This window comes from Dipodomys merriami, unplaced genomic scaffold, assembly GCF_024711535.1.
Source record: "Dipodomys merriami isolate MVZ:Mamm:240054 unplaced genomic scaffold, mDipMer1.0.p SCAF_190, whole genome shotgun sequence".
NCBI classification, from domain to species: domain Eukaryota; kingdom Metazoa; phylum Chordata; class Mammalia; order Rodentia; family Heteromyidae; genus Dipodomys; species Dipodomys merriami.
The window spans coordinates 1239734-1311822 of NW_027203271.1; positions in this window are offsets into that span (position 1 = coordinate 1239734).

The window sequence follows — 72089 nt, forward strand, 5'->3', positions numbered from 1 at the left end:
CAATGTGATCCATAATGTCACAATGAAAATGAGATGTCCCATTGGGTTTTTGATGCCACAATGGTGATGAGGTCAAAATGGTTTAGTAATGTCACAGTTTGTAATATCAGAATGATACATCCAATTTCAATTACTCATAATTCAATATGAGGATACCGGGTGATAGAAGGAGCTTCATAGTATGTGGTCATACTATGTGAAAACCCAATGGAACAGTGATTTCACAATGACAATGTGATGTCTCAACATCATGTTATAATAATGTTTTGATGTCACAATTGGGATGCCATACTGATGAGGAGGTCACAATAGATTTGAGATGTCCCAAGGGGTTGATGTCACAATGGCATGTGGGATCTTAATTTTCATTAACTCACCATGAGTATATGAGTTTGGGAAGGGATTCTGATGTCACCAAAATAAATGCAGTCAAGAAAGTGAAGAACTAACAGGTCTGAGATGTCACAAAGTGACACAATGTTTATGATGTCCAGGGGTGTGATATCATGATATTACATTGGATTTTAGATATCTCATGTCATATTTGAAATATGAAGTCGAACACAGATTTTCAACTCACAAAGGGCCTAAGATATCACAATGGCATTTCACAAAAGTTATGAGGACAGGAGAGGTATTTGATGTCACAGTGGATTAATGATATAACAAATGCAAAGTGCTGTGACAAAGACATTTTGATGTCACAAAGGTTATGAGTTCACAATGATTTCCTGATATCAACCCACATGGCACATTTGAAATAGAATGAAATCAAAGAATAGGCATTCACAATGGGTCTATGACATTAAAGTGACAAGGTGATGTCAGGCAGCAATGTTTGATAGGATATGTACTCATTACCTTACTCATGTAACTGCAATCCCTCTGTACAGTACACTTACAATAAAAAAAACGTACAGAAGAAAAAAAGAGAAAAAATGGTATTGTGTCATTGCGGTTTTGTATTGTCACAATGAGATGATGGTGTCATGATGACAATGTGATTTCACAGTCATAATTATTGTACAAAGTATTTGTGATGCTACAATGCTGTGTGATCACAATTTTCATTAGTTCACTATGAGGATATGGGTACACAAAGGGTCTGTGATGACCCAGAGGTCATGTGTATTTTAAAGGTGCGAAGAGTTCACAATTGCTTTGTGATGTCACAATGTGATTGTGAAGGCACAACAGTAATGTGATATCACAATGGGTTTGTGATGTCACAGTGATGATGAGGTCACAATAAGTTTGTGATGTCACTATGAGTTTGTAGTATTACAATGACATGTCCAATTTCAATTTCTACTAGTTCAAAATGGGATACAATTTCAAAGAAAGAATCTGAAGCTCCAAAGACCATGAACTGTTAGTCATAACGTGTGATATTCTGCCATTAGGATATTTTAGGCCTTTAGTAAGATTATATTCTGTTTTCAAACTCATAATTCAGGCATGACATCTGATATCAGAAATTGACTCTGACAATATGAACATTGTGACATCACATTGATAGACATCAAGACCAGGGTGTCACATTGTGAACTCACAAATGTGTTAGGACCATCATATTTGCCTCAACACATGACTTTAGAGACAACACAGTCCTTTTATGAACTCATATCTTCATTTTGAATTAAAGACATTTGAGAATCGGCATGTCATTGTGACATTTCCAACCAATTGTGACAGCACAAACCTATTATAGTAGAAACACATTGTGATATAATAGCCATTGTGGTAGCACAATCCCTTTGTGACCCCATATTTCCATAGTGATATCACTAACCCACTGTGAAATTCCAATCCTCTCATACCCAATCCAGGTATGAAATGTGATACCTGAATCCAGTGTGACATCTAGATCATGGTGACATCACACTGATAGATGTTATGAGCATTTTGTCATATTCTGACAACACACACCTGTTAGGATTTCATCATTTTTGAGACAATGCCTGACTTTGGAGACATTACAGTCCCTTTGTGAGCCCATATACTCATTGTGAGTTGACAATTGAGATCACATGTGTCATTTTGATGTCACCAACCCATTGTGACATCGCACACCTCTTGTAAACTCATCACCAGTATGGCATCACCAATTGTGGTAACAAAACTTTATTAAGTCATCATATTGCAACATCCCATTGCCATAGCGATATCACTGTTCCAATGTTTTTTCAAAAACCTAGCATGTCTTAGTAGCATTTTAGAAAATTCATGGCCTTTTATATTTCAGTCTTCTTCTGTGAACTTATATCCTCATTGTGAAATAGTAGCAACTGAAATTGAACATGTGAATATGAGATGTGACTTCACAAAATGTTGATTTCATCACCAATATAACATTACAAACCCATTGTAAGCTTTCATTGCCATTTGATATCACTATCACATTGTGACATCTCAAACCTATTTGGACCTCTCAGCACATTTGAAAAAACACATGGCCTTTGTGAGATCACAGTCCCTTTGTGTAACGATACCCTGATTATGAACTGACAATTGATATAAGACATGCCATTGTAACATCATGAACTCTTTGAGACATCACCAATGTCACATAACATTCTCATTATGACAGGATTAACTACTTTTGACATCACAAAACTATGACAAGATAGCATTATGAGATCACATTGTCATTGTGATGTTATAGAGAGATTGTGAATGCCTGATTTAATTTTTTTTGTCGGTTGTGAAGCTTGATCTCTGGGCTTAGGTTTTGTCTCTGCTCTTCAGCTCAAGGCAAGCAATCTATCGCTTCAGTCACAGCACCACTTCTGGTTTTCTAATGGTTTTTATTGGAGATAGTCTCATGGACTTCCCTGCCTAAAGTGGCTTTGAAGTGCAATTCTTAGATCTCAGCCTCCTGAGTAGCTTGGATTAGTCATGAGCCACTGGCGCCTGTCCTTTTCATTCTTTTTTCAAATTTGACATGTGTGTTGATATCAGAAACATAATGTGACCTCATAACCATTGTAACATCATAAATAAGCAGTGACATCAAATTGTCATTATGACACCTTCATCTCGTTGTGACATCACCAAACAACAATGGCATCATAGCATGATAAATCACAATGACATTGTTACATCATAGTCATAACAGTGTGAAGGCCTATTCTGTGAATTCATTCTATATCAGTAACCCATTTTGACCATATAACCATTGTGATATCACAATCTTTTGTGACGTCATTAATCTGCTGTGCCATCACAAACCAGTCCTTATAAGTTTTGTGACATGCTGCCATTGTCATATGTTAAGCCCTTTGTTAGCTCATAATCTGTTTTAAATCTCATATTTCTGGTATGACATGTGATATCAGAAATCCCTTGTGACATCATACTGCTATATATCATGAGTATTGTGTCACATTGTGACATCACAAACATGTTAGAACGGCATCACATTTGTGACAACACATGCCTTTGGAGACATTACAGTCCCTTTTTGAAATCATATATTCATTGCCAATTAATGACAATTGAGATCTGCCATGCCACTCTGACATCATGAACCCTTTCTGACATCACAAACTTATTGTGACCTCATCACAAGAATGGCATCAACAACTAATTGTGGTATCAAAGCATTATTTTGACATGATATTGTGGTATTGCCATTGTGATATCACTGTCCCATTGTGTTTTTACAAACTTATATGGCCACATCACATCTTAGAAAATTCATGGCCTTTGAGACTTCAAGCTCTTTCTGTGAACTCGTGTACTTATAACTTCTAAGGCAAATAGAAAACCAGCAAGTCACATTTAGTATAATAATCCAGTTTACACTAGAAAGCGGACTGTGATTACCTTATGCTGGAACAGATACCCAGGTCCAAGAGTAGCCTTGACCACCAAACCTCAGACCTTCAATGGGCAGCCCCACCCTTTATTGGTCCGCAAACCACCAGTCAAAAAATTATGATCTCCAAAACTCCAAACCTCAATGGGCAAGGCTTTTTACTTTTCCATTCCTCCCTCCTTCACTACAGACTTGTCCTTCCTTCCTGGTCTTTCCCTATTTCCCTTCCACCACTTCCTTCTGGCCTCTCCAGTCTCCACAGGCCTGCCCTACTCTGCCCCAGTGAACACTTGCCAACCTTCTGCTCTCCCTCAACTTCCTCTCCTCTCAAGTTTTCCCTTCCTGCTGTCTCACCACTTTCTTCCATCTGGGTTGCTTTCATTTTTATGTCCCCTTCCAATGTTCTGAAAATGCACTTCATATATAGGTTGTACCCCTCCTCACTCCAATGTGTCTTCTGTCTAACAGTTTTCAACTGTCACTTCCCAAACTGCCCAATGTTCAATTACTTCTTGACAACTCACAATGTGAGGCTTGACACCTCCACCTTTGGCGGTATTCCCCACACTCTCCGGTGGGCCAGGCCAAGAATTTATAATGATTATCAGCTCCCACAGATAATTCTGGCCTCACTGGTTATTACAGTATCCTCATACTGAATTAGAAGAAATTGAAATTGTATGTCATTGTTATAATACTTGATGAGACATCACTAACCCATTGTGACCTCATCACCGTGGTGACATCACAAACTCATTGTGATATCACATTGCCATTGTGTCACCATGATCACATTGTGACATCTCAATCCTATTATGACCTCAGAAGCTTTGAAAGAAAGCATGGCCATTGTGTCATCACAGGACCTTTGTTCACCCAAATCCTCATTTTGAGCTAATGACAATTGAGATCAGACATGCCATTTTAACATCTCAAAAGCTTTGTGACATCATCACCACTGTAACATCACATTGTCATTAAGACAACATCATCCCATTGTGACATCATAAAACAACAATGACATCATAGAATTATGACATCACATGGTCATTGTGATGTCACAGATACATTGGAATGTCTATTCTGTGATTTCATTCTATTTCAAATGTGGCAGGTGTGTTGATATCAGAAATAGATTGTGAACACATAACCATTATGGCATCAGAATACCTCAATGACTCTACATTGCCAGTATGATATCACTAACCCACGGTCTCTCCTATCTTCATAAATGTTTTGACATGCTGCCAGTGTGATCTCTGACCTCTCTAAGCTCATAAATTGTTTAACTCATAATTCTTCATGTATGACATGTGATATCAGAAATCCACTGTGACATCACGACCACTGTGACATCACACTGACAGATGTCATGACCACTGAGTCACATTGTGACATCACAAACCTGTTAATACTCATTCCACTTGTGCCAACATATGCCTTTGTATACATTATGCCTTGTGAACTTATGTATTTATTGTTAGAGACCTGGCATGAGATTGTGACATCAACATTCCATTGTGAAATCACAAATCTATGTGACCTCATCAGCTGTATGGCATTACCAACTATTTGTGACTTCAGAACAATACTATCCCATGTAATGGTAACATCACATTGCCAGTGGGATATCTCTGTCCCATTGCATTTTCACCAATCTCTTATGTCCGCATAATATTTTACAAAATCCATGGCCTTTCTGACTTCTTGCTCCTTATGTAAATGTATAGCTTCATTGTGATCTAGTAGAATGAAATTAGATATATAATGGTGATATTACAAATTCATTGTGACATCACTATCCAAGTGTGACTTTATCACCACTGTGACATCACAAACCCATTGTGACATCACATTTCCACAGTGATATCACGATCACATTGTGATATCCCAAATCTGTTGTGACCTCTTAGCACCTCTTAGCAACTGACATCAGACATGCCATTGTACCATTACAAACGTTTTGTGACATCATCTCCAGAGTGAGATCACATTGTTGATAGCATACCATGAGCCCATTGTGATATCCTTAAATGACAATGACACCATAGCATTATGACATCACATATTCATTGTGAGGTCCTAGAGACAATGTGATTGCATATTCTGTGATTTCATTCTATCTCAAATGTGGCATATAGGTTGATTTCAGAAACCCATTGTGACCACATCACCATTGTGACATTACAATCCCTTTGTGACCTCATATTGACATTGTGAGATCATTAATGCAATGTAACATCACAAATCTGTCTTGTCCTTATAAATTTTATAACAAGCGACTACCTTGACCTGGGCTGGATGCCCAGAGCTAAATGCAGCCTCAACCATGAACCCTCAGAACTCCATAGAGCAGCCCAGCCATTTGTTAACTGGTCTTCAAACAACCAACCCCAAAAATAATGATATCCAAAGCTCCACATTTCAAAGGACAAGGCTTTTTCTTATCTCCTCATCCTCCTTCACTACAGACCTGTCCGACATTTCAGGTCTTATTTTTTTTCCTTCCACCATTCCCTTCTTCTCTTCAGGCTGTTCTACTCTTGACAGGCCTGCCGTGCCCTCTCCAGGTGTCCAGGTGCCATCCTTCAGCTCCTGCTCTCCCTCAATTTCCTTTCCTCCAAGCTCTTTATCCTCCTGCAGTCTCATCACTTCTTTCCTTCCAGGTCTTTCCCCTTTTTCTGTCCCCTTCTGCTGCTCTGAACATGCAGCCTATATTTAGGCCGTACCCTTCCCCTACTGCAATATGTTTCCTACATAACAGTTTTCAATCATCACTTCCCAAATGTCCATGCCCAATCACTTCTAGGCAGCTCACCATGTGGGGCTTGACATCCTATCTCCTTCAACAGCATCATACACCTCTCTCTGGTGGTCCAAACCAAGAGGCCATGATGACTATCTGTTCCCATGGATTATACGGGCACTGATGGTTATTACACTGTCCTCATGGTGAACTAGGAGCAATTGAAATTGGACAAATAATTGTGATATTACAAACTCGTGACATAACTAACCCATTGTGACCTCATCACCACTGTGACATCACAAAACCATTGTGACAGCACATTGATATTTTTAATACCAGTATCACATTGTTATATCCCAAATCTATTATGACCTCTTATGCATTTTGAAAAAATACATAGCTTTGTGACATCGCATTCCCTTTGTGTACTCAAATCCCCACTGTGAAATATTGACAATTAAGAATCAGACATGACATTTTAACATCAAAAACAGTTTGTGAGTTTATCACAATTGTGTCATCACATTGTCATTTTGACACCATCTGTTCATTGTGAAATCACAAAACTAAAATGATATGATATATTTATAATTTCACCTTTTCATGTGACATCATAGACACATTATTAATGCCTTTTCTCGTATTTCATTCTATTTAAAATGTGGCCTGTAGGTTGATATCATAAGCAAATCAAGAACTCCTAACCATTGTGACATTAAAATCCCTTTGTACATCACATTTCCATTGGGATATCTCTAACACACTGTGACATCACAAACCCATTCTGTCATCATAACTTTTGTGACATACTGCAATTCTAATACCTTTGGGTTTTTTGTCCTCATAATCTGTTGTCAACCTCATTAGATTTCACATATGACACTTGATATCACAAATTCCCAGTGACATCATGACCATGGTGAGATCACACTGCCAGATTTCATAACCATTGTGTCAAATTTTAACCTCACAAACCTTTTAGGATTTCAATATATTTGTGACAACACATACTTTTGGAGAAACCACAGTCCCTTTGTGAAATCCTATACTTATTGTAAGTTAAAGACAATTGGGAACCATCATGTCATTGTGACATGCCCAACACATTGTGACATCACCAATCTTTTGTGACCTCATCACCAATTGTGACAACACAATATTTTGACATGATGTAGTGAGTTAATATTGCCATGATGCTATCTGTCCCATTGTGTATTCACAAACCTAATATGACCTCATAACTTTAAAAAAATTCATGTCCATTAGGACTTCAAGATCCTTCTGTGAACTTGTATGCACATTGTGAAATACTAGCATTGAAATTGGACCTGTGTTTGAGATATTACAAAATTATTATGTCATCAAAAACCCTTGGTGAACTCATCACAACAGTTTATCATAAAGCTATCATGACCGTTAAGTACCTTTGAAAACACACATGGCATTTGTGACATCACAGTCCCTTTGTATGCCCATATCCTCATTGTGAACTCATGACAATGGAATTCATACATGCCATTGTAACATCACCATTTGTTACCCCATCACAAATGAGACAACAAATATTCATTATGACACCATTATGTCCTTGCAATGTCACCAATTTATAATAACCTCATAGCATTATGACATTATATTGTCATTGTGAGGATATAGACACATTGTAAATGCCTATTCTCTTAGTTCATTCTATTTCAAATTTGGCATGTGGGTTGATATGAAAAAAACATTATTATCTCATAAATATATGGCATCACAACCACTTTGTGACATCACAGTGCTATGGTGATATCGTTAACACCCTGTGACAACACAAACCTGCCCTGTCCTCATAAGTCTTGTGACGTGCTGCAATTGTGATGACTTAGGCCCTTTATGAGCTTGTAATCTGTTTTCAACCTTATAATATTTGTTATGATATGTGATATCAGAAATCCACTGTGACATCATGACAATTGTGACATCATACTGACAGATATCATGCACATTGTGTCACACTGTGATATCATATTCCTCCTAGGACTTCATCACACTTGTGAAAACACATGCCTTTGAAGATACCACAGTCCGTTTGTGAACTCATATTCTCTGTGATTTCATGACAAATGAGATCCTTTATGCCATTTGGATATCTCTAACAAATTGTGACATCATAGAACTACTGTGACCCCTTACCTTTATGGCATCACCAACTAATTGTGACATCAAAACCTTTTGTGATGTCATGTGACACGGTGATCATGACATCTGTCAGTGTGATGTTATCTCATGTCATACATGAAATATGAGGTTGAAAACAAATTTTGAGGGCAAAAAGGTCTAAGATATCACAATGTCAGCATATCACAAAAGTTATGAGGACAGGAGAGCTTTGTGATGTCTCATTGTGTTAGTGATATCACAATGGCCCTGTGCTATCACAAAGTGATTATGATGTCAAAATGATTGTGTAGGCACAAACATGCGTTTCTGATATCAACTCTCATGCCACATTTGAAATACAATGAAATCACAGAACAGGCATTCACAATGTGTCTTTGATGTCACAATGAGAATTGTTGTTATAATGCGATTATGTCATTGAGTTTGGTGATGCTCTCATAATGAAAATGTGATGTCACACTGTTGAGAATGTCACAAACACTTTTTGATGTTATAATGGCATGTCTGATCTCAATTGTCATTGGTTAACAACAAGGATATGGGTACACAAAGGGACTATGATGTTGAAAAAGTCATGTGATTTTTCAAAGGAGCTAATTGATCATAATAGATTTGAGATGTCACAAAGGAATCATGATGTCACAATGACAACATTGTCACAATGGGTTTGTGATGTCGTGTTATGATGATGCCAAAATGGGTTTGTGATGTCATAATGAGTTTGTAATATCACAATCAAATTTCCAATTTCAATTGCAACTAATTTACGAGGAGGATACTGTAATAACCATCAAGGCCACGATAATCTATAGGGTCCGATAATCAGCCAGGCACCATCACCTGGACAGCTGGAGAGGACAAAGTATGCCACCAAAGAATGTGGGGCATTCTGTGGGAGGGGCTGGTGCATTAATCCCCGTCTATTGAGCTGTTAAGAAGTGATTGGGCTTTGGGCAGTTTCAGATGTGACAGTTGAAAACTGTTAGGCAGATGGAGTGTAGGATGGGTACAGATTGTTTACAGGCTAGTGTTCAGAGCAATAGAAGGAAAGAGAAAAAGGGGAAAGTCCTGGAAGAAAGGAAGTGGTGTGATAGCAGAAGGGGAAAGACCTGGGAGAAGAGGAAGTTGAGAGGGGGTAGGAGGTGAAGGATGACAACTGACGACCCAGGCAAAACAGTTCAGGCATTTGGAGAATGGAGAGGCCTAAAGAGAAGAAGGAACTGTTAGAAGGGAAAAATGGAAAGACCTCGAAGGAAGTATAGTTCTGTAGCGAAGGAGAGACAAAGGGAAGGGGAAAAAAAGGCTTGCCCATTGATGTTTGGAGCTTTGGATATCATAATTTTGGGGGTTGGTGGTCTGGAGAACATTTATTATATGTGTCTCAATGGATTCTCTTCCACTATAGAGTTCCTAATTTTCAGAGACCTCATCGAGATCATCCATTTGGATGACATCAGGCCCAGGGAAAAATCTCCATAGGTGAGAGTGTCAACCCTCAGGGTTGAGAGTCTACCTCGAGTTTTTGTCTCCGGAGGACCAACATGGATAAAAGTCATTTAGACTCCACTAGGGGTGCGTCTGTGCAAGCTTGCCAGCCGGTTTTGGGGAACCCTTCTGGAGGTCATTTATGGCATCATTGGGAAGCCATCTGGGAACTCCTTGAGAGGTCATGTAGGGTTTCTTTGGGAAGCCATCTGGAACATTATCAAGAGTACATCTGTGACTTCCTTGAGAAGCCATCTGAGACCTAACCTGGAGGTCATTTGGGGCCTTCTCCAGAGGCCATATTGGGCTTTATGCTGAGGTCATCTGGTGCTTCCTCAGGAGGCCTCCTGAGACCTCTTCAAAAATAGTCATTGGGGCTTCCTTAAGAGGCAATCTAGGACCACCTCTTGAGGTCATCTGGAACTTCTTTGGGAGGTCATCTCGGGTTACCTGGATGAGAAATGTATGACCATCTTCGGACATCATGTGCGACTTCCTTGAGAAGACATATAGGGCCTTCTCTGGAGGTCATCTGTGCTTTTCTCAAGAGAGATATCTGGAACCTCCTCTGGAGTTTTTATGTCTCCTCCTTGAGTGGCCATCTGGGAGCTACTTGAGAGGTAATCTCAGCCTCCTTGAGAGGACACTATCTTCGGGAGCCATTTTGAACCTCCATGAGAGGTTATCTCGAGCCTCCTACAGAGGACATATGTGACATCCACCAGAGGTCATCTGTGGTCTTCTCAAGAGGCAATCTGGGACATTCTCTCTGTCATCTGGGACTTCCTGTAGAGTTCAACATTGAGTGGTGTGGGACATGTAATTTAAGTGTCTGTGACTATTGGTCTGTGTGTGTATGCTGATAGTTCTGTGTCCTGTATGCACTTCTGCTTACTCTTTTTCTCAGGATGGGGGAACAAGGCCTAAACTTGCCATATCCAAAAAATATTCTCCCCCAGGGTTATAGAGGCCCTCAGAGGAAGATTCATTGATGTAATCTCTCTCCTGTTCTTTGCCATCAGCACCTCTAATGTTAAGTCCTCACATACCAAAAGTGGTTACTTGTACCAGTCTGAGGTGGTACAATGTGGTAAGTTACCCTTATTACCCTTGAGATAGGAGCATGGAGGAGATGGTGGGCAGGCCCCCTTTTTAATATATGTTCCCTTTACAACTAGTGACCTGTATAACTGGAAACAGAAAACTGCATCATTTTCAGAAAAAAAGAGGGGCTCATTACTTCATTAGAGACAGTAATTTTCACACACAAGCACATGTTGGATGAGTGTCAGCAAATTTTACAGGTGCTTTTCACCTGGTAGAAAAGGGAGTGAATCCTGCTCGGTGACTTGAAGGTGGTCCTTGGACCAGACATTATCCCAACTAATGTACCAGACCATTTGGAGCAAGTCTTTCCACATACTTACCCAAGCAGAGACTAACAGTGATTGCGGTATGGAAGTGCTTACCTATTATTGACAGGTTCGATTTGCAGGGATACCACAGTGGCTAGAAAGCCAAGTCATCAATCTATGGTGAGTGAGATGGTACAGTTCCTCAGTGAGTACCCAAATGTTCTTCTGAAATTTCTCTGAGAATTCTATAGGATTTATAGGCCTATAGATCTTGAAGCCCTGGAGAATCAATGAGCCTTAAATATGGCCTTTGTTACCCAGTCAGCCCCAGATATTAGAAGAAAGCTTCAAAAGTTAGAAGGTTTTGAAAGAAAGGTGTATTTTAAGTTAGAAGTGGTTGGCCAGGAGGTGTTTGATAACAGAGATACCCTGGAAAAAAAGACTCTAAGAAGGGGGGTTGAGTTTTGATAGGAGTACCAGAATAGGGATCAAGAAACCCTTGGCAAAGACAGTACAATTCATTTGCAAATGGCAGTAGGGAACCTCTAGGACTAGATCAGTTTCCTTATTGCAAGCAAAATGTACATTGGGAAAAGCAATATCCAAGGAGGAGAAAGATAGAAAATGACAGCTTATGTATTCACATTAACCACCTGGAAAATGTGTTCATGTCTCTGGAGTAACATGAAAAGGAGCTTGAGGCTCTGAATTCCAATTGTGTTCAATTTAAAAATTAGCCCTCTGAATTTAAGAAATGAGGCAAAGAAAAATTCACACACTTCTATCTCAAAACACAGGCTTATAAAAGAATGAATCTCCAATATGTGCCAGTCCAAACCCACCAAGAGTTTAAAAGCACTGGACACTGGAGAAAACAGGGAGAATAATTTGACCTGAAGAAAAGATTTGAAGTTATAAACTTGTGAGAGTCAAAATGAGAAGAAAATCCTCAAAAGGAACCTAGAAAACACTTAGAATAAAATGAAATTCAAGTACATTGGCCTGGGTGAGCATGAGGCAAATTAGGAGACCACAGGTCAGAGGTCGACAGAAGCACAAGACAGCAATGCTGCCATCCTTGCTAACATCAAGTGTGGCCCAAAAGAGATCCTGATGCTGCATTAAGAAATTGTGGCCATGAAAATGGAGGCAGACCTAATATAAGAATGTATTAGGGTGAAGTAAATGTCTATTATAAGCCTTGAAGAGTGTCACCAGAAATTCAAAGCAACAGAGAAAGAGGGAAAAAGTAGCTAGCAGAGAAGACGGGGAAGTGCTGTGTCATAGAAGATGAGGCCAAGAAAATTGAACAGGAAAATATCAGGCTCAAGAAAGAGAGTGTTACTCTTCAGAAAGAGTTAGAGGACCACATGCTCTGATAGACAATGCCAGGCAAAAGGAAAGAGCATTAGGAAGAAAAACAGAAAAGCTAAACAAACAGTTGAAAGATCTGTCGCAAAAATACACTGAAGTCGAAAACTAGAAAGGGAAACTAATAGAGTAAAAGGCCAAAAAGACTGCTGAGATCTTCACCATAAATGTAATGCAGAAATATCTTGTCCCAATGGAACAGGAAGAGATGGAAAAATACCTCTCAATAGCATCTTTGTGAACTTAAGTGAGGAGCTGTAGAGCAAGCAAAGGTGTTGTGAGAAGGAGCAGCAGTTGGCCAGTCAAACGAACTCTCCTGTGACCCTGGGAAAACACTTGTAGGTTAAGGAGGTCATTGACAAGGAGAGTGGGATCATGAAAGCAAGTTTGAGAGAAAAGGAGAATAATATGGAAGAAGTCTCCAAGGTTCAGAGTACTATACAGGAGTAAAAGAACCTAGAGACCTTAAGATACAGGGAAACATATGAGCTGATCAGGTAGCTTGGGAGACCTCTCTAAAACCAGTGGGGTCTCTAGAGTTACTAGTCGTTAAGATTAAGGGAAGAAACAAATACAGTGGTAATATGTGGTCAAATGTTGACACTGGACTTGTGAAAAATGTAAACACTCTCAAGCTTTCTTTCAGTTTTTTTTTTTAATTTAATTTTATTTTATTTGAGAACATACTGTACAGAGGGGTTACAATTACATTGGCAGGATAATGCATACATTTCTTACCAAGCATTGCAGCCTCCTCCTTTGTTTACCCTACACCTCCCTTCCCAGCCTCCCCCCTCCCCCCCACCCAATCATACCCCCCCACACACACCGACATTGTAAATCAAGCTTTCTTTCAGTTTACGTGTAGATATTTGCACCCTGGTAAATTGCTCCTGGCAACTGCCTAAAACTGTTCAAAAACCAGTGGGGCCTCAGGCTGACAATCCTTTGTAATATGTGAATGTAATTTCCAAACAGGTAAATGCTGAAAAGCTGGAACATATGGAAAGAATTCTTACGTGAGGAACCTCAGATGGTGAATTTGGGAAAGTGGACTTCACAGAGGTTAAGCCTGGAAAGTATGGGGGTTCGCATCTGTTAGTAATAGTGGACAGTTTTTCAGGCTGAGGTGAGGCATGTAATAATTTCTTGATTTGGCTTACCCTTATTTGTGGTGTACAAAGATGGCCCTGCATTCATGGTCTAAGTTCTCAATTATTAACTAGTGCTCTAGGAATAAATTGGAAGTTACAATCCATTTATAGAACTCAGAGTTCAAGGCATTTGAAAGAATTTAATTTAGTTAAATTAAATTAAATTAAATACAGAGACTAAATTAAATACAGAGACTGTCCATGGCTAGGTGAGCCTCCTCCACTTTGCTCTCCTTCGAGCAAGATGTAGCCCTTATGTTAAAGCATTTAATCCCTTTGAAATACTTTAGGGTAGACCACCCCCTTTGGTTCCTAAATTTGGGAAGGCTATATTAACAGAAATGTCTAACTACAATCTGCAGGCTTTACAACATATTCTTTTATGTACCTATCCTTTGTTAACTAAGGCCCACCATCCACCTAAGAAAAACTCCACCTGAAGGGAAGAGGCCAAGATGGTGATGGAACAGTAGGTAAACACCACAGCTCTCCCCAACCAAATACAGTTTGAATTTCAATGCTCAGTTTCTCCAAGTGACCCACAAAAAAAGGAGATTACTCAGAGAGGTACAGTAAGTGAAAAAAGAAAAGGGAAAAACCTACACAGACAGTAAAGTGGAAATAACCTTCAGCCACCCCTTGTTGGTGATAGGGTTCCATGCTGAGCAGCTTAAGTAGTGGAGCTTCTTGCCAGGCTGCTTAAGTGGCCTGGCTCTGGACCCTCGGAGGACCACATACCCATAAGCATTTCAAGACTCCCAGAAGACTCTCACCAGCTGGTGCCAACCCAGAGAATACAAACAAATCTCAGAAGGCAGAGCTGGCATAAAGACTCCCCTCAACCTCCCTGGCATGGCGCCTCTTCCTGGCTGGTGCAAGCAGCACCACCCAGTCTGGAGCAGCAGCAGCTGTCTGCAGTGGCAAACGACCCTATGCACATAGCGTGGCACCTCTGTCCTGCTGGTATAAACAACCTAGCCTACCCTGAAGCAGCAGCAGCAGCTGGCAGTAGTGGAAAAGCACTCAGACTCTGGGCACAATGATTCTTGGCTCTAGCTCACAGGAACAGCCCAGACCAGCCCAGGGCTTCAGCGATAGTTGGACAGGGACAGTTGCAGTGAACAAATCTAGACCCATGTCGCTTTGTGCCTCTCCATACTGGCCCACATAAGCAGCCCAGCCCAGCCTGAGGCAACATTACTGGTTAACACCTGACTCCTGGTGGGGTGGAGGGCCTCTCCATACCGGCTTGCATAAGCAGCCCAGCCCAGCCCATGGTGGCAAAGTTGGTGAACAAACCCAGACATGAGGCAGGGTTTGGTGTTGAACAACCCCAGAAAAAGCCTCATGAACTTTCCTGCCTGGGGTGGCTTTGAACCTGAATACACAGATCTGAGCCACCTGAGTAGCTAGAATTACAGACATTCACACCAGCAGGGTCTTACTCTTGCCAAACCCCTAACTTTTTCTACAATAAATCACAAGGAATTTAAGCAAATACAAAAGGATCGACATAATACCCTGTATTCAATCTGACCATAGTGGAATCAAACTAGTTCTCTATAACAAGGCATAAAGAAGGAAAAACTTAAACACATGGAAATTAAACAGCACTCAGTTGAACAATACATGGGTTACAGAAGAAATTAAAGAAGAAATTAAAAAGTTCCTACAATTCAGTGAAAATGAAGAAACATCACAAAGAAACCTATGTGACCCAGCAAAAGCAGTCCTGAGGGGCAAATTTATTGTTCTCAGTGCACATATCAAGAAAACAGAGACCAAGTAAGCAATCTTATGAAGCAACCAAAACTGCTAGAGAAACAAGAAAAAATTGAACCTAAAGTTGCTCGGCAGAAAGAGATAATCGAAATAAAAGCTGAAATTAATGAGATATAGACTGAGAAAATTATAAATAAAATTAATTTTAAAAAGCTGTTTTTAAGAAAAAAATCAATAAACCTGATGGACCACTGGCTTGAGTAACTAACAAAATAAGAGAGGAGACCCATATCAATAATATCAGAGATACCACAGGGAAAATTACAACAAACATCCAGGACATTCAAACAATCATAAAGAAATAACTCCAGACTCTACTCACAAAGGAAGGGAAACCTAGCAGAGATGGATATACAGAAATAGAAATTGCTATCCCCCCTTTCCTTTTCAGCCATGCTTCTCCACCATGTATGGTGGGGGCAGCAGTTCGGTAAATAAACGTCTTTTCCTACCTTAATAGTGTGTGGCATTCTCTTCATAGGCTACCGAATGAAACCTACCTTTTTAATATATCGTACATATGGGGCCATGACTTGGATACGGTTTTTGATTTGGAAATGTTAGAATTTCCTAACCACCCCTTTTCTGTGAACCAAACTGCCTTGAGACACCAAGCGAGACTTTTCACCAATACCATTGCTGGCCTTCCCATCCATGTCCACACCACTTCTCTACTCTGGTGAGTGAAACTACTCTCTATGGTTCTCAATCTCTGTTCGGATATGACACCACACCAGAGAACTCCTATGGCCTTTTAGCCAAAAGGCTGGTCACTTCCGAAGCAGAGGATACTTGGTTTTGGGGGCATCGCCATTAATTTCTAGTGGGCTATGGGAAAAGTCAGGACACTGCTTCTGCCTCTTCATCTCTCCTTCACTCATCAGACTGACTATCCTACACATTTAATGGGGTGTTGCGAGTCATGCCTGAACTATGAAACCCCTCTGAAATGCCTCTTGTGCTCCTTGGATAGCAGAGCACCTAATATTTTTATGTTGTTGTCTGATTTAGACAATTTTTGCCTCTGCAATGGTACATGGTCAGAAGTCTGCTTACTGTTAGGCTCTCTTTGCTCTCTGCTATTCATGTCCAACTTTCTATATCTCTTCCTTTCTTTTCTACAATTATTTTTATTGTGCCCTGAAGAGTTTGACATAGGCTAGGTTCAAGGAATCCCCTCTAGATTCCCTCTAAAAGGCTAGCCAAACTAGGCTTGATTTTTTTTTTTTGGTCGGCCGTGGGGCTTGAACTCTGGGCCTGGGCGCTGTCCCTCAGCTCTTCAGCTCAAGGCGAGCGCTCTACCACTTGAGCTACAGCGCCACTTCCGGTTTTCTGGTGGTTTATTGGTGATAGGAGTCTCACGGTCTCTCCTTCCCCGGGCTGGCTTTGAAACGCAATCCTCAGATCTCAGCCTCCTGAGTAGCTAGGATTACAGGCGTGAGCCATCAGCGCCCAGCTAGGCTTGATTTTTTGTTCAGGCATTCTTTGCATTTTTTAAGAAATTTGCCATCTTGAGTTCGCCATCTTGGCCAAATGGTGGGTTAAGCATTTGGCCCCCTCCAATCCCGACCCTTCCACCAAGCTTATTTCTTCTACATCCATCTGTTCAAATTTGTCCTGCTCACAAGTTGCTCTTTTCACAGACTTTGGTAGCTGAACCCCAAACATCTGATGTGCTTTGTTACCAAAGATGTCTAAACATTGTTGTCAAAAATTTTAGGTTTTGAGTTTTGCCCTTTTGGTTTTGTGTTGTGTAATCTAGAACTGACTACATGACTCTTGTTTTTTTTGGGGGGGTCTGGTTGTGGGGCCTGAACTCTGGGCCTGGGCGCTGTCCCTCAACTCTTAAGCTCAAGGCTAGTGCTCTACCACTTGAACCACAGGGCCACTTCTGGCTTTTTTTTTCTTTTTGCTTATGTGGTGCTGAGGAATTGAACCCAAGGCCTCATGTATGCAAAGCAAGCATATTAGTATATGTATGCTAAGATTCTCCCATCTAACAATTTTGTCATTGCAGAATATTTGTTGGTCAGTTCTTGATAAGGACCAGGTAAGCTCTACTTATTCCATTTGATCTCCTTGTTGCTATAATGGGAAATACCAAAGGCCTTTTGTGGTAAAGATTGCAATTCAAAGCCAGCCTGGGCTGAAAAATCCCTAAAAATCCATCTCGCAACTAACTAACCTGCAAAGAGCCAGTGTGGAAGCATGGCTCGAGCCTCTTATCTCTAACCAGAAAACACTGCAAGTGTTTCTATAACTCAAAATGGTAGAGTCCTAGCCTTCAGCAGAAGTGCTCAGGGACAGTGCCCAGGCCTTGAGTTCAAACCTCCTTGAATACCAACTGGGACAAACCATCCCAGCAATGAGCACCTAGACTCAGCCAGTCTGGCGAACAAGGGAACATGAAGAGGAGTAAGAGGAGATGATATCACATCAGCCATTTTGTGCCTCCCCTTTCAAGACAAACCAGAGCCAGGAGGTCAAGAGAAGAAAGAAGACTGCCTATCTAATGTCCATATCTCTCTACCTTTCAAATGGACAGGAATTTATCTTCTTGCCTTTGTCACTTGACTTCTTCCCTACCTAGTCTCTGGGTGTCAGAAGTAACTAGGGAAATTTCTACCAACATTTCCAGCCCCAAATCCTTCCTCTTGCCATTTATTTTCTCTCTAGTATTTTTTTCAGTCCCTCAATGCCTCATGAAACGTCGCCATACTTCATCCAAGAAACTTCTCTCCTCCAGACTTCATCTAAGGACTCATTGCCCAATTGACAGCTGTTGCCTTCTGCCTTCTCCCTGAGGGGATCACATCTCAGCCTTTTACACCTACTGTTGACACCCTTTGCAAAGAGGAAGTAGCTGGAGAGAATCTTCGACCTTTTTTTGGAGCGTGGAGATGATAAATTGGGGGGTTGCTGGTTTGCAAACCAATTAACTATGTGCGGGGCTGCCCATTGGACGTCTGAGATTTGGTGGTTGGGCTGGCCTGTCACAGAGTGTACAGCCTAGAACAAGGTAAATGCAAGCCCATTTTTAGTGTAAATAAAGTTATCTTCAATGTGCCTCAATGGATTGTCTTGTGTTTTATGCATCATAAGTATACAAGTTCACAAGTTAATAGTCTCAAAGGCCACGAGTTTTGAAAAATGTTATATAGTCATAATAGGTTTGAAAAACCCAAAGGGACAGTGATATTTCAATAGCAATATGACATCACAACATCAAGTTATAATAATATTTTGATGGTATAATTAGTTGGTGATGAGGTCACAATAGGTTTATGATGACACAATATGTCACAATAGGTCTATGATGTCAGCCAGAGGCTGTCACTCCCTACAGTGGCCTAGACAAACAATTGAAATTCAGCAAACATAAACCCCAAGAAAGGAACCAAGCTGGGCTCTGTGAGTGTGTCAGGAGCTAGCTCCTCAGGGAAATGCTACTGTTTGCTGAAAGGCCTCAACCCTACCCAGAACCTAGCCTCAACACAGCATCTCCATACTAGAGGAAACAGCCATCTCCCACTTTTGTGATAGTCAAAACTGATCTCCCTCCCACTGAACTAGCCTGGGAGGAGGATCACAAAATCATGCCTAACACAGAGCAGTTTCTGCCTGCCCAAACAGAAAAGAAACCAATCAAGCCATAGGAAAACCAAATATCACAAGCAGACCAGAGACTCCACCAAAAAACTAGTTATGGACACAGGGGAGATACAGGTCTTCCCATTCACCCCCCCCCACACACACACAAAAAAAAAAACCCAAAAAATCAAGGAAATCTTTTTTGAAACTTTTCTTAAACTTTTATTTTTATAGTGTTTTCTGTTGATCTTTTTTTCTCATAATTTTTATTTTCGGTGTAAGTGTGTGTATGTATTTGTGTGGGTGTTTAATCTGTTTTGACCTTTTGGTCCGTTTTATTGTTTTCATTTTTTCTCTTTCTTTTTTTTTGCATGACTTAATTGCTGTTTTGCTCATCCCCAGACATATACCTGTCATCAATTATTAGAACTTATCACCCATTGTGTACATACCTAATCCAGAAATTTATTACTCAATTCACAACTTCTTAGGCTTAACTTCTTTAAGAGCAGTATTATCACTTTACCTACATATTATCAAATAACTAATTTAAATTTTTTAATTTTCATGTTTCCTTTCTATCCCTTCTCTCCTCTCATCCTATCCTGTTCTTCTCTCGATATCATTTCTTTAAACTTACATAATTTTTAAGTGTTTCACTTCTTAAATATAAATTTTGTTTTTCCAATTTACTTGTTTTTTTTATTCTTTCCTATCAGTCTGTCTAATCCATTTCCCTCTCTGAGATTAGGACGTGGTTAAATTTACTCTCCTTTTACCTCTCCATATCCCTCTAGTCCTATTTGTCCCCACATTTCTTCCTAAAGCTAATAATTTCTGGTTTGCCAAATCCTTTTTTGCTGCTTGTAGCCCATTAATACATAGTTGTTTGATGTTGAATAGATTGTATCTGTTGAACTAGATTGTATCTGCAGCCATTTTGATTTTGCAACTAGAGAACTCTGGTTGATGCTTGCCTTAAAATAGTGTTCTAGTACAAAATTTGTGTTTCTTTCATACCAAATGGGCAGAAAAAGCCGAAAAGCACAAGAAAAAGGCAAGTCCAGGTATCTGACCTCCCACTAATGATAATCAGGTGACAGAATAGTTAATGAATAATCCAGAGGAGTTCCCAAAAAGCTGTGCAAACTCTACTGGTAAACATGGTGAATGGAATGATTGAAAACTTGAAAAGGATTCAGTGTGAGCATGCTAAGGAGCGAGAGGAGTGAAACCAAGGATTAATACAGGAATCTTGTCAGCATTAGGAAGCTACTTAAAGATTTTTTTCTTTTTTTTTTTAGGCTTTTAATATTTTTTGTGAAAATAATGTACAGTGGGGTTACAATTACATGGGCAAGATAGTGAGTACATTTCTTATCAAGCATTGTAGCCTCCTCCTTTGTTTACCCTTCCCATCCCTTCCCATCCTCCCCCCCCCCACACACAATCCTCCTCACCCAAGTTGTAATGTTCGTTTTCGACATGAAAACTTGTACTTCTCATTGTTGCAACAGGTCCGCCTGTATCCTTATTTAAAAGATTTTTTCCCCTTCCCCTCCACAAATTATACCGACATCAAATAGAGTGAAATCAGGGGTTATTCTGTGGGGGAGGGACATACAAAGCAACAAAGAAATAATCTTATAATTGTGTTTGAAACAAATGCATGAAAGAAAAAAACATTTAAAATACATATCTTAGGGTTCATTTTCCTAACATCACCTTATCTGAACTTTTCTGCTTGACTCATACATATAATAGATATTGCAAATAAAGGAAATCATGGGACCTATGTTACTTTGGGCTTGGCTTATTTCACTTAATATAATTTTTTCCAAGTCTTTTCATTTCCTAACAAATGGGGCAATGTCATTCTTTCTGATGGAGGCATAGAATTCCATTGTGTATATATACCACATTTTCTTGATGAATTCATCTGGGTTGATTCCAGATCTTAGCTATGGTGAATAATGCTGCAATAAACATAGTTGTGCTGGTAGCTTTAGTGTGGCCTTGTTTGTAAACATTTGGGTAAATGCCCAAACCTGGGACTGCTGGGTTATAGGGGAGCACTATGTGGAGTCTTTTGAGGAACCTCCATACTGCTTTCCAAAGTGGTTGAACAAGTTTACAGTCCCACCAACAATGCAGTCAGGTTCCCTTCTGTCCACATTCCCTCCAGCATCTGTTGTTATTAGAGTTCTTGATTTTTGCCATTCTTACTAGGGTGAGGTGATATCTCAATGTTGTTTTGATTTGCATTTCTTTTATGGCTAGTGAGGTTGACCATTTCTTCATGTGTCTATTGGCCATGCTTCTTTCTTTTTCAGAGAAGTTTCTCTTTAAGTCTTTAGCCCACTTATTAATTGGGCAGTTGTTTCTTTGAGGATTTGTTTTTGGGGGATTTAATTTAGGAAGCTACTTAAAGATTAATGCAGGAATTGCATAAGCATGTTGAGAAGAGTAAAAGAGAAATACAGGAAATGCGTGAGTAGGCTGAGCACAGTCTAGAGAATTACAGGAATTGCATGAACGTGACGAAGATAATCAAAGAGTAATACAGGGATTGAGAGAGCGGGATGAGAATAGACAAAGATCAATAGAGGCATTCATGGAATCCATAAATAGACAGCTGAAACAATTCAGGTAGACCACAAATGGAATGCTGAATGTAGCCCGACAGAAAGAATGGGTGTCCAGGGAAACCATAACCAGTCAACTAAGTGATTTGAGAATAAACACTGGACATCAAATTAAGGAAGTAAAGTTCATACAAAATCTAAAACAAAGTTCCAACAAAGAATTTGAAGCCATCCAAGCTGACCAACTATAAGGAAAATAAATAAAAAAGTAGAAAGTCTTGACAGTAGGTTAGGCCATGCAGAAGATTGAATCTCGGGATTGCAGACAGCCTAGATATTATAGAGAAAGAACATACAAATATCCAAGACAATACAAGAAATATGGTAGATCTATTCAACACTTGGAAGACAACATCAGATATCATAATCTGAGGATAATGGGTGTAGAGGAGCACCTAGAGAAAGAAGTTAATGGTCTAGGAAATTTATTTAACAGAATGCTAGCAGATAACTTCCCAAACATGCAAAAAGGTAGGCCTATTCATATATAAGAAGCTTATAGAACCCTACATCGACCAGACCAGAGCAGGATATCCCGCCAGTCACATTATAATCTGCACAGGATCAATTCAGACCAAGGAAAGGATCCTGAAATTTCTCAAGGAGAAAAGAACAATCACCTATAAACACAAATCAATTAGAATCACCCCAGATTTTTAGCAGAGACGATTAAAGCAAGAAGAGCCTGGAATGGGAGATGCCATGCGGTAAAGACAAACAATTATCAATCAAGAATACCGAACCCAAATAAACTCTCCTTCATAACCGAAGGTCAAATAAAAACGGTCCATAGCAAAGAAAAATTAAAACAGTATATCTCCACCAATCCAGCCCTATAAAAGACATTAAAGTTATCCTACACATTGAAAACCATCAAGAGCACAGCAAGAGCCAAGAAACAGCATCCAAGGGAATAAAATTAGAACTCAACATCGAAAGCCAACAAAGAAAGTCCTGTACAACATGGAGGCAGAACAACTGTTGAATCACCAGTGCGTCATGGAAGAGATTAGAAAGGAAATGCAAATGTTCATGATATTCAAAAATAATGAACACACAAATTACTAGCTTCTCTGGGACACAGCAAAGGCAGAACTCAGAGGCAAGTTTATAGCTCTGAGGTCCTACAACAACAAATTAGAGAGATCTGAATCCAACAATTTAATAAGACATCTGAACCTCCTTGAAAAAGAGCAGCAAGATAAACCCCAATCAAGTAAATGGAAAGAAATAATTAAAATTACATCAGAATTAAATGAATTAGAACCCAAAATCACCATAAAAAGAATCAACAAAACAAAGAGTTGGTTCTTCGAAAAAAATAACAAAATTGACATTCTCTTAGCAAATCGTTTCAAAAAGAAGAGAACATACCAAATAAACAAACTCAGAGATGAGAATGGGAATGAGAAGCAACCAAGATTCCGAACATTATAAGAGAATACTTCTCAAACATTTATGCTAATAAGTTTAAGAACCTGGCAGAAATGGACCTTTTCCTAGCCGTTTCCATGCCGTTGAGTTTCCATGACAAAACTCAACCAAGATGAGTTAAATCAACTTAACATGCCCGTATCAAGCATAGCAATAGAAACAGCAATAAGAGACATCCCATGTAAGAAAAGCCCAGGACCAGATGGATTTACAGCAGAACTTCAAAGGCCTTCAAAAGGCCTTCAAAGCAGAGCTCACACCAATACTCCTCCAACTCTTCAATGAAATTGAAAGAGAAAGTTCACTACCAAATTCATTCTATGAAGCCATCATCCCAAAAGCAAGCGGGGACTCAACAAAGAAAGAATTATAGACCGATTTCTTTGATGAGCATTGATGAAAAACTTCTCAACAAAATTTTGGTCAATTGCCTTTGACAATTCCTCCAAATAATCATACAGGATTTATTTCCAGGATGCCAATCTGGTTCTATATTTGCAAATCAATTAATATAATTCATCAAAATCAACAAGAGCAAGAATAAGAACATGGTTATCTCAATAGATGCAGAAAAAGCCTTTGACAAGATCCAACACCCCTTTATGATGAAGGCTCTGGAAAACCTATGAATCCAGAGAACATTCCTCAATACAATAAAACCTGTATATGACAAACCTACAGACATCATTATACTTAATGGTGAAAAAATAATGCCATTTCCTCTTAACTCAGGAACAAGACAAGGATGTCCAATCTCTCCACTTCTCTTCAATTTACTCTTAGAATGCCTAGCTACAGCAATAAGACAGGATGCAAACATAAAAGGGATCAAAATATGGAAAGATGATATAAAACTCTCCCTATTTGCAGATGACATGATGTTATATTTAAATAATCCCACCGACTCAACTCTCAAATTATTCATGTTGATTCAGAACATTGGCAAATAGCAGGGGAAAAAGTAACTCTCAAAAATCAATAGCTTTTCTATATGCCAACAATGAGAAAAGCATGGCTGAAATCAGGAAAGCAATTCCATTCATTATAGCCCCACAAAAAATAAAATACCTAGGAATTAATCAAAGAAGTGAATGATCTTTATGATGAAAACTTTAAAAGCCTGAAAAAGGAAATCAAAACGGAACTTACAAAGTGGAAAACCTTCCCATGCTCGTGGATTGGAAGAAACAACATCGTGAAAATGACAATACTTCCCTAGGCTATCTAAAAATTCAATTCAATACTTATCAATCTTACAAACTCATTCCTCAAGAAAATAGAAGAGGCAATCTAATAATTCATATGGAACAATAAAAGACCCCAGATAGCAAAAATGATCCTTAACAGAAAGAACAGTGCTGCAGGAATATTAATACCAAATTTCAAACTCTACTACAAAGCCATAGTAATCAAAAGAGCTAGGTATTGGCACAAGAACAGACCTCAGGAATAATGGAATAGAATTGAAAAGCCAGAAATGAACCAACAGACCTATAGCCACCTAATCTTCGATAAGGGAGCTAAAAAAATAGAATGGAAGAAAGACAGCCTCTTCAGTATATGGTGCTGACAAAATTGGTTAATCACTTGTAGAAAACTAAAGCTAGATCCATATATATCACACTGCACAAGAATCAACCCCAAATGGATGAAAGACCTCGGAGTCAAAGCAGACAGCCTGAAAACATTGCATGACAAACTAGGAGATAACCTATGTCTCCTTGGCACAGGCCAAAATTTTCTTAATAGATACCAGAAACACAACAAATCAAAGAAAGGTTGGACAAATGAAATTGTATGACATTGAAGAGTTTCTGCATGGCAAAGGACAAAACTAGCAAAATCAATAGAAAGCCCATGGATTGGGAGAAGATCTTCACTAGCCATAAAACAGACAAGGGTCTCATATCTAAAATATACCTAGAACTCAAAAAAATTAAATCCCCCAACAACAAATCCTCAAAGAAACAAGTGCCCAATAAATAAGTGGGCTAAAGACTAAAAAGAAATCTCTCTGAAGAGCAAAGAAGGATGGCCAATAGACACATGAAGAAGTGCTCAAACTCCCTAGCAATAAAAGAAATGCAAATCTAAACTACACTGAAATACTACCTTACCCCAGTTAGAATGGCTATAATGTAATATAACAGAAGCTGGACGGGATGTTGGTGGTACTATAATCTTGTATAACCACGTTGGAAAGTAGTGTGGAGCTTTCTCAAAAGACTCCACATAGAGTTCCCCTATGACACAGCAATCCCACTTCTGAGCTTTTATCCAAATAATCACAAAAAGGACCATACTAAATCTACCAGCATAACTATGTTTATTGCAGCATTATTTAACATAGTTCAGATATGGAACCAAGCCAGATGCCCCTCAGTAGATGAATGGATCAAAAAAAAATATGGTATATATGCACAAAGGAATTCTTTGCCTTCATCAGAAAAAAATGGCAGTCATTGTACCGTTTGTTAGGAAATGGAAAGCCATGGAAAAAATTATATTAAGTGAAGTAATCCATGCCCAAAGAAACATAGGTTCCATGGTTTCCTTTATTTGCAATAACTAGTATATGTCGGAGATAAACACAAACTGTCAGACAAGTTGATGTTAGGTGAAATGAACACCAAGATAAGGACTCAAATGGTTTTTCTTTCTTGCTATTGTTTCTAGCATATTTACAAGATGATTTCATTGTTGCTTTGTCTGTCCCTCCCCTATGCTTTAACCTCTATTTTCACCGTACTGATGTTGGTATAATTTGGTGAGGGGAACAGAAAAACAACTTGGGATACAGGTGGACTCATTCCAACAATGACATGTACATGGCGGGGGGGGGCGTGGTTTGTGGGGGGCATAAAGGGAGATGGGATGGGATGGAAAGGGGAAACAAGGGAGGAGGTAATAATGCTTGATCAAACAATAGCACACTAAAGCTACCATCACAACTATGTTTATTGCAGCATTATTTACCATGGCTAAGATATGGAACCAATCCAGATGCCCTTCAGTAGATGAATGGATCAAAAAAATGTGGTATATACACACAATGGAATTCTATGCCTCCATCAGAAAGAATGACATTGCCCCATTTTTAGGAAATGGAAAAACTTGGAAAAAATCATAGTAAGTGAAGTAAGCCAGGCCCAAAGAAACAGGTCCCATGGTTTCCTTTATTTCCAATATCTAGTATATGTATGAGTCAAGCGGAAAAGGTCAGATAATGTGATGTTAGGAAAATGAACTCTTAGATATGTATTTTAAGGTTTTTTTCTTTCATGCATTTGTTTCTAACGCATTTATAAGATTATTTCTTTGTTGCTTTGTATATCCCTCCCCCACAGTATAACCCCTGCTTTCACTATATGTGATATCACTATAACTTGTGGAGGAGATGGGGAAAAAAAAGTCGTTAAGGATACAGGTGGAACTGTTGCAACAATGAGAAGTACAAGTTGTCATGTCGAAAATGAGCTTTACAACGTTGGTGGGAGGGGGGAAGGGGTAGGATTGGGTGGGGGGGGAGGCTGGGAAGGGATGTGAAGGGTAAACAAAGAAGGAGGTTGTAATGCTTGATAAGAAATGTACGCATTATCCTGCCCATGTAATTGTAACCTCTCTCTACAGTATGTTCACAAAAATAAAATAAAATAAAATGAAATGAAAAAAAAAGAAATGTACTCATTACTTTCTTCATGTAATTTTAGAACCCTCTGTATGTTCACATTAAAAAATCATGAAATAACAAAGTTAAAATCCATGCCAATTTTTTTGTCTTTTGTGGGGCTTGAATGCTGGGTCTGGGCACTGTCCCTCAGCTCTTCAGCTTAGAGATAGCACTTTACCACTTGAGTCACAGTGCTGTTTCTAGTTTTCAAGAGATATATTGGAGATAAAAGTCTCACAGACTTTTCTGCGCAGTCTGGCTTTGAACCACTATCCTCAGATCTCAGACTTTTTTTTAAATTTATTTTATTTTATTTGTGAACATACTGTACAGAGGGTTTACAATTACATGGGCAGGATAATGCATACATTTCTTACCAAGCATTGCAGCCTCCTCCTTTGTTTACCCTTCACCTCCCTTCCCAGCCGCCCCCTTCCCCCCACCCAGTCCTTCCCTCCCCTCCCCCCCCCCCACCGATATTGTTAAGCTCATTTTTGACATGACAATTTGTACTTCTCATTGTTGCAACAGGTCTACATGAATCTTTAATCGACTTGTTTTTCCCCATCAGACTTTTGGGTAGCTAGGATTACAGGCATGAGCCACCAAAGCACAGATTCAAGACAATTTTTAAAAAGCAAACTTATGGAGAGAGTCGGGGACGAAGGAGCCAGACGCAGCAGGCGAGCAGATTCTACTCAACACCAGCAAGAACCCACAAGCAGCAGACATCTTCATCCTGCATTTCGCAGACCAGAGACGACCCAGGAACCAAGACTCCGCATGAGTAGAAGCCAGACGTCCTCACTCCTTCTCAGGGAGCAGAGGAGGGAAGGCCACCCATTCCCCCCCCCAGCACCGGTGATCTCCATCCTGGATACTAACAAAGCTCGGAGGAGCTGCTAGCTCCAACTCAGGCCTTGGAATAAAATGAGTCATTTAGCAGGTCACAAGAACTTAATGGCGGCATGACCTGCCAGACTCAGCTCCACCCAGGAAAAATTAACCCAGCTCGGGCGCCAGCCCGAGGAGTGGGTTTCTTCACTGGGTAATCAGAGCCAGAGGCTGCCCCTCACTCTAGCAGCCTCCACAAGCCTCCCTGTGAATGGCTCCAGGATGGGCTCTGTGAGGTTTTCACAAACCAGCCCCGGAAAAGCTACCAGAACCTAGCCTCATCACTGCATCCCCCTCTTTTGTGATACTCAAAGCAGATCTGTCTCCCAATGAACTAGCCTGGGAGGAGGATCACCAAATCCTGGGTAAAACAGAGCATTTTACTGCCTGTTCGAACAAACTGACTTAAGAAACCAACCAAGCCACAGGACCACAAGCAGACCAGAGACTCCAATAAGAGGCTGGTTACGGACACAAGGGAGATATAGGATTTTTCCCACTCCTACCCCCAAAAGAAAAATCAAAGAAATTTTTGGGTTTTCTTTGTTTTTTGTTTTTTGTTTTTTTGTTGTTTTTTTTTTCTTTTTTTTTGGTTTTTATTTTTGGTACCTTATACAAAAAATTTTTTTTTTCTTTTCTAAAACTTTTTTCAATCTTTAATCTTTGCCTTTTTTGATAAAAAAATGTTTTCGAGAAAGTTTCTTTTCCTCTTATAATTTTTATTTTGGGGATACTTTAGTGTGCGTTCTTGCTTTCTTTTTTTGTTTTCTCATTTTTTTTTCTCTTTTTAAATTATCTTTTTGTTTTTTGTTTAGCTCTACTGAATTTCTCATCTTTTTCTTCTTCCTTCCTTATCTTTTTCACCTTCTCCTCTCTTTCGTTCTTCTTTATGTGACTTAATCCTTGTCCTGCACACCCTCAGATAAACTTGTAGTTGAGTATTAGACCCTATCCCCCATTGTGTACACACTTAATCCACAAATTTATTACACAAGTTAAAACCTCTAAGACATAAATTCCCTAATAGCAGTACTACCTCTTTATACCTATATAATATTTTAAGCATTTTTATTTTTAAATTTTTCACATCTACTTTATATCCCTCCCCTTCTCTGAATAAATTCACGTTCTTATCTAAACAGATTGTTATCGAATCTACATAATTTTTATTAATTTCTACCTTTCTATTTTTTCTGGTCTCTTTTCTTTTCTGGTTCCCTTTCTTTTTTTTTTTCCTGTTTTTTCTCTCTCTCTACTTTCATTCTACCCAACCTATTTCCTGCTTTGAGATTAAGACTTAGTTAACTCCCCCAGAGCCTCCCCACATCAATCTATTCCTATTTTTTTACCCACATCTCTCCCTAACCCTAATAATTTCTGGTCTTCCTAATTCTTCTTTGCAGTCCGCAGTCCATTAACGTATATTTGTTTGATGTTGAATAGATGTATCTGTTGAACTAGATTGTATCTGTAGACTATTGACTGTGCAAATTCAGACTTGGGTTGATGCTTCCCTTAAGATAGTGTTCTAGCAAAAAACTTGTGCTATTTTCATCTCAAATGGGCTGAGTAAACTGGAAAAACACAAGAAAAATGGCAAATTCGGGTATCTCAATTCCCAATCCCGATAATCAGGGGACAGAACAGATAATGAATAATCCAGAGGAGAATTCCCAAACAGCTTTACAAACACAGCTGGCAAACATGATAAATCAAAAGATTGAAAGCATACAAAGGTCTCTGTATGAGCGTGATAAGGAGAGAGAGGAGGCATTTCAAAAGTTTATACAGAAATATCATAAGCATAAGGAAGCTACTCAAAAGCTGATATAGGATTTGTATGAGCATCTTGAGAATACTCAAAGAGAAAGACAGGAATGGCATGAACAGGCTGGGAACACTCAAAAAGAACTACAGGAATCCCATGAACAGGAGGAAGCTTATCAAAGATTAATACAGGAATTGAGAGAGAAGGAAGAGAATATACAAAGATCACTAAAGGCATTCATGGAATCCAGTAACAAAGAGCTGAAGGAAGTCAGGGAGACCACAAAGGGAATGCTGAATGGAACCCAACAGAAGGAATAGGAGTCCAAGGAAACCATAACCAATGAAACAAGTGATCGGAGAATAAACACGGACCATCAATTTAAGGAAGTAAAGAAGTTCATACAAGATCTAAAACAAAGCTTCAACAAAGAACGTGAAGCCATCAAAGCTGACCAATTAGAAGGAAAAGAGATAAGAAACAAAGTAGAAAGTCTTGACAGCAGGTTAGACCATGCAGAAGATCGAATCTCAGGGATTGAAGACAGCCTAGATATTATAGAGAAAGAACACACAACCATCCAAGACAAGTCCAAGAAATATGATAGATCTATCCAACACTTGGAAGACACCATCAGAAGGCCTAATCTAAGGATAATGGGTGTAGAGGAGCACCTAGAAACAGAAGTCAATGGACTAGGAAATTTTTTTAACAGGCACCTAGCAGAGAACTTCCCAAACACGCAAAAAGACAGGCCTATTCAGATACAAGAAGCTTTTAGAACTCCAAACAGACGAGACAAGAATAGGACATCCCTGCGTCACATTATAATCCACACAGGTTCATTTTCCTAACATCACATTATCTGACCTTTTCCGCTTAACTCATACCTATACTAGATATTGCAAATAAGGGAAACCATGGGACCTATGCTTCTTTTGGCCTGGCTTACTTCACTTAATATAATTTTTTTCCAAGAACCCCTAAATATGTATTTTAATGTTTTCGTTTCTTTCATGCATGTGTTTCTAACGCATTTATAAGATTATTTCTTTGTTGCTTTGTATGTCCCTCCCCCAAAATGTAATCCCCGCTTTCACTATATTTGATGTCATTATAACATGTGGAGGAGATGGGGACAAACAAGTCGTTTAAGGATTCAGGTGGACCTGTTGCAACAATGAGAAGTACAAAATGTCATGTCAAAACCAGCTTTACAATGTCGGTGTAGGGGGGGAGGGGGGTATAATTGGGTGGGGGGGGGGAGGAAGCTGGGAAGGGAGGTGAAGGGTAAACAAAGGAGGAGGCTGCAATGCTTGGTAAGAATTGTATGCATTATCCTGCCCATGTAATTGTAGCCCCTCTGTACAGTATGTTCTCAAATAAAATTAAATTAAATTAAAAAAAATATATAATCCACACAGGATCAACTCAGACCAAGGAAAAGATCCTTAAAGCTTTCAAGGAGAAAAGAATCATCACCTATAAAGGAAAACCAATTAGAATCACCTCAGATTTCTCAGCAGAGTCAATCGCAGCAAGAAGAGCCTGGAACGATGTATGCCATTCCTAAAAACAAACAACTATCAACCAAGAATACTGTACCCAGCTAAACTCTCCTTCATAACTGAAGGCCAAATAAAAACCTTCCATAGCAAAGAAAAATTGAAACAATACATCTCCACCAAACCAGCCCTACAAAAGATTCTTAAAGATGTCCTACACATAGAAAACCTACAAGACCACAATAAAGGTCAAGAAACTGCACCCAAACTGAATCCAAGAACCATAGGAAGAACCCAGTTTTCGCAACCCCCAAGAAGATGGATAACATGGCAGGAACTCCCAAAAACCTCTCATTCCCTTCTCTTAACGTTAACGGACTGAACTCTCCAATTAAGCGACATAGACTGTCTAGTTGGATTAAAAAACAAGACCCTTCAATCTGCTGCCTTCAGGAGTCACATCTTACCCCTAAAAACAAACACATTTTCAATGTTAAAGGTTGGAACAAAATCTACCAAGCAAACGGCCTCCATAAACAGACAGGAGTTGCAATCCTAGTATCAGATAAAATAGACTTCAAATTAAAACTCGTGAGAAGAGATAAAGAAGGTCGCTACATACTAATTAAGGGATCTCACATTAATTGTTGGGGATTTTAACACACAACTATCCAGACTAGATAGATCAACTCGGCAAAAACTCAACAGAGATACTACAGTTCTAAACAGCTACAGAGATCAACTAGATTTAACAGATATCTACCGAACATTTCAACCAGCAGCATCAGAATACACGTTTTTCTCAGCAGCACATGGTACATTTTCTAAAATAGACCACATTTTAGACCACAAAGCAAACTTGTCCAAATTCAGAAACACAGAAATTATACCTTGCATTCTCTCTGACCACAAGGGAATAAAATTAGAACTCAACACCAAAAGCCACCTAAGAAAGTCTGGTATCACATGGAGGCTGAGCAACACACTGCTGAATCAAGAGTGGGTCGTGGAAGAGATTAGAAAGGAAATTCAAATGTTCATGCTACTCAAGAAAAATGAACACACAAATTACAAGCTCCTCTGGGACACAGCAAAGGCAGTACTCAGAGGCAAGTTTATAGCTCTGAGCTCCTACATCAACAAATTGGAGAGATCTGAAACCAATCTAATGACACATCTAAACCTCCTAGAAAAAGAGCAGCAAGATAAACCCCAATCCAGTAGACGGAAAGAAATAATCAAAATTAAATCAGAATAAAAGGAATTACAATCCAAAACAACTATAGAAAGAATCAACAAAACAAAGAGTTGGTTCTTCGAAAAAATTAACAAAATTGACAGACCCTTATCAAATCTTATCAGAAAAAGAAGAGAACACATCCAAATAAATAAACTCAGAGACGAGAATGGAAACATCACCACGGAAACAACCAAGATTCAAAACATTATAAGGGAATACTTCTAAAACTTTATGCTAATAAGTTTGAGAACTTGACAGAAATGGACCTTTTCCTAGCAAATATTGACATGGCAAAACTAAACCAAGATGAGTTAAACCAGCTTAACAGGCCCATATCAAACGTTGAAATAGAAACAGCAGTAAGAGACCTTCCAGCTAAGAAAATTCTAGGAACCGATGTTTTTACAGCGGAATTTTACAAGGCCTTCAAAGCAGAGCTCACACCAATACTCCTCCAACTCTTCAATCAAATCGAAAGAGGAAGGTCACTACCGAACACATTCTATGAAACCATCATAACCCTCATCCCAAAACCAGGCAGCGACTCATCAAAGAAAGAGAACTATAGACCTATTTCTTTGATGAACATTGATGCAAAACTTCTCAACAAAATATTGGCCAACCGATTTCAACAATTCATCCAAAAAAATCATACACCATGATCAAACAGGATTCATTTCAGGGATGCAAAGCTGGTTTAATATACGCAAATCAATTAATATTATTCATCACATCAACAGCAGCAAGAATAAGAACCACACGGTTATCTCAATAGATAGAGAAAAAGCATTCGACAAGATCCAACACCCCTTTATGATGAAGGTTTTGGAAAAATTAGGAATCCATGGAACATTCCTCAATACAATAAAGGCTGTATATGACAAACCTACAGCCAGCATTATACTTAATGGTGAAAAACTAAAGCCATTTCCTCTTAACTCAGGAACAAGACAAGGATGTCCACTCTCTCCACTTCTCTTCAATATAGTGTTAGAATGCCTAGCTACAGCAATAAGACAAGATGCAGACATAAGGGGGATCCAAATAGGGAAAGAAGAAATAAAACACTCCCTCTTTGCAGACGACATGATCTTGTATTTAAAGAATCCCATAGACTCCACTCCCAAATTACTCAAGCTGATTCAAAACTTTGGCAAAGTAGCAGGGTATAAAATTAACTCCCCAAAATCAATGGCCTTTCTGTACACCAACAATGAGAATAGAGTGGCTGAAATTAGGAAAGCAACTCCATGTGTAATATCCCCACAAAAAATAAAATAACTAAAAATTAACTTAACCAAAGAAGTGAAGCAACTTTATGATGAAAACTTTAAAATCTTGAAAAAGGAAATCAACACAGAATTTAAAAAATGGCAAAACTTCTCATGCTCCTGGATTGGAAAGATTAACATCGTGAAAATGGCAATACTTCCCAAGGCTATCTACAAATTCAACCCGAAATCTATCAAAATTTCAATCTCATTCTTCAAGGAAATAGAAGAGGCATTCTAAAAATCCATATGGAACAATAAAAGACCCCGAATAGCAAAAACGCTCATCAATGGAATGAACACTGTTGGAGGAATATCAATACCAAATTGGAGACTCTACTATAAAGTCATAGTAAACAAAACAGCTTGGTACTGGCACAAGAACAGACCTCAGGACCAATGGAATAGAATTGAAAAGCCAGAAATGAACCTACAGACCTATAGCCGTCTAATCTTTGATAAGGGATGTAAAAAAATAGAATGGAAGAAAGGCAGCCTCTTCAGTAAATGGTGCTGGCAAAATTGGTTAACTACTTTTACAAAACTAAAGCTAGATCCTTATATATCATCCTGCACCAGAATCAACTCCAAATGGATCAAAGACCTCGAAGTCAAAACAGACACTCTGAAAACATTACAGGATGGAATAGGAGAAACCCTAGGTCTCCTTGGCTCAGGCCGAAATTTTCTGCATAGAGACCCGGAAACACAACAAATCAAAAAAGGTTGGACAAATGGGATCTCATAAAGTTGCAGAGCTTCTGCATGGCACAAGACATAGCTAGCAAGATCAATAGAAATCCCACGGATTGTGAAAAGATCTTTACTAGCCATACAACGGACAAGGGTCTCATATCTAAAATATACTTGGAACTCAAAAAATTAAACCCTCCAATAACAAATCCTCAAAGAAACAACTGCCCAATAAACAAGTGGGTGAAAGACTTAAAGAGAAACTTTTCTGAAGAAGAAAGAAGGATGTCCAATAGACACATGAAGAAATCCTCAACCTCCCTAGCCATAAAAGAAATGGAAATCAGAACAACATTGAGATACCACCTCACTCCAGTTAGAATGGCAAAAATCAAGAACTCTAACAACAACAGATGCTGGAGGGCATGTGGACAGAAGGGAAATTTACTTCATTGTTGGTGGGAATGTAAACTTGTTCAACCACTTTGGAAAGCAGTATGGAGGTTCCTCAAAAGACTCCACATAGAACTCCCCTATGACCCAGCAATCCCACTTTTGGGCATTTACCCAAATGTTTACAAACAAGACCACACTAAAGCTACCAGAACAACTATGTTTAGTGCAGCATTATTCACCATAGCTAATATCTGGAACCAACCCAGATGCCCCCAAGTAGATGAATGGATCATGAAAATGTGGTATATATACACAATGGAATTCTATGCCTCCATCAGAAAGAATGACATTGCCCCATTTGTTAGGAAATGGAAAGACTTGGAAAAAAATTATATTAAGCGAAGTAAGCCAGGCCCAAAGAAACATAGGCCCCCATGGTTTCCCTTATTTGCAATATGTAGTATATGTATGAGTCTAGCGGAAAAGGGCAGATAATGTGATGTTAGGAAAATGAACCCTTAGATATGTATTTTAATATTTTTTTTCTTTCTTGCATGTGTCTCTAAAGCATTTATAAGATTATTTCTTTGTTGCTTTGTATATCCTTCCCCCACAGTATAACCTCTGCTTTCACTATATTTGATGTCAGTATAACTTGTGGAGGAGATGGGGAAAAACAAGTCGTTTAAAGGTATAGGTGGACCTGTTGCAACAATGTGAGAAGTACAAGTTGTCATGTCCATAACGAGCTTTACAATGTCTGTGTGGGGGCGGGGGGGCCTTGGGGTAGAGAAGGATTGGGACTAGGGTGGGAAGGGGGGAGGCTGGGAAGGGATGTGAAGGATAAACAAAGGAGGAGGCTGCAATGCTTGGTAAGAAATGTACGCATTATCCTGCCCATGTAATTGTAACCCCTCTGTACAGTATGTTCACAAATAAAATAAAATAAATTTTAAAAAAAGCAAACTCATGGAAACTTCTGGCTTTTTCTAATAAACAATATTATATTTTCAGCATTAGTTTATAACTATGTTATTTTTAGATGTAACTTGGAATTTTTAGTAGAATCAAATATAAGTTTTATTATTACTCATTATCTCACAAAAATCCACTGTAATTTACTTTCCCTAAAGTCAATTGTTACATACTGTATTACTCATTATTATTATTACACTCTATATTTCATATAATGTGAAATGAAAATAATTTGGACCATTTCGTATAAATTAGTAGTTGATACTTTAGCATTATAAATTCACATCTGTGATTTTAAATAAAGGAAAGAAGATTTTCGAGTTAAAATGAAATATGAATGTGTAATGTGTCCCAACTAAACCAAAAATTATTAGTTTATGCAGACAAAAATACTTTCTTTCCACTAAAGACTTTGAAGTAATACCATTGGAAATAGTGAGGCAATAGGAGGAAGAATTAAAATCACATCAAACAAGTCTGTTATTCTGCTACCACCTCCATTATGAAAACCTGCCCATTCCCAGATGTCACAAAATTTCAAGTGTCTCTCTTAAAATTCTATTTGGAAAAGTTCTAAATCACTGATTCTTTTCGCAGTTTCTGTTATATGAAACAAATCATTGACACAAAACAATTGAAATAAAATGTGCACATATGTTGAAGTCACTACAACTGGAAAAACAACCAACTTAGTAGAACCCCAGGAACAAAAACATGTTTTGTCCAATTTTTTAAGCACAAAAACCTCAAATACATATTAACTTGGAGTAGAGCCGTAAAGATAACTGTGTCTCATAAATACAGTTGTGTTAATTTGTAATTAAATTCTTCTAGATTAACCTAACATAGCAAATCCCTTGAAGGGATCAAATTGTTTAAAACAAATGTGACTGTATGCGGAGTGAGATATGCACATATTTAAAAGAATAAAATAACAGAATCATAATGTATGTAAAAAAATCAGAAATTTAATGAATAAGTCCAATAGCATCTATACTGAGAACTAATGCCTACTGGTATAACAAGAAAAAATATGCAAATAATAGAATTTGAGCAGTGTCCATGAGTGTCCATAATTTTAAACTACTCCAAATTACACTTTGTAGAAGACTGAATGTGGCTTATCTAAGGGAAAACATCAACACATGACATAAATGAAATTAAAAATCTCATGAAAAGAGAGAAGGAGTTTCTGGAAAATAATAGTTTAACAAATGGAAGTTAAAATATTTCTAGTACTGACAAAATTGCATACCTATTCATTTAGATCCAAAAAAGGAACCAAGTTTTTTGAGCGGATTTGAAACTTTGGCAAAGTAGCAGGATACATCTGTAACATTATTATGGATGTTGACTCTGGCATGGAATTCATTTCCTCTTTGATCTGACAAATGAATATATGAAAGAACATAAATTCTCTAACTAAATATCAAGACCTAACTAAACATATCACCAGAAAAGTCATCATGTAAGCCATATTGCAACTGGGGTAAAAGAAAAATCTGTCATAGTGATTCTGTATTTATTGTACATGTTGATGTTTTTCATAAATTATTTCCTTTAGTTTGCATTTTCAAACCATTGTGTTACATGATGTATATCTTGGTAACTAATTTTGGATGCCTCCTTAAATTTTGTTCTGAGTAAAATGTCTCACTTCAGTTCCTAACCCATGAAATTATGTTGATTCCAAAAACATTCAAATAACCACTGTATATAATACACAAAATCTCATAAGCATGATACCAGTAAGAATTGGTTATCATTTTGATATCAGGGTCCCATGACTTATAAGGCCTATCTGCATGAGTATCGTTGTACCGAGACTCCTAAGCCTAAATTTAGCCACTGTTAAAAAATGTTTATATCTTCATTTGGCGCCCATCAGAGATTAAATCTGAGTATAAAGCCTAAGGAAAACGATAAAGTAAGAGTTTAGCTTTTCTGGATATAAAGTAAACAAATGCAGCATAGAGTAACTCACTGGTTTAAATTCAACCTGTTTCACCAAAACATTCTAAGCATTACCTTACAATGTGTATTATTCTCATGAAGGGAATGGGGAATTTGAGAAGAGTACTAACCAAGCATTTTCTTTAAATATATATAATTTCGATTTATCTCTAAATTTCTCTATAAACATTTTGATAAAAACTGAATAATTGATTCTCTGGTCAGCTTTAATATATTTTACTTTCATATACCAAACTACATTCAGAAAATGCAATACAACAATTAACTAAAAAAATGTCTTGCCAGAAAAAATGGCATCTCTTTATTATGTGATGCCTAATTCTTAGGTATTATGTCTGCAGTTAATGAATGTGATTGTTTAAATGCTTCATAAAGTTTTAATTAAAATCCATCATTGTACTATAATTGTGGATAATTTTATCCTAGAATCATTCATGAACTGCCCATTCAATCAAGACATACATCAAATTCATTTGGTATTCATATGCATAGTAATGAGTTTCTTAGGACCTCCTGCCATTTGGAGGTGGCAGGACCAGGATTTGAACTGTGGTCTTCAGCTCCCACCACTTCAAACCGAGGATTGGGAACTCACTTGTCTGTCCAAGAACATCAGCAAGACCAATGATTAAGCAGACACCAGTGGCTCTCAGCAGTCCTCCTTGATACTTAAAAGACTGTGATAGGAGGATCATGGTTGAAGTCACCCTAGGGAGGAAAGTCCTTGAGAGCCCTGTCCAACTTCAAGGCCAACAACGCCAGAAGTATAGCCGTATGGCTCCAGAGTAAGAGGGCTATCCTTAAGTAAAACCAGCTCACAGACTGTGCCCAGATCCTGAGTTCAAGGTCCAGGATTGGCAACAACAGACATACACAACAATCTGTGCAGCCATCCACTTAAAGCAGGTCACTCTCAACAGCCTTTATTTACATTTTATTTTGAGGCCAACGCAGGATGAATCACAAACCAGGCAGGGGAACAGAAGATCAGGTTTGTTAGAAGTAACTGGTATTCTGAAAATTAAACTTGGGGACGTAAAATGGTAGCATACATATGTAAAAATTAACATTAAGAAAAAGATGAAGGTGCTGGGAATGTGGATTAGTGGGAGAATGCTTGCCTAGCATGCAAGAAGCCCTGCGTTCAATTCCTCAGTAGCACATTCAAGAAAAAAACCAGAATTGGTGTTGTAGCTCTAGTGGTAGCTTGCTAGAGACAGTGCCAGGCCTTGCGTTTAACCCAAGAACTGGCAAAGAAATAGCTACTTAGGTAGGTAGGTAGGTAAGTAGATAGATTAGATAGATGATAGATAGATAGATAGATAGATAGATAGATAGATAGATAGATAGATAGATAGATAGATAGATAGATAGATAGATAGATAGATAGATAGATAGATAGATAGATAGATAGATAGATAGATAGAAAGAAAGAAATATGATAGATGAATCTGGACTTGGATGTCAGGAGGAAAGTAAGGAAGACTTCCCAGTGATTAGGCCTTCTGCAGTGTGCCAGGACACCAACATGGCCTTCACACAACCAGAGAACAGGAAGACTGTCTCTTTCCACTTCTCAGGTAGGCAAGGGCCCCAGAGTCAAGAGGGCAGAGCCAAGTTCTAACTGAGGTGCTTGGAGACAGAAGAGAAAAGGCCTTGCCTCTCCTTGGATGGGGGATTTGCATTAATGTAGTGGAGAATGAAGGAAGGAGAATGGACTGGCAGAGGTAGAAAAAGTGCCTTCAAATCTGACAGATGGAGAGTCAAAGACCCACTCCCTAAGACCAAAGAGCAAGGTTTTCTACTCTGTTCCTGCCCTCTCTCCCAATAAAATGGCTCTCTATTGTCAACTTAAAGATAGCCTGAGGCTCCCTTCACCTGAGGGAGGAAGGTTAGTCATTGTGTGAAGAGGCTGAGAAAAGCCTGATCCTTGTGTAACTCTGACAAATGTTTCATGTTTCCCCTCATTGCTGGCCATGCCTGGAATGTTGAGTGTGTACATTCTGCCTCCTAACCCTGCATGCCTTTTTCTCTTCACCTAGCCTGGCTTTTGTAACTGATTTCTGCATTCAAATATTGTTACATTGGAGTACTTCCTGCAAACAGGACTAGTGCTTGGATGCTGAGAACTTCATTTGAACCCAGGATGGGTCAATGATGTTTCTTTCCTGCTTCTATAGCTCAAGAACTCTAAGAACCTTTAGCGTATGAGTAACGTCTCATCACCAATGGAAACACAGGAAGCTCTTGAACATCTGCCCTTTCAGAAGTGGAATTCAGAGTTTCAGACTTTCCTACCCTGACTGGCTTCACCCTGTGATCCTCAGACTTCAGCCTCCTGAGCTAGGGTGACAGGCGTTAGCTACTGGTGCTCTGCTAGGTTCAGAACTGTAATTACATTGGCATTACAAGTCAACTGCTTATCACAAAGGGCTTGGGCAGCATATTAAGCCTTTCAACAATGGACCTTTCAGAACCCTGTAAGACACAAGGTTATAATGCTAGAGTCTGAAAGGCTGTGTATATGGATGGGCTACACTTGAACCTTGAGCTCTGACTCCAATTCTGGTGTACATGAGCATTCATTTTCCATAGAATGATATCCTAATTAGCAAATAAAAAAAGTACTTCGCTTAACCCTCACTTTTTCCACTTTTGTGTCTCAAACTCAAGGCTGGGCACTGTCCCTGAGGCCTTCAGCTTAAGGCAAACTCTCTACCACTTGCCCCAAAGCACCAAATGTGGTCTTTTTGTGGTTCATTGGAGATAAGAGCCTAACAGGTTTTCCTTGCCTAGGCTGTCTTTGAACTGTGGTCTTTAGATCTCAGTCTCCTGAGAAGTTATGGTTCCAGTTGTGAGCCACAGGCATCTGGCCTATTGTTTTTGACAGTCCAGGCACTTGATCTTAGGCCCTGGGTACGGTTTCTGAGCTCCTTCTTCTCAAGCCTAAGGCTGTGCTACTTGAGGCACTCTGATTACGTTGCACTGAGGATTCAAACCCTAGCATTCATGCATCCTGAGCCAGCTCTCTACCACTAAGCCACATTTCTAGCCCCACTCTTACAATTTTATCCCTCAACTTGCCTATCCCCAAGAAAAGGCTTCTGAGTAAAAGTCATCTAAAAAAATTCCAATAGCAAGGTTCCAAAGATAAAGAACACAAAGCTCATACTTGGGAGAGACTCTAAAATATGAAGACTGTGACAAATGCTTCCATTATTTATGTATCATGTTTCAACACTTAAAATATTAATGAAAAACGAGTCAATGACCTAAATTGTTCTGTATAAATTTATAATACATGCACAACATGTACTAAATATTATGTGTATAATAATACTAAATACAATGTATACAATAAATAAATGAATCAAGTAAAAAATAAAATAAATACAAAAATCAATAATAAAAATCATAATATGTAATACACATACATATGTATATATATATCATATATTACCCATATATAGAAATATTTTTTTCCATTGCAGGGCCTTCATTCAGACCCTTGTAAGTCTAGCCTGAATTTCTTTTCCTCAAGGACAGTAAGCTATGTCTTCACCCATGGTGCAAAAGAGTTACCTGGAGGGTAAGATCAATTCCCAGCAATGATGGAAATACTGGCTCAACTTCCAAGATAGTGACAATTTTTTTAATGGAAGCAGTTATGTTTATTCAGTGACATACTGAACATTTTTTAAAAAGCAGTGTAACATTTTGTACATCTATTCAGACATCTTTCTCTTACCCCCAAAATGCTTCTTTTGAGCACTACTTTTCTTCTTTTTTTTTGTTGTAAAAATGTTGTACAGACAGATTACAGCTAAATGAGCATGGTAATGAGTACGTTTCCTATTGAGCATTGTTGTCTCCTCCTTTGTTTTCCCTCCCATCTCACAACTACTCCCTCTGCCAACCTCAGTGACTTAATTTTTATTTTTGGATTTGTATGGGTTTTGAACTCAAGTAGTGGCAACTCTGCACTTTCCCTCACATTGCTACATATTTACCAAGACCCTGAGTTCAAATCCCAGGCTAGGAAAGAAAACTGGTAGAAATTTCAAACCAGGGAGCTTTGTTTCTTTTTTAATTTAAATGATTATTTTTTTATTTATTCTTTATTTTGCCAACATGGGGCTTGAGCTCAGGTACTGGCAACTCTCCCTCAGCTTCAATTGCCCTAGGGTGGGGTACACCCTCGGACCCATAGACAATCCAGGGATCCTAGGTCCAGAGGGATTGCATAAAGAAAAATAAGTAGCATAGCATTAAAAGTGGCGAGCTGCAGAGTGCTGTGTGTTTTACCTTTTTTTATTTGCAGGGTGACCATCCTGGGTCTGAATGACATGGCTACAAAGTGAACCTGACCTGCCATATCTGAATGCTGGAGTGCTATCAGGGAATCCATAGGCCAACTTGTCAACATAGGCCCTGGGTTCAAATCCCGGTCCTGACACCTACCAATGGCAGGAGACCACAAAAGACTCATTCCTATGCATAGGAATACCAGTTGAGAGTATTTCATGCTTTTTTCTAGTCTAAAATTGGAAGCAATAATCCTAGGATGCTGATTGATCTTAATTAATAGATTATTATTCATGGAAAGAATAATATTCCTTCAATGGTGGTATAATAAATGCCTAAGAGTTGGTAGGAACATAGTAAGTGTCCTTCAATCATAGATAGATGGCTGTGGTGCTGTTTACCAATACATATTTATTTGTATACCACCCTCTGCCTATCCATGTATCACTGTTTTGGCCAAACCTGGGACTGGTTCTAAGCACCTGACAGCTTCATTGATTAGAGGCTGCCGTGCTCACACTCATCCATTCATGAATTGGGCTTGCTAATCCCTGAGATCATATCCCAGCATTGCCAAAAATTTAATCTTGGAGTAAGAATCCAAGTATGACACATGTTTTCCTTTTTTGGGAAAGTCCTCGGTGTCAGGCATGATGGAGAACGTATAGACAAATCTGGATGCTGTGATATAAGATGTAAACAATGTAATAAATGTTAGAGGGGTCATCAGAGTCAATAAAATAAATGGAAAATAAATGAATAAAACAAGAAATAAAATGAATAACCACACCCAACAAAATATGGAATATCTGTATGGAAGTATAAATCCTCTCTTTAAAATGGATATAAGTTGTATGTTTTCCAGGCCTGAGGCTTGAATTCAGGCCTAGGGAACAGGCCTGCCTTTCTTGTCTTCAAGCATGGTCAGATTCCCTTCCCTCACGGTGTTGCATATTTATGCAGACCTTGAGTTCAAATCCCAGGCCTGGCAGAAAAAAAATAGCATGAATTGCAAACTAGGGAGCTAAATATGTTTTTTTTTTAATTGCAGGCCATTGGAGAAGCCATAGTCCCTCCCAGCAACATGGGCCTACATTTCGAATACTAGTCATGCCACTTCTGGATGGTGGGAGATACTAAGAGGCTCGTTCCTATCCACAGGAATAACGTTGGAAAATTATCAATGTCACAGTTGAATGAGATGCTCATGAATGATATTTGTATACAATTAGACATCATGATTTCAGTCGGTTGATTGATTTTATTTAATATCTTATGAAGCATTAAAAGAAAATTATTTCTCACAAGGATACAATAATTTCAGGACACTGATTTACTTAATAGTTTATTAAAGATGAAAATAATAACATAAATTACCTGGAGGCATAATAAATACCCAAGAATTTGTAGGAATGTAGTCTATATAAATGAACAATGGATAGACATCTCTGGCACTCCATATATATATATATATATATATATATATATATATATATATATATATTTATTAACATACTACAATCTGCAAGTCAATCTGTACTTGTTTTGTCAACCCCTTGTTCTCGATCTCAGATCTTGGGAACTGCCTATCAGCTCAATTTGCCCCAGGATGGCATGCTGACACACACCCTTTCATGAATTTGTCCCTGTAGGCCATGAGTTCAGATGCCAGCACACCCAAACAATGAATCATGGAGTAAGAAACTGATGGTGACATGTTTTCCTTTTCTGTGAAAGTCCGGGGTGTCAGGTATAAGTGGAATACATATGCAGACCTATATCCTATTTAATCAATGTAATCAATGTTCTATGTGCCATATTAGTCAATTAAATAGTCAATACATGTTGGATCTTTGTCCACCCTAATAAAGATGGATGGGGTCCAAGGAAACATAAGTGCACTTGCTAGCTGGTTACCCCCCCCCCCTTAGCCCGGGAGACATTCAGACAAAGCTGGGAGACAAGTCATGCAACAACTCATATATTACCACTCAGAAAGCATCTTTTAAAGGGGAAAACAGCGTGGCATGGAAGGGGAGGGAAAGGAACCAACCAATCACTGAAAAGGTCACACCCTATCATGCGCCTAAGCTTTATCCAATCAGATTTTAAGGTAAACAACTAGGGCTGTGACCACTCAACTTCCTCTCACCGCCATCTTTTCTGCCCATGTGCACCACAAATACATGAATCAAACAAAAAATAAAATGAATAACTACACTGAACACAATATGGAGTCAACCTATGAATGTAAATATAAATTATATATTTAAAATGTACACAAATATGATGTATTCTAGTGCTGGGGATCTATTTCAGACCTAAGGAACAGACATGAATTTCTTGACTTCAAGAAGGCTAGCTTCCCCTTTCCACACAGTGCAACAAAGTTACCCAGACCATGAGTTCCGACCCCAGTCATGGCAGAAAAAATGGCACCTTTATACTATGTGACACCCAATTCTTAGGTATTTCATTATGCCTCCAGTTAATGAATGTGATTGTTTAAATGCTTCATAAAATATTGATTAAAATCTATCAGTGTTCTCTAATATAATTGTGTATAAATTTATCCGAGAATTATTTAAGAACTGTCCATTCAGTCATAACGTACATCACATTCCACTGGTATTCATATAGATAGGAATGAGTTTCTAAGGATGTCTTTCCATTTGCATGTGGCAGGACCAGGATTCCAACTGTGGGCTTCTGCTCCCACCATTTAATCCCAAGGATAGGGAATTCACTGGTCTGTCCAAGAACAGAATGACCAATGATTAGGCAGGCACCAGTGGCTCTCAGCAGTCCTCATTGATGCTAACAAGGCTGTGATAGGAGGATCATGGTCAAAGTCACTTTAGGCAGGAAAGTCCTTGAGACCCCTGTCCAACTTCAGTGCCAACAAAGCCAGAAGTAGAGCCATGTGGCTCCAGTGGTAGAGGGCTAGCCTTGATCAAAAGCAGTTCACAGACTGCACAGATCCTGAGTTCAAGATCTGGGACTGGCAACAAACAGACATACACAACAATCTGTGCAGCCACCCTCTTGTCCCCAGATCACCCTCTTGTCCTCAACTGAATTGGACAGATTTCCCTGGGAAAAGGGCTGGGGGAGCCTCTGTCATCTTGACTCCACCCATTTGCCTGCATCACAGGTTCCCAACACACCCCCATGCTTTCATTGTTCTTTCTGAGCAAGGGGATACAACAATTGTGGCCACGCCCACATTCCATGATGTCTAGCACCAGGATTCCCTCTGTTGGTTGACACCACCACCAGCAGTTGAGGAAGGTAGAGGTGACTGAGTGGTGAACAAGAGCTCTAGTCCACTTTGGAGTAGAGTCGAAATTGACGTCCTAGTCAGTGAGTGGGAGAGTAGAGGATTTCCCAGGCCCTGGGAACCTGGCCAGCCCATCTTTCCCATCCCAGAACTCAGATGTCTGAAACAACAAGATTTCGTGAGAGCTGTGGGCAAGAAACTACTGCCAGAACACCGGCAGAAGAATTCTCCCATCAGACCTGCAACATTCAAGAAAACAAAGAACAAAAAAAAGAGGGGTCTTCAAGACAAACACCAGTGGGGAAGGTGATTCACCAGAGGGTCCAGCCAAAGATGATGCTGACCTTGGGCCTCCCTTACCTTTGGACACAGTCACAGTCACCAGGGTCCAGAGTGTCAAGGGTCCCTATAGCACCAAGGATCTTTAGAGTTGCTACCGACACATGGTGCCTGCCCTGGACCACAGCAAAAGAAGAAACCAGGTACGCTGTGCCAAGATCCAACCACTGAAGCTGGAAATGACAGACCTGCAGGATCGATGGGAGAAAGAGAGGGAGAAGATAGCCCAGGTGCACGAAGCACCAAAAACAGAGCTAGACATCCATAAGCCACCCATACAGAGGTTGGTTTCGGCAGAAAGCAATTTACAATTTGCACTGGGCTAGTGAAACAGGAGGCCAATGACAGAGAAATGGAGCAAGAAGCTCTCACCTGCCACCTCCAGGCCACAGGGTGTAACGTGTTGGAGCTGGAGATGGCAGTCGCTGCTGCACAGAAGGAGACCGAAATGTTCTTTGAACAGCTGAATGATGTGACACTTCAGCTCAAGGAAAAGACCAGAAGCTTCAATGACCTGGAGCAAGTGAACACAGAGTTGCAGGAGAAGCTGGAAGCGATCTGGTCAAAGAAGAGCAACAAGAAAAACAGAATCTGCAAGTTTCAACAAGTGCTGGTGGGGCATGAGGTAAAGAGACTACTGGAAAACCTGAGCTGGATGGTGACCTCAGCAATTCTGGAAAGAGACCCTTGATGGAGAGCCTGAGCATTGAGAGGTCCACATGGAAGGAGGAGGCTCAGTGGCTGACCAAGCAGGTGAACCAACTGACAGAGGAGAAGGAGCAAAGGGCGAGGCAGGTGCTGGCCCTAGAGAATGAGCTGGAGGAAATGAGAAGGACGCTGGCAGAGCCTCGGCCCACCGCAGGACCATCTCAGGCCGAGTGGCAGTTGCAGGCCCAGGCTTACTGCATGCAGATGGAGTTGGAAAACCTGGAGGAACAACTTCACATCCAGGTCCAGGAAAACCTGAGGGTCGGTCTCCAGAATGTGGAGCAGTGGGAGCAACTATGGAGACTGGATGAGAAGGCCAAGGATTGGCAGTAGATCCCTGAGACCCCACAATGCGCATGTGTGTGTGACCCATAGATAGAGCTGGCCCTGCTGTGGGATGCTCTCCACAAGGTGAGCTATGAGAAGGAATTGCTCACCAGAATTCTGGAGCTCAGAGCCACCTGAGCAACACATTGCCTCCAATGAGCAGCTGAACTCTAAGAAGGAGGCCTTGCAGCAGCACTTGAAGAGGCAGGCCCAGCTGCTAGAGTAGCTGAAGCAAGTGCAGGGCCGACCAACTGGGGGGAGCAGGTGGTGCCCCCAAACTGGAAGGATACTCCCAAGTTCCTAGAAGTGACCAGACCACAGGAGGAGCGCCTGCAGGCCCAGCTGAGCCTGGCTTTCACCTGGGAGGGGAAGTTGTGAGCCCTGGAGAAGCAAAAGTTGAGGAGGTGACTCCTCCACAAAGTGAGCATTGCAGAGGATGGATACCTGCCCCAGACCTACAAGGATGTGGCTCTGCAAGCGCTCTCAGAGGCTGAGATCCACAGGGGGAAACTCCTGCTGCAGTAGCAGTGACCCCAGTGCAGTTGCATGGCCAACCCGGCAGCTCAGTGTCAGACAGAGATGGAGGCACAGGCACCCCCGCCCCATGAGCTGCCACCACAGCAGGCTTGGGGATGGTAATTGGGACACGTGGGTGTCTGAGAAGAAAATCTGCCTCGTCCACGACTTGTATGATGAAGTGGACATCCATAGTCCAACGGATGAGCTCCACAATCGATGCAGCCAGTTGTTGTTACACATCCACAAATGTCAAGGAGTCCCTTGTGGCATGTAAGGAGCAAATGTTTGTCCTGGATGAGCTGTGTCAAGAGAAAGCCAAGCATGTGTGAAGATGGAGAAGAAGAGAGAGCTTCAGGAGCTGCTGTTACTCCTCGCAGGGGAAGGAGTGGACAGCAGGCTCCAGATCCCAGCACAGGCTGAGCCCTCCCCCCTACTGCTCCAGATGCCTCAGGCTCCAGGGTGGGCAAAATGAGTGAGCAGCACAAAGGTTTTGAAGAATTGCAACTTTAAGACAACTTGGACACTGCCAGAGTAGTGGTCGGGGTTCACTACCTCATAGATGACTCCCCCACAGAGCACGTTCTACAACAGATAACCCACACCCAGAGCAGCCTAGAGCTTGTGGACTTGGTCTAGGAGCACTCCCTCCCATTCTTCTGTAGACTGATGTGGATGATTACTCTCTATGTGAAATACTGACTCTCAAAAGCCAAGGCAGCCACCAGAAGTGGGTGGCCTGGTGGCCTTCTCTCAGGCCTCCATCTGCTGTGAGATGGGAAGGGTAAACTTCAGGTCAGGTAGGGCAGAGGCTACCGGGAAGCGGCCCAAATTCAAGGGACATCTAATGGCCCATTGGTGGCCAGGGAAGAGACCCATGTTATACTTATCCCAAACAATAAATTGTTTTCAAGGGGAAGAAAAGCCTACAACAAAGATTTGTTCTTCCAGTCCTAGGGCTTGAACTCAGGGCCTGGCTACTCTCCCTGAGCTCTTTTTGATCAAAGCTGGCACTCTACCCATTGAGCCCCACCTCCCCTTCCAGCTTTTTCTGTGTGGAATTGAACCCAGGGTGTCAGGCATGCTAGGCGACCACTCTACCACTGAGCCACATTCTCAGCTAGGATGATTCTCTCCCCTCCCAAACCCATATGGCCATTCCTCAGATAAATAGGAAGTAGAGGCTAGGATGAATATGAAGCACAAGTATGGTTCACAGAGAAATACTCCCCTGCCCCCTCTTTGACCCCCTTAGTTGCTTCTACCATTTAGGGATGAGAGAGGGAGAGGGAGTCCCGAAAGAGGAGTACTAAGAATAGTCCCCTGAGCCACACAGCCTACCCCACACAAGTGGTCCTCTAGACTTCAATATTACCTGATTCAATGTGGAGTCTACACTGTCTATCACTTCAGTGCTCAGGATGAAATAAAGGTCAGCTTTGTCCTTAGCCCACACACATGGAAGAAGCTCCTAGTCCCAGACCAACTTCCACCTCTGACTGCCCAGCCACAATGATGGCGGTGATGACCTCATGCATAGATTCCAGGAAGAAGGTCTATGGCAAAGGGCAAAAGCAGCAGGGTGAGCAGGGGGAAGGAGCTGGGGCAATTGTTCTGGGATCTTCCTCCTTGGAGCCCTCCCATCAAGCCTAAGCCATGCTGACCCAAAGCAGGGCCAAGGCCAGAGTGTGAGAAAAGATGGAGGAGCATGGTACTAAAGGAGGTACTGCTTTGTCTTGGAGCACTTGAAAATTCCAATTATATTGGCCCATGCCAACTGGGATTGGCAACATGCAATGCCTCTCCTTGTTGTTGTTGTCCCTGAGTGTTGTCCCTGAGCTCTTTTTCTCAAGGTTGGCACTTTATCACTTGAGCCACAGGGACTCTTCTTGTTTTCTGATGATTCATCGAGGATAAGAGTCTCACACACTTTCTTTCCCAGGCTGTCTTGGCACCATGATCCTCCAGATCTCAGCTTCCTGAGTATCTCAGATGACAGGTATGAGCCACCAGTGCCCAGGATGTGATGCCTTTTGAAGGCATCTTGGCAAGTCTGTAAAAGCAGCCAAAAAGGACCTGAATAGACCATGACCCAATCAAGGAACTGGGATGGGGGAAGACTGACCTTCTAGCCATCCTGTTCCCCAAAATTAAAGAGTGTCGAAATCTCTGATTTTGCATGCATGTGGTGTGTGTTTGTGTGTGTGTGTGTGTGTGTGTGTGTGTGTGTGTGTCTGTGTGTGTGTGTGTGTGTGTCTCTGTGTGTGTGTCTCTGTGTGTGTGTGTGTGAGAACTCAGGGCCTAGGCTCTATCCCTGAGTTTTCTTGCTCAAGGCAAGTGCTCTGCCACTTGAGCCACAGCCCCACTTGCCTTTTGAGATTTAATTGTAGGTAAGAGTGTCAAGGACTTTCCTGTCCAGGGTGGCTTTGAAGTATGATCATGGCCCCAGGGAAGCAAGAGTAAACAAAACTCATAGGAAAATCCCTATGGAGGGAGACTCCTGCTCCCTGGTGGCCAGATGGGGGACATGCGGGCCCTTACCATAATCCTCTAGAGTTCAATTGGGGGAAGTGACCATGGCTAAGCTGACTCTTGCTCACCCTGAGTGCTGATGCCAGAGCAGATCTGTTCCAATCTAGCCCAAGAGCAGGCATTACCTGGTGTGACAGGTTGCAGCTCTTGCCCCTCCTGGCCCAGAACCATGGTCTGAGATGTCGATTTACTACTGCTCAGATCCATATTGTACCCATGACATGCCATTCTGATGTTCTCCATGCCCCAGACTCTACCCTTCTCTGGTAGTGTGGCCGGCTCTGTAGGCAATGGCCTCCAAACAGACTACAAGACTTGTACGACACCTAGACATTGGGAGACCCTCAGGGGACCACTGGAAAGTACTCTGCCTAGAGCCACAGAGCGAGATCCAAGCAGGCCAAAGGTTGGTCATGGGGCTTGAACTCTGGGCCTGGACTCTGTCCCCCAGCTCTTCAGCTTACCACTTGAACTACAGAGCCCTTCTGGTTTTCTGGAGGTTGCTTGGAGGTCAGAGGCTCCAAGACTTCCTCCCCAGGCTGGCTTGGAACCGCAATTCTCACATCTCAGCCTCCTGAGGAGCTAGGAAGACAGGCATAAGCCACCAGTGCCCAGCTGATCTGGCCTTTCACTACAGTGTACTAGGAGCTCCTGAAAGATTTTCTTTATTTTTTCTTGCCAGTACTGGGGCTTGAACTCAGAGTCCGGGCTCTGGTCTCAACTTTTTCCCTCAAAGTTAGCACTCTGCCACTGACCCACAGCTCCACTTCTGGCTTTTGGTAGTTAATCAGCAAGAAGAGTTTCACTAACTTTCCTCCCCTGAGCTGGCTTGACCCATGATCTCTGATTTCAGTTTCCTGAGTAGCTAGGATTTACAGCGGTTGAGCCACTGCTGGCATTGGGCTAGAAGCTTTGCTTAAGCAATGGTCCTTCCCTGTGTTTGCCCTGACTCCTCCATGCAAAGGAGGTCTAAGGGACAGGAGCTGTAAAAAATAGGCTTCCAGCCACAGGAAATGGCTAGGGTCCATGGTGAAAAGTCAAGTTGATCTTTCCCCTGGGCCTAATTCTGGGACCCTACCCTCTGCCCTGTGACTCAAGTACAAACGTTGACCCAGCATTGAACGTCCTGCCAGACTTTTCAGTAGTCACAGAACCTTCATTCCACCCATACCACCTGCTCTACAGCATACCTCAGGACCTTTTCCCATGCTCTAACTTCTGCCTGAGGCTTTCTGTCCTGTATCCACATCGTAAAAGTCCTGTTGAATTTTGGCCTTGGTTATATCACCTCCTGGAGCAAGTCTTTCCTTCCCTTCTCCCTCTTTTTAAATATTGAGTTGCTAGAAATGGAAATGGAACTTGTGCAGGCTGACTGGCAAATGCTCTATCATGGTGTGTGTGTGTGTGTGTGTGTGTGTGTGTGTGTGTGTGTGTGTGTGTGTGTGTGTGTGTGTGTGTGTGTGTGTGTGTGAGTACCAGTCCTGGGGTTTGAATTCATGGCCTGGATGCTATCCTATCCCTGAGCTTTTATAATCAAGTCTAGCCTTCTACTACTTGAACCACAGCTCTATTTCTGGCTTCTTGGGTTTTTAATTGGAGAATAGTGTCTCATATAAACTTTCCTGCTTGCAATGGGGATCCTCAGATCTCAGCCTCCTGAGTAGCTTACAGGGGTGAGCCACCAGCACCAGCCCTCTACCCTACTGCTTACCTATATCCTCGGCCCTCCTCTGAGTCCCAGAAAAATATGTCTCACCAGGCTCATTTTTTTGACAGTCTTGGGGCTTGAAATCAGGTTCTGTGCATGTCCCTGAGCTTATTTACTCAAGGCTAGCACTCTATCAATTAAGCCACAGTGCCACTTTTGGCTTTTTCTCTTTCAGTGGTACTGAGGAATTGAACCCAGGACTTAGTGCATACTAGGTAAGCACTCTACCACTAAGCCACATTCGCAGCCCAAATCCCACTTCTATGAGAGTGGGATTTATTGGCATACCTCTTTTGGCATAGAAATAGCTTATTATTTTCTATCTTTGCCAAGATTTGGGACCAGCCTATGACTTAGCAATGAGGAATGATTAATTAGTGATAGCCACCAGGCCCCAGAGGTCTAGGCTCACATCCTACAGAGGGATAGAGAATATGGAGCCAGAACCCTCGACAACTACAATCTAGGAACTGTGGTCTCCTTGGAGGCAGTGACTGTCTGCTATGTGTCCCGATGGGACACCTCAGCCAGAACATAAGACTTCAGTTATTAAATGGCAGAGAAGGATGCTTTGTTCAAGCTGCTGGCTCAGACTTAGTTCTCTCTGAGGGCTTTTCCCTGCTTGCCCACTTTGGGGGGCTGGGCATGGGCAACCTGCTGAATATCCATCATCCATACATCATCATCCATACACAGAAACATGGAGTTATTGCCTCCTTTTGGGGGGGAGGGGGCAGTTCTGGGTTTGTACTATGAGCTTAGGCCCTGTCCCTGAGCTCCTTTTTCTCAAGTGTAGTGCTCTGCCCTTGAGCCACAGCCCCATTCATGTTTTCCTTTCCTGTGATCTCTTAGAAATTAGAGTGTCACAGACTTTCCTGCCCTGGCTCAGTTCAAATTGGCATTCTCTACATCTCAGCCTCCTGAGGAGCTAGGATTACAGGCAAGAGTCCCTGGCTCCTGGGTTTCGTTTCTTCTTGTTGTTCTTTTTTGTAATTGTAACAATCTGAAATCTTCATGGTGTCAATCCAATGGTTTGCATCCGAAGTAAACTACCCAGGCCTGGAGTTCGAATGCCAGGACTGCCACCCACAAATGGAAGGAGATTCTGACAAAGTCATTCCTATTCATGTGAATGCTAATGGAATGTTATACAAGTAATAAATAAATTTTCAGTTAATTCATGATTCTATTTTAGAATGTCACACAAAAATTATTGGATTTATATCTTCCATTCTAGCTCCATGGTATGATTCCCCTAATGGAAAGATATTGACTAATTTTTAATTAATGCTTTCCTAAGTATTATATGGAGGCATAATTTAATAACTAATAATTGGTATATATATACAATTTAATATCTGCACGTTCCCTGTTTCTCTATGCATGAATATGCTATTGGGAACACCTGTGGATTGATCACAGGTACTCAGAACTTTCTGGCAGCTCAGTTTGCCAGAGGCTGGTGTGCTAAGATTGTGACCCCATTTTTGGATTGGCAATTGTAGGCCGTGAGTTGAAATCCCAGCATGGCCAAAAATTTATTCCTGGAGTCAGAAGCCAATCTTGACACATTTTTTTCCTTCTCTGTGAAAGTCCTGGGTCTCAATATGATGTATAATCCATATGCAAATATATCCTATGTGATATGATGTAATAAAAGAAACATATATATGTAATAATATTAAATATATAAGAGTAATAAACAACATATGCAGTATACCTATGTATGTAAATAGATCTTATATATGAATATTACTTTTTCCAGAGCTGGGGCTTCAATTCAAGCCCTGGGAACCGATCTGAATTTCTTGTAGTCAAAGACGGTGATCCTTTCCCCTTCACCCGCAGTGTCACAGAGTTATCCAGGCCCTGATTTCAAATACAAGGCTTCCAGAAAAATTGTGCACATTCCAAACCAGGGCCTTATTATTATTATTATTATTATTATTATTATTATTATTATTATTATTATTATTATTATTATTAGCCGAGCACAGGGCTTGCACTCAGGTCTTGGCATCTTTGCCACAGCCGACCCTTATATCCCAGGACCCAAGTTCAATTCTTGGGCCTGGGAAAAAAATAAAAATTAGAAGCATAAAACTGAGAAGTTCAAGAAGGTGGTTTTACATTTATTTTCCTTTGTATTGTGGCCTTCCTGAGTGCAAATGACAAGGCCCAGAAAGTGAATATAACCTAACATTGCTGATGTTTGGTGGGCTATTAAGGAAGCCATAGCCAAAACTGGCAACTTAGGTATGGAGGTCGAATCCCGGGATTGCCTCTAATGAATGGCGAGATTCTAAGAAACTCATTTCCATATAAATCCATACAAATGGAATAGTATAATTGTAACAATTAAATTAGTAATGCATGATTATAAAATTATACACAACAATTATACTACATTGACTAATTTTCAATTAGTACTTTATTATGTATTCAATCATGATATTTTGAAAAGGAAGGAATAATATAATTTCCAATAATGGTGAGTAATATGGTATATGCAATTTCATAGTATACAGACATCTCTCTCTTGTTTTATGCAACTACATCTATCTATCTATCTATCTATCTATCTATCTATCTATCTATCTATCTATCTATCTATCTATCTATCTATCTATCTATCTATCTATCTATCTATCTATCTATCTATCTTGTCTGTTTGTCTGTCTGTCTGATTATCTACGAATCTACACATTTATCTGTTTATACACTTGTCACTCCTGGGGCTCAGTTGTAGAGTGCTCACCTAGTATGTACAAAGCCCTGGATTCCTCACTACCATGTGCACACAGAAATCCAGAAGTTGTGCTGTTGCTCAAGCAGCTGAGCACTAGCTTTGAATATGAAAGCTTAGGGACTGTGTCTAGTCTCTTACTCAAGACCCAGGAATGGTACCAAAAAAAGATGGAATGTTCTGACTGCAACTATATAAGGATAGCACTCCAAATACCTCATCACAGAGCAAGCCTTGAGTCTGGTGCTGACAGCTGCCATCTAACCTGACTTAGCCAGAGGTAAACTGCTGCAACCCAGCTCCATAGAACCAGATGCTGCTGGCTTGCTCACCCCTGGCATCCAATATACTTGGAGGCTAAGATCTGACACTGGTGGGTTTAAAACCCGCTCTGGCAGGAAGTCTCTGAAACTCTGAGCTGTGGCTCGAAGTGGTAGAGCTCTAACCTTGAGCAAACTATCTTAGGACAGTACCCCCAACCTTTCAGTGCAATCCCCGTGTCTCACTCCACCGCCCCACAAAAAAGCCACCCCTCTAAATCATTAGATGTGAACTTTATGTGGCTTGGGATGTGTTTCTGAAAGAACGATAATACTGATGAAAACACCCTAATTCTAATGACAGTGTGTGGAATACAGCTATGTGATGAGTCCTTCAGGAGGTGTTGTGTGCTGAGTCCTTCACAGGGTGCATTTTTTCATCTGTTTCTTATAAGAGCTCCACAAGTAAGATGATTGTGTAGATGAGAAACGTGAGGCTCAGATATGTCCCCATGTCAGGGTCAAAATTATGTATGTACCTAACTCTAGTGAGTTGTCTCCTGCAGATAATTGTTTTGGTTTATTTTTCTCAGTCATTAACCTAAAACTTAGGGCTTAGCCACTGACCATTCCCTGTTGGGCTCATGGCTAGCACCTTACCACGTGGAGCCAAGAACTGCCTTGCAACAGAGTGTTACAGTCTAGGTATCTGTAGCTCAGGTTTGTCATCCTTCCTACTCAGGAAGCTTAGATATGATGACCTCCGTTCCAAACTCTCCCAGACACAAAAGGTCCCATAAGTCTATTGTCTCCTATTCACCACTTCGAAATTTGAAGTAGAAGCTGGGCGCTGGTGACTTGCACCTGTCATCCTAGCCACTCAAGAGCCTGAGAGCTGAGGATCACAGTCCAAAGCCAGGCTGGGAGGAAATTCCTTGAGAGGCTTCTCTCCAGTGAACTACCAAAATCCTGCAGGGGTGCTGTAGCTCAGGTGGTAGGGTGCTTGGCTTTAACTGAAGAGCTCAAGGATAGCTCCCAGGCCTAGACTTCAATTCCTCCAACTTTCAAGAAAAGAAAGAAAGAAACTTGAAGTGCAGTGTTGGGACTGTTTCTTAGGAGTAGAGTGTTTTGCAGGTATGAATCCCTGGGTTTGATTCCTTAGTAAAACATCACTAGAAAAATGCCTGAAGTAGCTCTGTGGCTCAAGTGGTAGAGTGCTATCCTTGCACAGGAGAAACTCAGGTACAGTGTTCAGGTCCTGAGTTCAAACTCCAGGACAAGTGTATGCACACACACACATGCACACACAGGCACACACACACACACACACACATACACACACACACACACACACACACACACACACACACACACACACACACACACACACAGAGATACCAGAATTGAAGCTGTGATAGCAAATGGTAAAATTCTGAGCTCATGGTCAGCACCCAGGCCCCGTGTTCAACCCCAAAACCTAGCCACCCAGGGCCCATTTAGAAGAGGTAAAAGGTTTCAAAACCTGATGAGCTTCAACAGCCCTAAATAACAGGAAGCATTGTGATATTAGACATATGCTTGGATTTAGCAAGCTTCCAGAAATCTAGGAAGGCACTGTTGCCAATAATGAATCATTGTATTAGGGTCAGCTCCCTTTTTGTCTGCCAGAAGGACCGTTGAATTAATTGTAGTAGGTTATTTCAACACTGGAACATCGTATAACAAAGACAGGATAAGTACAGGGAAGTTGGCCTGCCACGGGAGGTGGCACAAATGAAGGCTTCCTGTCAAAACAAAGCACTGGGGAGAGTGATAGCTTGGGGTACAAAGAGGAATTTTTCTCCTAGCCTTCAGAGCCTGCCCACACTCCTCCTCACTAATTGTCCTAGATGGAGTTTTTTGTTACACAGCTGTACAGGAGTGAGGCTTTTTGTCTGCCTGTTCCAACAATGAAGCAGATTTTCTCCAGCAGCCTGGGGTGTGGAGAAAACCTCAGGCTCCTCTGAGAACAGTGAGGAGAGCCCCAGAACATGCACTGTCTTGTAAACACTCTCTGTGCTAAGAAATCATTCTATTTAAAGCAAATTTCCTAGCTGGGTGCCTTTCATCATAGGGACTCTGGACATTCACAGATAGAAATGCATGCATACATACAAGGGGAGACATGGAGTTACTTGTGTTTTGTTTTTTTTTGGCAGGTCCGGGGGTTGTATTATGAGCCTAAGCACTGTCTTTGAGCTCATTTTGCTCAAGGGTAGCCCTCTGCCCTTTAGTCACAACCCCATTCATGGCTATCTTTTATTCCTGTGATCCCTCAGAAGTAAGAGTGCTGTAGACTTTCCTGTCCTGGCTAAAGTCAAACTGGCATTCTCTACCGCTCATAATCCTGAAGAACTAGGATTATAGGCAGGAACCTCTGACCCCTGGCTTTCTTTTCTTCTTGTTCTTTTTTGTTCATTGTGACAAAATGAAATCTTCACAGTGTCATTCTAATGGTTTGCATTTCGAAGTAAACTACCCAGGCCTTGAGTTCAAGTGCCAGGACTCGCACCTACACATGGAGGGAGATCTTGAGGAAAGCTTTCTTATTCATGTGAATGCTTAATGGAATGTTATAAAAATAACAATTAAATTTGCAGTTAGTTCATGTATATTATTTAATTATATATACACTACTACCAATTATTGATAAATTATCCCTTACTTTATTTAAGTATTATGGTTGAATACATAACAAATATTAATTGCAAATTAGTCATTGTACTATAATTATTGTGTAAAATTTTATAATGTAGTCATACATTACTAATGTAATTGTTACTTTATAACATTCCATTCATATTGATATATAAAAAAGTAGTGGATTATGTCTTTCATTCTAGCACCATGGTATGATTATCCCAATTAAAGAATACTGACTACTTTTACATTAATGCTTTAATAAATATTCAACCATTATACTTCATTAAATGGGGGCATAATTTAATAATAATTCACAATATATATAATTTAATATCCTCACATTGTCTCTCTCTTATATATATTGCAAACTACACATCTATCTATTTATCTAACCATCTATATCTATACCTACATCTACATCTATATCTATATATATCAGTCACAATTATGGCTTGTTCCCAGGTTCTCAGAACTGGCTGGTAGCTCAGTTTGCCAAAGGCTTTTGTTCTACAACTGACCCATTTATAAGTTCGGCATTGTGGGCTGTGAGTTCAAATCCCAGCATGGCCACAATTTTATATGTGGAGTCAGAAGCCAATTTTGACACATACTTTTTCCTTCTCTGTGAAAGTCTTGGGTCTTAGTGTGATGTATAATCCACATGCAAATATATCCATGTGATAATATGTAATAAATATGATAAATGGTTTATATGTAATAAACTAAAATAAAACATAAGGTTAATAAATGTCATATGGAGTAACCCCATGTATGTAAATAGATCTCATATATGAATATTATTTTTATCAGTGCTGGGGCTGAATTTGGTCCCTGGAAACTGGGCTGAAATTCTTGTCTTCAATGATAGTGAGCTTCCTCTGCCCCACAGTGCCACAGAGTTACCTAGACCCTGAATTCAAATCCCAGACCTGCCAGAAAAATGATCAAAATTCCAAGCAAGACCCTTAATTTCTTTTGGCCAGGATTAGGGCTTGAACTCAGTTCATGGCAACTCTGCCTCAGCTTCTATCATCCTAGGCTGGGGTGCAGCATCTGGACCCACAGTCCATCCTGAGATCCTAGGACCCGAGTTCAAATCTTGGGACTGGCAAAAAAAAAAAACGGAGAAGCTCTGGGAAGGTGGCTCAGATATAGATTGCTTGCCTTGCATGCATAAGACCCTGGGTTCCATTCCTCAGCACAACATAAGCAGAAAAAAGCAGGAAGTAGTGTTATGGCTCAAGTGATAGAGAGATAGCCTTGAGCTGAAGAGTTGGGGGATAGCACCCAGACCCAGAGTTCTGGCCCCAAACCGAAAAAAAAGAAAGAAAAAATATTGCCAGGAAAAAAAGGGAGAAGGATAAAACTGGGAAGTTCCAGAAGGCGGTTTTACAGTTTTTCCTTTACAACCATCCTGGGTCTAAATATCAGGGACTGTAAAGTGTACATGACCTTGCACTGTTGAACTTTGGTGGGCTATCAGGGAAGCAACCTAGGCCGGGCGTGCGAATCCCAGGACTGCCACCTATCAAGGGCGGGAGATCCAAAGAAAAGCATTCCGATATACATCCATATGAATGGAATGTTGTAAAGTAACAATTACATTAGTAGTGTATGATTACATTATAAAATTATACAAAATAACTATAGTACATTGACTAATTTACAATTAATACTTTGTTATGTATTCAACCATAATACTTAAATAAATTAAGGGATAATTTATCAATAATTGGTAGTAATATCGTATATATAATTAAATAATATACAGACATCTCTGTCTTGTTTTTATATACATACATACATACATACATACATACATACATATATACATACCTACATATATACTTATATATATATATATGTATGTAACAATCTATCTATCTATCTATCTATCTATCTATCTATCTATCTATCTATCTATCTATCTATCTATCTATCTATCTATCTATCTATATATATATATATATATATATATATATATTTCTACACTTGTCATTCCTGGAGATCAGTAGTAGAGTGCTTGCCTAGTATGTATGAAGCCCTGAGTTCGATTCCACACTATCACATGCACAGAAAAAGCCAGAAGTAGTGCTGTTACTCAACCAGTTGGGCACTGGCTTTGAACATGAAAGCTTAGAGACTGTGTCTAGGCCCATACTCAAGCCCCAGGACTGGCACCAAAAACAAGTTAGAATGTTCTAACTGCAAGAATAGAAGGCCAAGATTTCAAATACCTCCTCACAGATCAAGCTGGTAGTCTGAAGCTGATGGCTGTCATCTGAATTGACTTAGCCAGAGGTCAACAGCTGCAACCCAGCATCATGGAACCAGACACTGCTGGCTCACCCCTAGCTGCTCAGAGGGTGAGATCAGACACTGGTGGGTTGAAAACTCAGCCCTGCCATGGAATCTGCTAGACTCTGAGCTGTGCCTCAAAGTGGTAGAGCTATAGCCTTGAGGAAAAGGTCTTAGGACAGTACGTCCAACCTATGAGCGAAATCTCCTAGGCTGATGGCCCTTCCTACAAAAAAAACACCCCTCTAAACTGGTAGATGTAAGCTTGTGCAGTTTGTGACCTGTATCTGAAAGAATGGTGATAAACACCCTAATTCTAATGACAGTTTGTGGGATACAGCCATGTTATGAGTCTTTCCTGGGGTGTTGGGTGTTGAGTCCTTCACGGGGTACTGGGTTGTTCATGGGGTATTGTGTGCTGACTCATTCACAGGGTACTATGTGCTGAGTCCTTCACGAGTTGTATTCTTTCATCTGGTCCTTATAAGATCTACACAAGTAAGATGATTTTGCAGATGAGAAAGTCGAGGCTCAGATATGTCCCCAAGGCAGAGCCAAATTAATGTATATCCTGAGCTCTAGTGACTTGTCTCCTGTAGACAATTGTTTTGGTTTAGTTTTCTATATCATGAACCTTGAACTCAGAGCCTAGGTGTTGACTTTCTTCTTGGCTTCATGGCTAACGTTCTACTATGTGGAGCCAAGGACCCCCTTGCAGCAAAGTGCCACGGCTTAGGTCTCTTTAGCTGAGATCTATCATCCTTCCTGCTCAGGAAGCTGAGGATCTTGGTACCTTTTCCCTTTGGTGGTTGAGTGGCTCTGATGCTCCTTTAGTCTTGATGTAATGATGCCAGAGAGATGTTTGTATCTGGAAATGAGCACATCTCTATCCAAGGACTTTTAAAGTACCTTTTAAGAATACTTTTGAAGGTGATTTTAAAATATTCTAATGAAATTTTCAAAAAGTTTGCTAATTTCTGCTCTTGAAATTAAAGTCACTAAATTATGGAGTTAAAAAAAATTATCCCAGATCACAGGCAAAAGTCAGCCTGGGCAGGAAATTCCTTGAGATGGTTATATCCAATAAACCATTAGAAAGCCTAAAGAGGTGCTGTAGCGCAAGTTGCAGTGCACTAGACTTGAGCTGAAGAGCTCAGAGACAACACCCAGGCCCTGATTTGAACTCCTCCAACTTACAAGAAAAGAAAGAAACCTGAAGTGGAGAGCTAGGATTGTTTCTTAGGGGTAGACTGTTTTACATGTGTGAAACACTGGGTTTGATCCACATCCCTAGAAAAAAAGGCTGAAGTGGCTGTGTTACTCAAGTGGTAGAGTGCTGTCCTTGGACAAGAGAAACTCAGGTACAGTGGTTAGGTCCTGAGTTCAAGCACACACACACACACACACACACACACACACACACACACACACACACACACACACACACACACACACACACGGAGGCACCATTGCCAATAATGAATCATTTTATTAGGTTCAGCTCCCTAATTATCTGCCAGAAGGACTCTTGAATTAATGTTAGCAGTTTGGTTCAACACTGAAACACAATCTTACAATGACAGGATGAGTGCAGGAACTTGGCCTGCCATTGATTTTGCACAAATGAATGCTTCCTGTCAAAACAGAGCACTGGGCTTGGCGCTGGTGGCTCACACTTCTAATCCTAGCTACTCAGGAGGCTGAGATATGAGGATCATGGTTCAAAGCCAGTTTGGGCAGGAAAGACTATGAGATTCCTATCTCCAATAAACCACTAGAAAACCGGAAGTGGCTCTGTAGCTCAAGTGGTAGAGCGCTCGCCTTGAGCTGAAGAGTGCAGGGACAGCGCCTAAGCCCAGAGTTCAAGCCCCATGACCAACCAAAAAACAAAAACAAAAACAAAAAAAAACATAGCACTGGGGAGAGAGATAGTTTGGGGTACAAAGAGGCCTTTTTCTCCTGACCTTCAGAGCCTGCCTGCACACATCCTCAATAATTGGCCCGGATTAATTGTTTGTTACACAGCAATACAGGAGTGAGGCTTTTTGTCTGCCTGTTCCAACAATGAGTCAGACTTACTCAGAACCCCTCAGGCTACACTGGGAACAATAAGGGGAGCCCCAGAACATGCACTGTCTTGAAAGCACTCGCTGTGCTATGAAATCATTCTATTCAAAGCAAATTTCCTAGCTGGGTACATTTCTTCATAGAGACTCTGATGTTCACTGATATAAATACATGCATATATACACAGACACATGGAGTTACTGGCTCTTTTTTTGTGGTATGTCCTGAGACTTGAACTGTGAGCCTAGACATTTTCATTGAGCTCCTTTTGCTCAAGGAAGCATTTTATTGTGTCTTAAACCATGATTACCCTAGGCTGGGGTGCAGCTTTTACACCCACAGATAATCCAGGGATACCCCAGCGCTGGCAAAAATACAACAAACCAACAAAAATGGAGGAGGAAAAATCAGGAAGTTTTACACAACAGTTTTACCTTTGTTTCCTTAGCACTGTGACCCTCTTGGGTCTCAATGACTCAGCTTGAAAATTGTACGTGAGCTTGCATTGATGAAGGCTTAGGGCTCTCAGTGAAGCCTGAGCCCAACCTAGACACCTAGGCCCTGAGTTCAATCCTGGGAGTTCAATCCTGGGACTGCCACCTACACATGGCTGAAGATCCTAGGAAACTTATTCCTATTTATAGGAACACTAATAGAATGTTTGAAATGTACTAACTGAATTACTAATTAGCTAGTCATTCCAGTTTAAGATTGTTTTCAGTAAATATAGGTCATTGATTAATACTTTATAAGTCTTCTTCTATAATTGATTAATGGAGGCATAATTTTATACTAAATAATTGGTAGTAATATATAGAAATAAGATATAGAGATCACCCTTTATATAGGGTTATACACTAGAGTCTACATAAATGTCTATCTGTCTCTCTCTGTATACATTTATAGATGCACACACATTTGTAAATACACACACACACACATACACACACACACACACACACACACACACACACACACACACACTGCAATCTAAACATCTATCTGTTTTTATATTGGCCATTCCTAGGGCTTGATCTCAGGTCCTCAAATTTGCCCGCCAACGTCTCTTGAATCAGACTGGTGTGCTAACATTTACCCATTCATGAAGTGGGCCTACTAGGCCCTGAGTTTAAGTCACAAAACTTCCAAAAACTTAATCCTGGTGGAGAGCCAATTGTCCAACTTGTTTTCCTTATCGGTGAAATTTCTGGGACTCAGGAATGATGTAGAATACATAGGCTCATCTACTTCTTATGTAATAGGATGCAAAAAATGTTATAAGTGTAGTCATACTCACGAAAGTGCATAAGAAACAAATAAAACACAAAATAAAATGAATACACTAACCGTAATATGCAGTAAACATGTGTAGGTAAATATAAATCATATATTTAAAATATATATGAATATTAATTTTTCGAGTGCTAGGACTTGAATTCAGGCCCTAGGAACAGGCCTGAGTTTCTTGTCTTCCAGAAAGGTGATCTTCCCCATCCCTCACAATGCTGCAGATTTACCCAGACCCTGAGTTCAATTCCCAGGCCTGGCAGAAAAAAATTGTGTGAATTCCAAGCCAAGGAGCCTCATAATTTTTAAAATATTTTTAATGTATGTATGTATGTATTTTTATTTTGTCAAGCATAGGTCTTGAACTCATGTTGTGGCAATTCTGCCTCAGCTTTGATCACTCTAGGCTGGGGTGTAGCCACTGGACCCACAGCCGAACCTGGGTTCCTGGGCACTAAAGTCTGACAAGAAAAAAAAAAAAAAGTTAATGCGATACAGGAAAAAAAAAAAAACTGGCAACTTGCAGTTGGCTGCCGGTTTTACATTTGTTTTCTTTGCAAGGTGACCATTCTGTCTGAATGACACTGTTGAAAAATGTTGGTAACCTGGCATTGCTGAAGGCTGGCGGGCTACCAAGGAAGCCATAGGCCAACATGGCAACATAGGCCCTGTGTTTGAAGTCCGGTCGTGACCCCTACCAAAGGTGGGAAATCCTAAGAATCTCCTTCCTATTCATAGGAATACCGATGGAAGATTATGAATGGCAAGGTTGAATACGTTGTTTCTGAATACTACTATATAAATAGAGTGATTTTAGGAAGCAAATGGATTTTAATGAATATTTTTGACATATTCAAAGAATAGTATTAATTACATGGACGCAATAGTTTTGGAACAGTGGTTGATTTCATTAATAATTCATTAAGGATGAAAACAATAATATTAATTGCATGGAGAGGCAACAGCCCTAGGGGTCTATAGCTGAGGTCTCTCATCCTGCTTTCTCAGGAAGCTTAGATCTGAGGACATGGGTTCCAAACTATCCCAGACACAAAAGGTCTCATGAGCCTATTATCTCCAATTCACCACTAAGAAACCTGAAGTGGAAGCTAGGTGCTTGTCACTCATGTCTGTCATCCAAGCTATTCAGGAGGATGAGATCTGAGGATCATGGTTCAAAGCCAGTATGGACAGGAAAGTCCTTGAGACACTTAGCTCCAATGGACCACCAGAAAAGCTGAAGAGGCGTTTGGCTCAAGTGGTAAAGCACAAGACTTGAGCTGAAGAGCTCAAGGACAGCACCCAGGCCCAGACATCATCTTCTACAACAATAAAAAAAGACAGAAACAAACAAACAAACCTGAAGTAGAGGGCTGGGAATGTGTCTTAGGGTTAGAGTGCTTTGCAAATATGAAACCCTGAGTTTGATCTCTCAGGACCACAACCCTAAAAAAAGCCTGAAGTGGCTCTGTGGCTCAAGTAGGAGAGGGCTATACTTAAAAAGAGAAACTAGGTACAGTGCTCAGGTCCTGAGTTCAACCTCCAAGAATCGTGTATGTGCCTATGCGCCCTCTCCCACGTGTGCGCGCACACACACACACTCACACATACACAGACAAGAAGTAATGCTGTTATACAAAATGGTAATGCACCAGGCTTCTGCACTGAGCTCATGGTCAGCACCCAGGCCCTGTGTTTAACCCCAAAACCTGGCTACCCAGGGCCCAACTAGGAGAGGTCAAATGTTTCAAAACCTGATTAGGTTCACCAGCCCTAGATGACAGGAAGCTTTGTGATACCAGATATATGCTTGGATTTCCCAATCTTCCTGAAATCTAGGAGAGGCATCATAGGCCCATCATCACAGGCAATGAAACATTTCATTAGGTTCAATGCCTTACTTGTCCGCCAGAAGGACTCTTGAATTATATTGAGCACTGTATCTGAACACTGGAATATAGTCTCACAAAACCAAGGTAAGTGCACAGGACATGGCCTGTCACAGAAGGTGGCACATATGAAGGTTTCCTGTCAAACAAGAGCACTGGGGAAATAGTTTGGGGTACAAAGAGACCTATTTCTCCTGAACTTCAGAGCCCACCCACACTCATCCTCACTATCTGACCCAGACGGAGTTGTTTGCTACACAGTTGTACAGGACTGAGGTCTTTGGTCTGCCTGTCCAGACAACGAGAGAGACTTCTTCCAGCAGACCTGGGATACAGAGAAACCCTCAGGTTACACTGGGAACAGTGAGGGGAGCCCCGGAACATGCACTATCATGAAAGCAGTCTCTGTTGTGAAATCATTTTATTGAATATAAATTACCTAGTTTGGTGCCATTCATCATAGCTACTCTGGAGCTTCACCTATAGGAATTTATCCATACATACCCAAAGACATGGAAGTACAGGCTTTTTTTGAGGGGGCAGGTCTTGCGGTGGAACTATGAGCCTAGAACTTGTCCCTGGGCTCATTTTGCTCAAGGGTAGTGCATTAAGCTTGAGTCACATTCCCACTTCTCGGTTTTTCTGTGATCTCTTAGAAATAAGTGTTATGGACTTTCCTAATCTGGCTGGAATCAAATTCAGATTATCTACATCTCACCCTCTGAGGAGCTGGGATTACAGTGAAAAGCCATTAGCACCTTCTTTCTTTTCTTCTTCATTTTTAATCTGGACAATCTGACTTCTTAGCAGGGTCATTCCAATGGTTTGAATTTATAAATTAAGTACCCAATATTCTTTAGAACTGCTTTACCTGAGAAAGATTTTCTCTCCTCATCTTCTCCTCTGGGACACATGTTTGAAGCCAAAAGTGAGAAATGAGTGTCACAGGATTTGGGAGCAAATGTCCATGGGACTTGTCAATTCTGTCACTTAGCATTGAGCTGCAGTGAATTTGCTGTCTCAAGATGAGAAGACCAAAAGCTGGAGCGATCCTCATACTGTCTGCATGACTCCTTTTGTCTATAACATGATCTAGTAATTATTAGTGTTGTGTGTCTACAACCTTAAGTATCTAGAACCCACTAGAAGCATCTTCATGTATCTCTTTTTCTCTAGTGCCTCTCGAGATTTAGACTAAGGGTTTGTGTGGAGGGACTCCTTGGTGTATCCATGAGGAAAGCCGCTTGAATCTTGTTTGGGAGATTACCGTTCAAATTCAGCCTGAGCAAGAATTCTGTGAAACTCTTATCTCCAATAAACCACCAGAAAACCAGAAGTGGAACAGTGGTCCAGAGGGCAGAGTTCCAGCTTTGAGAGAGAAAGCCAAGAAGGAGACACAGGCCAGACCAGGCAGGAAAGCCTGGGAGGTGCTTATGTCCAATTAATGACCAGATGGCTGAAAGTGGAGCTGTGGCAGTGATAAAGCCTCAGCTTTGGGAAAAACAGCAGAGGAATGCATTGGGCCCTGAGGTTAAGCCCTGGGATGTCCACAAAAAAATTTCAAAAAGAGAAGGCCAATTTTGTGTATCAGTGCCCTACCTACTTTTGTCTGTATATTACCTCCCTGAATGCAAACAGATCTTATGCAGTACTTCTCCTTTTATTTACTGATTTATATTTCAGATATGCTCCTTTCATATGCTGCATCATTCTCTTCATTTCAGGCCCATGGCTTTTCTCTTCCAGGGTTCCAGGCCTGTGTCCTTATATGATACACTGACGCTCTCAGGAGCCTTTATTTACATTTTGTTATGAGGCCAATGCAGGAACCATAACAAACTAGGCAGGGGAAAAGTATACCAGGTTTCATAGAAGTATCCAGTATTCAGAAAATTAAACTTGGGGAGGTAAAATGGCAACATACTTTTCTAAAAAACTACCATTAAGGAAAAGATGAGGGAGCTGGGAATGTGGATTACTGAGAGAGTGCTTGTCTAGCATGCAAAAAGCCCTGGGTATGATTCCCCGGTAGCACATACATAGAATAATCCACAATTGGGGCTGTGGCTCAAGTACTAGAGTGCTACAGACTGTGCCCAGGCCTTGAGTTCAACCCAAGAACTGGCAAAGAGATACCTAGGTAGAATGGTAGGTAGGTAGATAGATAGATAGACAGACTTAGGATAGATAGAAAGATAGATAGATAGATAGATAGATAGATAGATAGATAGATAGATAGATAGATAGATAGATAGATAGGAAGATGATAGATGAATCTGGTCTTGTATTTCAGGAGGAAAGAAGGGAACAATTCCCAGTCATTAGGCCTTCTGCAGTGTGCCAGGACACCAGCATTGCCTTCACACAACCAGAGAGCAAGAAAACTCTCTCTTTCCCACTTCTCAGGCAGCCAAGGGCACCAGAGCCAATTGGGCAGAGCCAGGTTCTAACTCAGATGCTTGGAGAAAGAAGAAAAAGTACCTTGACTCTAGTTGGTCTGGGGATTTGAATTAATTATGTGGAGAATGAAGGAAGGAGAAAGGACAGGCAGAGGTAGAAGAAGGGCTTTCAAATCTGAAAGATGGAGAGTCAAAAACCCACTCCCTAAAACCAGAGGTCAGGGATTTTCTACTCTGTTCCTCCCCTTTCCCCGACTAAACTGGCTCTATTGGTAACCTAAGATAGCCTGATTCTCCCTTCACTTGTGGGAAGAATGTTAATTAGTCATTGTTTGAAGAGGCTGAGAAAAGCCTGACCCTGGTGTAACTCTAACGAGTGTTTTAGGTTTCCTTCCATTGCTGGAATGGCCTGGAATATATGAAGTGGTTTTACTGCTCACTTATCTGTTGAATGTGTACATTCTGCCTTCGAATCCTGTAGGCCTGGTCTCTGCACCTAGCCTGGTTTTGAAACTGTTTCCTGTCCTTCAATTACAGTGTTACACTGGAGTTCTTTCTGCTAACGGGGCTAGGGTTTGGAGCTAAGAACTTCATGTGAACCCAAGATGGGTCAATGTTTCTTTCCTGCTTCTATAGCTCAAGAATTCTAAGAACATTTAGAGTGCAAGTTCTTCTCATCACCAAGGGAAACAAAGGAAGCTCTTGAACATCTGACCTTTCAGAAGTGCAAGTCAGAGTCTCATAGACTTTCCTGCCCTGGCTGGCTTCCTCTTGTAATCCTCAAACCTAAGTATCCTGAGCTAGGGTGACAGGCCTGAACTACTGGTGCTCTGCTAGGCTCAGAGCTGTAATGACCTTGACAGTACAAATCAACTGCTATCACAATGGGCTTGGGGAGCATATTAAGCCTTTCAACATTGGACCTTTCAGAACCCTGTAGGACACAAGATTACAATGCTAGAGTCTGAGAGGCTGGGCATATGGATGTGTTACACTTGAACTTTAAGCTCTGATTCCAATTCTGGTATACATCAGTGTTCATTTTCCAAAGAATGATCTCATAATTAACAAATAGGAAAAGTGCCTGGATTAACACTCACTTTTTTCCCAATAGTGTTTCTTGAGCTCAAGACTGGGCACTGTCCCTTAGCCCCTCAGGTCAAGTCAAACACTCTACCACTTGAGTAATAGCACCACATGGGGTCTTTGGGTGGTTCACTGGAGATAAGAGTCTAACAGGCTTTCCTTGGCTAAGCTGTCTTTGAACTGTGGTCTTCAGCTCTCAGCCTCCTGAGAAGCAATATTTCCATGTGTGAGACACTGGCATCTGGTCTATTGTTTTTGACAGTACTGGGTCTTGATCTTAGGGCCTAGCTACTGTCTCTGAGCTCCTTTATCTCAAGGCTAGCCTCTTGAGCCACTCCACAGTTTCTACCGTTTTCTAAGTACGTGGCACTGAGGATTCAAACCCTGGCATTCATGCATGCTAAGCGAGCTCTTTACCACTAAGCCACATTTCTAGCTCCATCCTTTCAATTTTACCCCTCACTTGCCTATGCTCAGGAAAAGGTTTCTGACTATAAATCATCTAAAGAAATCCCAATAGGAAAAAGTCCAAAGATTGGACAAAGCTCATACTTGGAAGAAACTCTAAACATGTGAAAACTGTGACAAATGCATCCATTTAATTACGTATTATGTTTCAATACTTAATAAAATATTAATGAAAAATGAATCAATGTCCTAAATTGTTGCATAGAATTTTATCATAGGTGTGCAAAATGTAATAAATATTATGTGTATAATACGCTAAATACAATAATCAATCAATTAATGAATCAAAGAAAAATAAAATACAAAATCAATAAAATCATAATATGAAATTAACATGTATAAGTGTATATCATATATTACACATGTATAGAAATATTTTTTCAATTGCAGGGCCTTCATTCAGGCCCTGGGAACTCTAGCTGGAATTTCTTCTCCTCAAAGACAGTGAGCTTCGCCTTCACCCATGGTGTAAGAGTTACCTGAATGGTGAGCTCAAATGCTAGCGATGGCAGAAATACTGGCCCAAGTTTTGATAGTGACTTACTTTTTTTAATGGAAGCAATCATGTTTACTCAGTTCCATACTGAACATTAAAAAAAAGCAGTGTAGAATTTTGTACAGCTATTCAGACATACTTTCCTCACCTCTAAAGTGCTTCTCTGAGAACTATATTGTTTCTCTTTTTTGTACTTTTTTATTGCAAAAATGTTTTACAGAGGGGTTACAGTTATAGGAGCAAAGTAATGAGTACGTTTCCAATTGAGCATTGTTGACTCCTCCTTTGTTTTAGCCCTACCATCCCTTGCCTCCCATCTCCCCAACTACTTCACCCTGCCGAGGTCAGTGATTTAGTTTTTCATTTTTGTGTGGTTTTGAACTCAAGCTGTGGCGACTCTTCCCTCACATTGCTACAAGTTTACCAAGACCCTGAGTTCAAATCCCAGGCTAGGAAAGAAAACTGGCAGAAATTCCAAACCAGGGAGCTTTATTTTTTTTAATTTACTTAAATAATGTTTTTTCTTTCTTTCTTTATTTTTTTTACAACCATAGGGCTTGAACTCAGTTCGTTTCAACTCTGCCTCAGCTTGGATCTCCCATAGCCGACCCTGAGATCCTAGGCTCAGAGTTCTTGCAGGTAGAAAAAAAAAACCTGGAAAGCACAAAAAGTGGCATGCTGTAGAGGGCTGGGTCTGAGTGACATGGCTGCAAGGTGGACCTGACCTGCCCTTGCTGATGACTGGTGGGTTATCAGTGAAGCCATAGGCCAACCTGTCAACATATGCCCTGGGTTCAAATCCCAGTCCTGATACCAATGGCAGGAGATCACAAGAGACTCATTCCTATGCATAGGAATAGTGATTAAAAGAGTAGTTCATGCATCGGTCTTGTCTAAAATTGGAATCAATAATCCTAGAATGCTGATTGGTCTTAATGTTATTAAGCATGAAAAGGATAATATTCCTTCAATGGTGGGATAATAAATACCTAACAATTGGTAGGAACATAGTAGTTGTCATTCAATCATAGATAGACGGCTCTGGCACTCTTTACCAATATATATATATATTTGTGTACCACCGTCTGCCTATCCATGTATTGCTGTTTTGGCCAAACCTGGGGGTTGATCTCAGTGCTGGGCAAACACCTGACAGCTTCGTTGTCTAGAGGCTGCCATGCTGAAACTCACCCATTCATGAATTGGGTCTGCTAGACACCGAGCTCTCAGATCCTCACCCTGTCAGACATGATGGAGAACATATCTAAAATCTAGATTTTCTGTGATAGGATGTAAGCAATGTAATAAATGGTATAGGTGTCATCAGAGTCAATAAAATAAATGGTAAATAAATGAATAAAACTAGAAATAAAATGAATAACCACACCAAACACAATATGGACTGAACATCTGTATGGAATTATAAATCCCATCGATAAAATGTATATAAGGAGTATCTTTTCCAGGCATGAGGCTTGAATTCAGCCCTCCTATGAAGAGGGAATAGAGAGAGATCCTGAGATACTCATTTCTGGACCTAGGCAGAGTCATGGAATGCAATCGATCTCATCCTTTAATGAGTAATTCGTGCATGATGCAAGTAGGAAATGATAAGCAAGACTCATGGGGTATTGATTATTTGTAAAGGAGAGTTGATGAAGCGTGACAATAATAATCACAGTCATGAAATGGAGGCATCAGGAAAGATCCAAGAATCAGTAGTCACACAGATTGGATTCCATCACAGGTCACCATCAATCCTACTCTATACAAATATATACTTATTTGCATACTACCTTCAGCTTATGGATGGGTGACTATTGTGCTCACCACTCTCCCCCCACGGGGGCTCAAACTCAGGTACTGGGAAGGCCTAGATCCTTCGTTCCTAACAGGCTGGCCTGATCAGGTGTTACCATTCACCAATGGTGCCTGCTAGGCCTGAGTTCAGATCCCAGCTCTGCCAAAAGATTCATCTTGATGCCAGAAGCCAATCATTGAACCTGGATAATTTCCTGTGCAAGTACTGGGTCACAACTAGGATGGCGAATGCATGGGTCACCCTGTGGTCATGGGAATAAGTTGTTATAAATGTTAGCCCAGTTATACCTGTCATCATATACTCAAGAAATTACACAATACATTCATAAATAGCATACAAAATAAAGACAATAAGTACACTCAATGCATGATGCAGTCCACACACGGATGTGAATATACATCCCATGTTTCAATGATGCATTGAGGACTATTTTGGCCTCACTAGAGCTCGATCTCAGTTCCTGGGAACAACCCAGCTCCTTACTGGCTCACAGTCTGGTGTGATCACGTGGACCCACTGTGCAGTTGGGCCTCTTAAGCCCCGAGTTTGAGTCCCAGCACTGCCAAAAATTCACCCTGATGTGAGAAGACAGTTGTTGCACCTGTTTTCCTGTGCTGCACAAATTCTGGGTCTCTGCTAGATGGAGAAGGTATAGGCAATTCTATACTCATGGGAACAGGGTGTCATCCAGTTCACCACAATTATATCTCTCAACCTATATTTAAGAACATACACAATACATCAATGAATAAGACACAAAATAAAGAGAATGACTATACCAAATGCAAGATGCCGCCCACCCATGTTTGGAAATATAGATCCTCTGTTTAATTATGAATTTATGACTATATTGGCCCCAACCACAGATCAATCTCAGGTCCCGGGAATGGTCTAGCTCCTTAGAGGCTCACAGGCTGGTGTGCTTACCATGACCCATTC